Source organism: Protopterus annectens, chromosome 9.part0, assembly GCF_019279795.1.
Source record: "Protopterus annectens isolate FY-2018-M chromosome 9.part0, PAN1.0, whole genome shotgun sequence".
Lineage (NCBI taxonomy): Eukaryota > Metazoa > Chordata > Ceratodontiformes > Protopteridae > Protopterus > Protopterus annectens.
In genome coordinates, this window is record NC_056743.1 from 1,113,341,918 (window position 1) to 1,113,414,006 (window position 72,089).

A 72,089-nucleotide genomic window follows, 5' to 3' on the forward strand; every position below is an offset into this window, starting at 1 on the left:
TGCAAGAAAGAACATTTTTCCCCATTAATAGATCATTGTTGCTGTCCTCCTGTTGACCATCACCCCCTCCCATTAGCCCCTGCTTACCAGGGCTAAAGTCTGATGCCCTCATTATCTCAGGCACATATGTTATGTCTAATAGTAGTCCTAACATCACCTCCTGGTGACTGATAACAAGCTTCTGCATCACTGTGAGGTCCATCTAATATCATGTCAATGTATGTATGTTCAAGTAAAAAACTCGACCAAGAACGTTGAACCACAGTTTAATAAAATGACCAGCAAAGGTAAAATAGAACAGCAAAGCTTTTGGGCTTAGCTCTTCTTCAGTGCAACATTCTTGGTCGAGTTTTTTATTTGACTTGTTCATTTTGTACTTTTGACCAAGTTTACTACTGCTTTGCTTTTTCTTAGGAATGTATGTATGTTCCCACACATCCAGAGTGAACTACCATAACTGGATTGGCAGCACCAAGCCCACATTCTTGGTTCTTGTCAATCTTTGTCTCTTTAACGTAGATACCATGAAGCCAAGCATTGACAGAAGTGATTAATGAAAAGAACATTTCTCACATGCATGAGAATTGGTCCCTTATTTTTTACTAACATGTGGACAGCATTTTCAGGTTGACTGACATTTTTCCAGTTTTAATGAAATGTATAGATAATAACTTTTGTACAAGATGAACAATGCTTTAGGTAAGGACACCAGATGTATAGTACCCAGAAGAAAGAAATTTGCTTTCTGATTGGATAAGAGAACAATTGTTCAAAGTCTAGAGCCTATCATTCCACACTGCATCAGGTTCTTCACTGTTTGGAAATTTCTTGAACCTTAGCACTGATGACACTGTTTAAGCCTTCTTTCTTTTGTTGCAGGGTGTGGCTTGTCTCAGCAGGCCTTTCCCCTTATAATAGTGGGTTAAACAACAATCTGCATATATTTCTGCATGCATTACATTTATGTGCTTTCTCATAACTGTATTATTTGTTTATTTACTTAGTTGACTACTTTTAGCTGTCACCTGATATATTGTACTCAGGTGCTGAAGTATGGCACATCACTTTACCGGGCAAGATGCAGACATGACTGAAGAAAGAGTGAAGGAGACTGCTTCAGTGTGGAGGGAGCATATGCATAAGTTGTGAAATGTCTTGACAGGAAGAGGGGGAAATAAATCAACAAGCAGACTAGTGAAAAAACTTATCAGGTTACTGCATTTTCCTAATCGTACAGAGTGTCGATCCTACTAAGGAGAATGACTCTTAATCAAAGTCTATTTTGTGTTCATGTACATTCCAGGATATTTGATATAGCTGGGCTGGGCCAGTGTTACCATTTTGGTGGCCCCCAGCAACTGTCAAGTCGGGGTCCCCCGGAAATTTTCAGTCTAAGTATCACCCTGTTGCTGCCACCAGTCCAAACCACCTTTTAGTTTTAGGAGTAGTGTGCAAAGGCTGACCCCTAGCTGCAATGCTGTTACATTACAACAGGACCATGCACCTCAACATACTGGCCCATCTCACAGAGGGACATTTACAGTAACTGGCAGTTAGTTTCCTACAACAGGTAATTTCTTAGGCCTTATCACCAATCTGATACATGACAACAACTCTGTATACATGCCTGGACTACTGTTTCACCCCTACCCCCCATGCACACATCCTCCGGTGGTACCTCCACCTCCCCATCCAAGACTTCCCACACCATGCACATTATTTTTCTTCTTTTTTCTCACATTTTGCTTTCCTCTTCAGCATTTTCAAGAAGTCATGACTTCCTATATGCTCTGATATGCATTTTAAAGGTTTTTTTTCTTTTTACACAGCCTTTTCATCCAGTGATGGCTGACAAACAAATTATGATTAAGGAAAGAAATTCAGTGTTGCTGTTCAACTTTAGGCTAGGCCAAGACAGTACAGTAATAACCATGTAAGAAATAACTCAATTAAGCCAGAGGTCCCTGAAACCATAGGGATGTAGATGCTTTGTAGTGCATTTTAGAGTATTTTCCCAACATTTTAATCCAGTGGTGACCTGAACAAAAATCATGAGAAATAAAAGAATTTCAGTGTTATTTTTTTCTTTCAAGAAAGACATAAGTTGTGCCAGAGGCTTAATGTTCAAAGTTGATAAATAGCAGTCCACAATAAAGAAACAGGATAATTGTTTGTGAGAATACATAAATCCTATCTGGGAATACTGCTTGTCTGCCCCCCCCCCCAAAAAAAACCAAAAAAAAACCAGCCGCTGTCTCTGCATCCACTCTGTGTTAAATTGGGATGAAAGTAGAGGTACAAATGGCTACAGTCATGTGTTTTAACTGTAACACAAGCCATAATGACCTCCTATGCACACATTTAAGGTTTTATTGTGATAAAAATGAAAGTTATGACCACACCATCCCCAGCCCACCACACAACCTACAGCAACCTTCTGTACACATCTCTGAGCAAGGCTGGTTTTAGAATAGCTAGGGTTAAGAGCAGAGCCCACCACTAATTCCATTTCAGAATCCATTATATACTGTCTGGGGTGTGGGGACCACCAGATCCACAGAAGCCCTAAGTGTCTGAATGTTCTGTGATACATTTTATGCCCTACTTTTGAAATATAATTACTAGTTAACTGCATTGTTTCTTTAGTGCCACCTAGAAGAGTTATGTATACGCCTGGCATTATTGTGTATGCACAGATAAAAATCAGTGATATTTTTCAAATGCGTACACACACTCACAAAAACACACACCGCATCCTCACCATCAGGGAAACTGGTAGAGTTATATTTATTTATTTAGTTGTTCAATTAGTTGTTGTATGTAACAATTGCGTGTTTATATATTTTAGAATGCAGCAATTTTTATTGCTTGATTGATTGATTATTGTGGAAGAGTTATATTTCACCTACTGTATGTTTTAGAGTTGCTTGGGTTTTAATAGACCACATGGCTAGATGCACAGACAGTGAGGGCATGCATACTCATCATAACAAAAAAGCTATAGCCAAGAACTCAGCCAGAACAAAGCACTGTGAAATGACAATTGCTGTTCACTATGGCAAAAAGCAGTAGCTTTCACCTTCACACACGCCCTGTTCCTGTCAAATCAGCAAAGATAGTCACCTATCATGTGTAAGTTCTATGTTTGTGATGGTAATTGAAAGGAAATATGACCAACATGATAGTCTTAAATACACTGCAGCCAAGTCCCCCCAACACACAAGCATAATTGCAGTGATGATGATGTTTCTGCTAGAAAGCAAAATAAATTATTGCCAGATTGGTACTCTTAGACTGCAACACACACACGCACATGAACACACGCACATGAACACACACATACACACACACACACACACACACACACACACACACACACACACACACACACACACACACACACACACAAGCAAAAGCCACAGCAATACTAGATTTACACTGATTTCAGCAAATAGCAGTAGATTGTGTAACATTAGTACTGCCACACAGATCAGTGTGTGATTAGGGGTCCTAATGGAGAGATGGAAAGTCAGCAAGCAAAGGAGAGTTGTAGTGCTGAAATTGAATTCATCCTCAAGTCTTAGTGAGTACCTTTGTGAGGTGGACCCTGTTTTTCACAAAATCTGACCAAGGCAACACTGATATATAGACTGCATTTATATAGCATATATCATGGACAGAAGTAGGTCATAAACAAAAAAGATAGCTGGGTGCACAAGACCCAGGATAAAAAAGTGCCCAATCCTGGTAGGCACACTGGTGCCAGGACTGGAAAAAATGACAGTGTAGAATCCTCAAAATACAGAAACATTCCTACAATGGGGTCAGGCCAGGCCCAGGGGAAGGAGCCCCCCCCCCCAATTGTAGAAGGAAGTAACAGTCCACAAAAATCACAAAACTTGATTGGCCAAAGAAGAGCCGTAAAAACAATACAGTGGACTACTGAGGATAAGAAAGACATTGTGTATTGTTGCTATTATGTAAAAAGCCCAGAATTTCCAGACACAAGATATACAAAATGATTAAGAGAGAAATTAGAGGAAAGAAAAATACTTCCGCAGGAAAAACTGTCAGAAGCTTCAAATAAAAATTTGCGTTTATTAATACAACTGATTTTTGAAAAACAGTATATAGATCAAGAAACTTTGATCTGTTTGGAAAAAGAAGCATCTGAGGAAGTGTAAAAATATAACCAACAAAACCTAGAGATATTTGAAAAATATAAGAAAAAAATATGGACATGGGAAAGAAAGAGAGATTTGATATGGTGCAATATTTATGCAGAGGAGAAAGCCAAGTTATCTAATATAGAGAAGCCAGTCTCAAAGATATTCAAAGAGAAATACGGTAAAGGCATTCAGATATTGAAAATTTCACAATAAAAGCATTAATATCACAAAGATGTAATGTGGAAAAGAAGATTAGTAAAGCAGAAGTTAAAGAAATAGAAGTTGAAGTTATGGAGTGCCTGGGAAGTGAAGGATTTAATGTAGAAGGTCTAACACAGACTAAATCACAATATGATGGAGTGAGTCCCCAGAATAAGGAAAAGCAAGAAAACCAGGAGACATGTGAAGAAGAAATATGGACAGGGAAAGGAAAAGAGATTTAATATGGTGTAATATTTATATAAAGGAGAAAGCAAAACTAACCAATGCAAAAAGAGCAGCACCAAAGATATTTGAAGAGAAATACAGGCAAAGTAATCCGGATATGGAAAACTTTACAATACAAAAAAATAAGAAGACTAAGAGGAAAAGTAGAAAAAGAGATTAGTAATGGAGAAGCCAAAGCAATATAAATTCAGGTTATGGAACAGTTGCAAAGAGAAGGATTCAGTGTAGAAAATTGAATGCAGAAAGCACTACAACAGGATAGAGCAATGTATATCCAAATTAAAAGGAAACCAGTGGAACAGGAAGCAATTGGTCAGGTGCCATATCAAGATATTTTGGAGCATTCCACAGGAAACCAGTATAAACATTCACTTGAAGCTAGACAGCAAGGAAAGGAACAGGAAACTGTGGAAACTCTGATGCAGTCAATGTTGAGGAGTGTTAGGCCAGTGAGGTTCCCATATGACAGAGCAACAGATGGCGCAGGATGAAATTAAAAATGTGCCATAGGAAGATGCTATAGAACTTTCTATAGAATGCCCACAGGAAATGGAAAACAAGAGATGTGCCCTCAGTTTGGAAGAAAATGAGCTAAGAGAAGAGTTGCTTGATTTAATGGACATGGATAGATATATTAAGATCAATGAGAGAAATAGACTGCAGAAGGCCAATAAAACCCAAAAAGTAAGACGTCTGATAAAACAAATGAATGCAGTAATTAGGATTGTCCTTAGAGATCCATGTGATATAACAGAAGTAAACAGGATATATTACTGTGCTGCTAAATTAATAACTGATAAAGTTCTACCACAAGAACACAAGGTAGTGAGGGAAAGGAAGGGGAGAAATCGAATACCATCATGGAAGTATCGAATAGAGAAAACTATAAAGCAATTAAGAGAAGTGTCACTGTTAGAAGATTATAGAAGAGGGAATAGATCAACAAAAATACAAAGAAAGATAGATGTGATAAAAGCAATGTGCAGTATTAGAACAGACCAGGCTCTATCATGCACTACTGGAAATAAACTAAAATTTTCAGCACAGGCAGAAAAACTCAGAAGATACACAGATAAATATAAGGAAAAGTACAAAATAAACAATTTATTGATGACCCAAAAAGTTTTATAGAGAATTAGGAAACATGGTAAAAGGAATTGAAAGACTGACAAAAAAGAAGAAATAGATACATTTTGGAGAAGTATCTATGAAGATCCTGTGAAACATTACAAAGATGCTAAATGGATAGAAGTAAAAGAAGGAATAAGAAGTTTAAAGGTACAGGATATGAAATGAGATGAAGTAACAGCCAGAGAGATTGAAACAAAGTTAAGAAAAGCCTCTAATTGGAAAACACCTAGGCCCAGATGCAGTACCTAACTTTTGGTTAAAAGTATTAACATCTTTGCACGAAGATTTAGTCATGAGTAAGAACTATTTATAACTTACCTTCCAATGACGTATAAATTATACATGGGAATCGACGCTGACAGAGTTTATAGTCATTCAGAAGAAAACTCAATTATGACAGGAGAACAAAAGGGCAATAAAAGAAAGTCACATGGAACACAGGATCATTTGTTGTTAAATAAAGTTATAGTGGAGAACTGTAAAAAGGGGAAGAATGTAAGTATGGCATGGATTGACTGCAGAAATAATTTGATAGTATCCCACATTCATAGATAAGAGTGCTTAAAAATGTATAAGATACACCTTTGCTGATTGACTACATTACAGCAACCATGAAACAATGGCAGACTACTTTGCAATTAAGCCATGATAAAGTACATATTATTATTCCAGGGATAAAAATTCAAAGGGGGATATTCCAGGGTGACCCTCTGTCACCATTGCTATTCTGCCTTGCCATTAACCCATTAAGCTATTTACTTAACAGCTTAAGCCATAGCTATAATTTGGCTCCTAGAAAATAACAAAGTCTAATTACTTCTCATATTCTCTTTGTCGATGATTTAAAACTGTATAAGCTCATCAGATGAGGAACTTAAAGCACAGCTGCAGGTTGTCAAAACTTTTTCAGATGATATTAGAATGTCATTTGGTCTTGATAAATGTGCAAAAGCAACCTTTAAAGCAGGAAAACTGCAGCACCAGAAAAACATCAGTTTGGGACAAGAATGTGATATAAAAGAACTTGCGCAAGAGGGAGTGTATAAATACTTGGGAATTGATAAAGGATCAGCAATAAAACATGAACAAATGTGAATAAAACTCAGTAAGCAATACTTTAGAAGACTTGAATTAATCCTGAGAACAGCATTGACATCTAGGAACAAGACCCAAGCTATAAATCAATTTGCTCTTCCTGTCCTAACTTACAGTTTTGGAGTGACTGACTGGCCCAAAAAGTGTTGGATAGATTAGATATTAAAACAAGAAGGATGGTTCATGCTCACCAAATGATTTATAAAAATCGGTGTATATTCCCTGTTCCAAAAGAGGGATGGGCCTTCTTGAAATTGATTACATGTATAGATCTGCAATCGTGGGACTCCACACATATCTGCTGACCTCACAAGATCCAAATGTAGTGAAAGTTTTGAAACATGAGGAGAATAAATCTAAGATGACTTCTCTGCTTAATTTAGCAGAAGCATATCGACCTCAAGCAGGAAAAGAAATCAAACCAGAAGTAGATAAAATCCAAGCAGCAACTGAATGTGCCAAACAACAAAAGAAAGAATATAAGGTGAAGGACCAGATGAGAAGACAAGAAATGTGGAAAAAACATAAATATAGTTGTGAGTATAGAAAACTTCTGGAAGAACCTCATGTTGATCAGGAACGAACGCAGGAATGTTTAAGGAAAGACAAATTCAAACCAAGAAATGTAAGGTTAATACTGGCAGCCCAAAATATTGGGTACGTACACGCTGGTTTACAAAGTCCATTGAACATGTGGGAGAAGCAGACAAATGTAGGTTTTGTAAAACTGAACTGGAAACAGTCACTCACCGTGTTGCTGGTTGTGAAACACTAATGGCAGAAGGACTGTATACTGAAAGGCATAATAATGTGGCAAGACTGTTGCGCTGTGGATTGTGGAAACATTATGGTATCAAAGTGGCTGAAAAACACTGGAAACATGAGCCACAAAGCATCATAGAAAATGATGGTTTATATCAAGTGGAATCACCCATTACCAACAGTCCAAAAGATAGATGCTAGAAAAACAGATGTAGTGGTCCAAGAAAAGAAGACAAAACTAGCAATGATCATTGAAATCACCACACCCAGTGACTACAGTGTCTTGTGTACAGAGAGACATAAAGTTATAAAATATCAGGATCTGCAGGCAGAAACGAGAGCATTGTGGAAGAAAGATACCCAGACAGTTCCAATAGTAGTAGGAGCAACGGGTCTTATAAAAAAGAATTTACAATCATATTTGGATATGTCACTAATACATGTGACTCCATAAGAACTGCAGAAGGAGTCATTACTGGGCACATTGCAGGTGCTGCAAAGAGCACTACTGGCTAACATCAAAGATTGAAACAATACTAATTTCATGACTTAGGAATGGGGTCCATTCCTGTCATGGTATTAGAAACCCAAAAGACTTGGAGAAATTAAAAAATCAGTGACTGCTGTTTAGTATTCATCAAACAACAGCAGGGGTTAGTCACTTTTATTTAGCTCATTGAGGGATAATATGTACCTCTCATTGTCCCTAATTTCATCAAACATCCCTAATGTTGCTCTGCCCTTCATAAAAACGTTTGATTGGCTTCAGGATTACAGTTAATAAAAGTAAACGTCAGAATGTCATATTACTTACTCTCCAGAAAAGACATGTTCATGCAAAATGTGTTATTTTGTTAACTTTTTAAGTGAATTACAGTAATATCTAAACAGTTTTCATGATTTTTGAGCCTTATTCTGCTATTATTTCTGGCTTTGCTCAGAATTCTTGAACAAAGAAGTTGAAGATTGGGAAAATCAGCTCTTCTTAAAATCCATTGTAAGCACTGAGATTGGTCATTCTGGGCTGCTGATCTCTAACACTTACCTTGTTCATGTTCATTCTCTGATCATTGGTCTTTTCCTAACATGGTCATATCAAAACCTTGTTTCAGATAAAGGACATTACTGGACAATTAATGGTTCTTTTTTCCTCTTATTTTCCCCCCAACAAGCAGCAGCTTTTGTGGGGGGTACACACAGTCACGGATGACTGTGGGGCCCTCCGCAGCCAGGGGTACTGCATGTGCCTAGAGCATGCTATGATTTTAGTTTTAAAGGAGAGAATGTCCACTAGAACCATTTAACTAAATCAAGGACATTATGTCAGTGGTAAAATATTTAAGGAAATTGTGAAGCCTGTTACTTGACGTAAAACTGTTACTATAAACGACTTTCTTTAAATTTTAACAAAGATATAAATCAGAGTTATTGTTACCCACCTGGTTTATTAAGTACACAGTATTGCTGTAGTATCTTTTGTTGATTTGACAAACATGTAATAAAATATCAAAATAAGATAACTTGCTGTGGTTGGGCCTCACCCAGAACCAGGGGGCTTCCAGTGACTGCAGGGATCACTGGCGCCTAAAGCCAGCTATGCAGTTGGGATAAGTATGCAATGCATGTTTGTACTACGAAAAGCAGTCTTTGGGCAAAATTGTTGGAAGGTATTCAGAAAAAAAGAGTCTGTGTAATATAAAGCAGAAAGGAAACTGAGTGCCCAGGGTAACCATCAGACAGTTTGTTTTATCAGGAGTGATGCTACAAGATGACATTGTATTGCAGATGTGTATTATTCCAAAAATGAATTATACAAAGTTCTAGCTGGGGTGCTACTAATCTCCTGACAAGAATGATGTGAACATGCTTGGATGTGACCCAATTTTATCTGCCCCCATTTCACTCTATAGTTCAGACACACAGGTAATGAATGACCGGATAAGGGTCATGCAGTACACTTAATTCATTATAGAAATGCACTACATTAAATACACACACTGTTGACAATGACTTGTAAACTCTGAAGGCCATCATATACTTGTTTGTGTGTTGTGCTGTATTTGGCACAACAAAAATGAGGCATTTAAGAGGACAAAGAAATATAATTAAAACTCAAAGGTACCAGCCTCAGAAAGCATTAATTTAAGACTTGCTTTCTGCGACATGCTACAACTGTATAAATGGCAGCTCAAATCCATACATAATGTAGACTTCCTTAAAGTACACTGTCAATATTCTTTTAAATGAAATGGTCTCCTAAGGGTTGCCCTAGGGCAATCATCAGTGACCTCTGACCCCCTGGTGACAGCATAGCTTAAAATGTATGACTTTGTCCCTACTCTAAGCAAAGAGTTTCTGCCATTAAACTATGAAAGACACATGTCTCTTTGTCTTTGAAACATATAATCCTCATTAAAGTCTTCCTCAAAACATGTGCACAGCATGTGCATGGTTTTATGCCCTTCCAAAAGCATGTGTCTTCACCACCATCAATAGAAAAAAGAAATGGAATGCCGACTAGCACTCCCACTTAATCACTTTGAACTGGTCTAGGGAATAATTACAACCTTTTTCAATCTCCACTCCCACTTTGAAGGCTGTCCTGATCGTGGAAAACATAACAAATGAAGTCATGGGTTGTAACTTGAAAGAAACATGCTATGCAGCTGATGACAATTCTGTATTATTAATAACAGCACAGGTCCTGACAAAATGAATCACCAGCACTAGTGTTACAGTCCACTAGAAGGAAAAGGTGAGGAAAGTGTAATTATGGATCTGATTGCCAAACCTCTGTCTTCAAATTGCTTGACATATGGTACCCATGTGGCAATATACAAATCCTTGATTCTAGTATGGGCACTTAAAATTTGCTTATGTTTTTCTTTCCTAAAGTAAATTAATCTTTTCTTGTTTCTAACTGCACAGCATTCCTCAAAACTGTCCCTAATTTATCAGAATGTCCCTGATCTTGTCTCACATTTTTGCCCTTATTCTTCATAATTTTTTGACTTTCTGGTAATTACAGTCAGTAATGACGGACATAGTTTTATACTTCTTACAGTCCAGAAAAGGCATGTTGATGCAAATCCTCTTGTTCTAGTAACTATAAATGGATTTGAGTAATATCTACAAATTGTCCCTAATGTTGGGCCTCTGTCCACTTATATTTGGCTTTGTCCCTGATTCTTGAGTGATGAAATTGAGAGCTATGCTCCACAGGATTTCTGTTTTTCATGATTTGATAACCATACTGTTTTCTGATCTTTATCACAAAGGCAGAGATGAAACCCTGTGCATCTTCTCCATGTGTAACAAATTCACTTGGACATATAATTGGGTAGGTGATAAGTCATATGAACTGTTAATAGTCTGTGCTCTTAGTACTATCCTTCCACTGCTTTTTTCCTCCCTAAGCTAGTTACCTAGCAACTGCAATGACTGACAGCATTGCAATGTCAAATAACATGCTCTTCAGAGTAATCCACAACTGATGTTTACCAGGTCCTCTGCCTGTCTTATGCAGAGCTTTCTTCAAACAGCAATGTACTGCTGTGAGCATTTGACTCTGTCATTCTTGAATTAGTTTCTGTCTGATTCCAGGATATTAGTGACTCAAACAACCTTTCCAGTAAGTCACTGCAGCTCACATTTAATGGTTTAGTCTTGCCTATACTGCGGGTAATACAGACAAACACAGTTTCATGCATACTGCACAAATTTCTGACAGCTGCCCTTCATCATGCCGTGGATGAGACTACTTTAAAACAAACTCCATCTCTTTTAACTTTGTTGTTTCAAAGTATAAACAAGAGGCACAAATCTATGGCAAAGAAGGTTTTCTAAGTATTTCCACTAGATGTAACTACAACTACAGTATATTACTAGATAGATTAACCAATAGGCAAAACGCTTAGGGTGTGTGTGTGTCTGTGTGTGTGTGTGTGTGTGTGTGTGTGTGTGTGTGTGTGTGTATATATATATATATACGTGTGTAGGTTTTGGTTGACAAGCATCATACTTATAGTTTTCAAAGTATTGCAGTGTGTGTGTGTGCGTGTGTGTGGGTGTGTGTGTGTGTGTGTGTGTGTGTGTGCACACACACACACACACACACACACACACACACACACACACACACACACACTATATGTTCTTGACGTCTTGGCAAGAACAGTTCTTTATATAACAAACAGCAGTGTCTGGGCTGCCTGAGTAGTGCAGAGGATACAGACACTGGACCGACCACAATATACTAGTTTTTTCAAATCTAGTCCTCTCAAACTCCAGTGTGATATGGCTGCAATGAGAAGGACACAGGATCAAGAATAATTTGCAGAAAAATGTAGATTTGTCTGACTGTCCAGTTTGGAAGGGGTTACTCTGCTTGGAAAAACGTTTTCCCCCTAGTATGCAGTGACCACAGAACTGATTATGTTTAAATAATGGGGTACAGGAGGTAAAGATCCCTGGGGAGGAGGTGGGGAGGAAGTGGGAGACTGCTTGCTAAATTTGCCAAAATTATAGTCATGCTGTGTTTGCTTCTCATCCTTTTGTGATATCTTTCATGAACGATAAAACATCACATTCCTGTATGTTGCTAAGTAACTGCTGAATATAAATGTCAAATATGAAATTGGACCATCCCAGCATCTGTCTTACGCAACACTGTAGCATCACATATTAGAATATGTAACAGTAGCCATGCATATAATGGAGTTCATAGGTTCATAAGTTCATAGGTAGGTACTAGGCTATCAGCCCGAGGGCCTACGTAAGCCTAGCCAACAAGGTTCCCTGGCTTACGCCACCCAAGAAAGTTATTTTCCTGTGCCACTGTCGAGCAGAGACACAGAAGTGATCCCTGGGGTGTACTTACTATTTCCCATCCACTCATCAAGATTTTTCTTGAAGAGTGCTAATGAAGAACTTTGCTTGACATAGATGGGTAGCCTGTTCCAGAGTATGGGAAATCTCTGGGACAGGAAACTATCCCTCCAGCATGTCCTGTTTATTGTGGTGATAAGATTTATGTCCCTAGAGCGTGTAGCTCGGAGGGCTTAGGATTTCTTTAGGTGTAGCATGTCCAACAGCTCTGGGTTTGACATAGCTTTATATGTTAGGCAGAGATCACCTTGGAGTAGGTGATATGCTATGGAGTAAAGCTGGAGTTTTTTGAGACGGTCAGTGTAGGGCATGTTTGAGGCCAGAAATTCTCTTTGTGAGGTACTTCTGTGGCTTTTTCCAACTGCTGCAGATGTCTTGTGAGGTACATTCCAAAAAGGGCATTGTACTCTATAATGGGTCTAATGAATGTCGAGTAGAGGAACAATGACCTATTTTTTCCTGGATGAGAACCCTTTTATGATGAGGTGTGCCATGTAGAAGGACTTCCTGACTACTGTGGTGATGTGGCGGGTTAGGATGAACACTTCAGAATATTAGAAAAGGATGATAGCAAAAATACCAAAGAAAAGAAACTGTGTAAGAACACACTTAAGAATGGTTCAGTTCTAAAAGTACACTGACTCAATTAATATTTATGCCATTCTTTCACTTGCAGCAAATATGCCAATCAGTTCCTTCAATTCAGTCCAAACGTCTGACAAGCTAAATGAAAATTAATCCATACGCCTGGCCTCCTGAAGTCCATTAAATTGTCTGAATACCTTATCCCACCTTATTCCCACATACCTAGTGTACCACTAAAGGGGTTTCCTGCTTCTTTTCCCATTACTACCTCAGTACTACAGTGTCTCCTTGCACTCTTTCCAGGTGATTAAATGTCATCTTATCTGTAGATTGTGCCCTAGTTACAAACAACTGCCTACAACCTTATTCTAATCTCTCCTCTCACTGAGTACATGTTAGTCCTTCCTTCTTAATGCCTCTAAACTCTCTGATTCATATGAATTGTTGCTACATACTGTCTAACATCTAGCAGACCACAACCATCAGAACCTCATCAACTTTCATCCTGCTAAATCTACTTTTCCTGCTTTCCCAAGCAAAATGTTTCCAGATGCTTTGCATCTCTCCTCTATATTTATCCTACGGGCAAATCCTAAATGTCACAGAAGATACAAAGCTAGCAGCAGCGCCACCACCGTAGAAAACTGCCACCATGGCTCCCAGATAAATAATCCTCTGAGACCTCCAATTTAACATTTTCTTTAGTGTCTCTTCTAATTTATTCAACTTTTCCTTCCTCGTTTCCCATTTGTTAGGTATACTTTCATATACAATTATCAGACCCACTTGAAGGTTGGTACATTAACATCACTACCCTTCCCTCGTGTTTCACCTATTAAAATCACTGAAGGGTTTTTTTGGGTGGTAAAATAAATGAGTTCCTTACCAAACTGGTTAAACATATCCAGAATCCCTGGTATCAACATGTCCACATTTTCAAGTAGCAACATACAATTGCTAGGAGATTAATACTGCACCTTCTGCCCACCTTACCAGCCCTTCTGGATATCTCCTTATTCTTTGCAGCAGCTCTTCCATTGTTAGCAGAAACAAATCATGGGACAGTGGGCACCTTTGTAGTCTAAGCATGTCAGAAGAACCCTTAGTCAATGATATTGTATGGAGGGTTCATTATAAAGGGCCATAATGGCTCCTATGCCAAGACACCCTCCCAACTATGACAGTAATTACATCCAACCCACGCTGCAACCAAAGAAGCAAAGAAGCCAATCCACCAATGGTCCTTCGCTCATAGACTAAACTTCATTCCACAGTTTTTCTGTTCTTACCCTACACTGTGGCAATCCTTGCCACCTGAGTTTACTGAAATCACAGACTACAATCACTTCAGGCATCAGTTCAAACAATACCTAACTGAACAATAAAAGTGCACGTGTCAAAGCCCAGGCCTTGTCAGCTAACTCTCTTGACTGCATTACTACATTCATCCTTGAAAACCTTTGCTGCTCAATCTCCTAATCTCTCCAGCATATAAACTTATACTCACTGCTTCCCCATCTGCTGCATCCATTCCCTACTATATACATTTAATATCTACTTCTTCTTTTATTAGCTCCTCTATTGCAGCTTTTAGTATTCTACAATTCCTTCTCTCTTCACTGCTAAAATTTCCCTTATACTTGTATATACTATGTCTGTTCTTTTGGCTGGACCACATTTATCTCACCTGTAACACCTGTATTATGCACTGTGTACTCCTGATCCTACCTCTTGTTAAGCCTTCTTGTAAATACATGTATATACGTTTTACATATATGTTATGTTTTTTGTTGTTTTATGTCATGTTTTATTTTATGTCACTTTACTAAATAATTTAGTTACCTTTAATGTTAATTTACTGTTGTTACTATGTATGGAACCTAGGCTGAGCCTGAAAATGGTCAAATTTGATCAGTGCCCTACACTAATTAATTAATTAATTAATAAACCAAACTGCCCATAAAACATGCCCTCTTCCACTTATCTGCTTACTTATGAGTGGTAAGCTGACTGTGTCAAACAACTTCAGGATTTTCAGCAAGACCACTACTGCCTTCCTCCAGCCCACGTTCTCTGCTGATGCCGTGAAGCTGTGTGACAAACAATAAGGACCTGTAGATAACATGCCTTCAACAAAGGCTGTCTGATCCTGCTCTTCTGATCTAGATAATGGTCTTTATAACTGGTTGTAAAACTGCTGTGAAACAGTTTGGTAATTGTGTTGCAAAGGAAAATATGACAAAAGTATGTTTGGTCCTTGGGATCCGTCTTTCCCCAAAGAAGTACCAAATCTATAGCCTCAGCTATAGTATCATGTAGCAGCTCAGAATTTATTATTATGTTACACATCAACCATCTCTTTCTCTGCCTCTAACCATCCTACTTTATAAAAATACATAGGAAAATCTCCGCCCCATCTTCCCTTTCATCATAACCCCTCACCAGTACTAGCCCTCTTATATGCTGCATTTCAAGAATAACTACCTAAACACCATTTCTCCAAAATTCATAGGATCATAGGAAGTTACTAGGTTATTGGCCCTGAGGCCCTTATAAGCCTAGCCAAGAGTTTAGACCATGCATAGACAAATCAGCACCCGATGCCCCTGTCCAGCAGGGACACAGGTGGAATCCCAGGGATGTATTTTCTATTTCCCATACAGTTATCCAGATTCCGCTTAAAAAGGGGTAAAGAGGTACTCTGCTTGACGTGGAGAGAGAGTTTATTCTATAGATGGGGGAGTCTCTTGGACACAAATCTGTCCTGCCATTTATTAAACAAAAATCAAATATAAATCTCTTTATCCATACTACAACACTTTCACATCTTATAAAACTAATTAGAGACATCTACCTAAACCGCAGTCCTAATCTGCACTCTTCCAGTCCCTATACAACATTTGTACAAATTTTCCTCCCATTACCACTCTACTCACAGTCCCGTCCTGGACTTCCCAACTTCACATCAACCTATGAAATATCTATGATAAACTCCCACAAGTACATTCCTGGACAGCTTTATGCTCATCAGACCTTCTATATCCCACTGAAACTTGGCTTCAGCATGAACCAAAAGATGTGGAAATTGTACCACCAGGATGAAATATTATTAGACTTTATAGGACCAATAAAAAAGAGGCAGTCACCATTAATTATAGAGACAATCTTGAAATGTCTCTTTTCCCTCACATCATCCCAAAATTCAACAGTTCAAAAATTCTTATAACACTGCTCAAACACAATAGTCACAAAATCATTGCAGTAATAGGCATATACGTGCCTCTGGTAATAATACTATCACACTTGAAAATATCATCTCCTGGACCGCTACAAAAATCGCACATGAAACCAGAATATTAGATGATGTCAATATAGAGTGGCAAACCATTGATTCTGATAATCCATCTAATAATATTTACCTGTTTAAATTCACCCAACTTATTACCACATCAACTAGGTTCAATAAAGCTAGGACCTGACAATCTGCTTTTGACTGGATTCTAACTTCCCCTCCTAACAACATCATATCCCACGATACTCTGTCCAATAGCCTTAGAGACCATCTCCCTATCTATTCAGTCAGGTATCACAATAGCAGTCCTAAAATGCACTGCTATAATCTTGTAACAAAGCTCTCTACCTTTCACAATGGACTTTTCCCATCAAGGGATACTCTATAACTGTGAATCACTCAGGACTCTCTCTGTGGGTGGCACTGGATCTGAATTCAACAAAATCTTAAGTATCCTTGACTCACTAGTGTCTTTAGAACTAAAACAGGTAAAGCCAACCCAGCTCCATGGCTATCTATAGAAACAAAAGAACCTATGAAGCAGAGACAAAACTTGAATGGTCTGGGCCAAAAACAAGAGTTCCAAATTTACAGGTCTATTAAACAAATGCAACATCATTAAATATTAATATAATTATTACTCCACACTGCAAACTAAGCACAGCACCAATCCCACACTGCTAAATCCGGGCTACACTATTTATCCAATACTGTACACACAAAATCAAAACTATAGTATTGCTAACCAGTTTAACACTTTGCTCAAGCAATTCTATCCATACCTAGTGATGTACCTACTTCTATCCGTATAGTCTTACCTCAATCAAATAACCATTATAATGTTATCAACCAGTCAAAACTGCTGTTACAAAAAAACTCCAAAAACCTACAATAATAGCTCCGTATAATTTACCAAGTGACTACTTAAAAATTGAGCTGAAGCTATTGCATGCTCTTTGTCAATCCTGACCAGTTGCCCCTTAGCTGAAAACAAAGTCCCATTACTATGGGGAAAAAAATCATGTATTATACTCCTGCACAAAATAGCACCTCCAATGATCTCTCAGATTTCATGTCAATAGCCATCCTATTTCCATTATCCAAAGTATTACAGAAATAAATACATACCTACAACTTCTCAAGCACTTAATAGAAAACCATCTCCTCTCCCCCACCCAACACCGGTTCTAACTTCATCATAGTACAACCACCATTCTACTCAATTTTGTTAATACTGTCATGAAATGTCATAATGAAGGGAATTTGGTTTCTACCCTCTTTATAGACCTATCAAAAGCTTCTGACATTGTGTTCCATCAGAAATGCTTGTACCAACTCTGGTTTTATAGTTACCTCTCTAATAGGACTCAGGCAAGTGGTAAAATGACTTCTCCACTTTTCTACCAATTGCCATTGGAGTCCTTAAGGGATCCATATTAGGACCTTTACTATTTTGCCATTTCATCAATAACATTCATACTGCTGCTATCCATGCTACAATAGTTCAATATGTTGAGGATTCATCCCTGATCTTCTTTTGAGATTTTACTCAACAATCCTTTCCTCTGTTGAAGCATGGCTACATGATTCACAGCACTTCCTAACCCCCCCAAAACTAAATTAATACTCTTTTCCCCTAATCAACTCTCACCCCTAAAGACATCATTCAATACAACCTCAGCCAATGATATCATGACTGAACAGGTAAACCAAACACAATTACATGGTGTCATTATTGATGAGCAGTTGAAATTTGACCACCATGTATCACAATCAAAGGAAAAAAAAACTCACCAAAATCTAGGTTAACTATACAGTGCAAAAGCTTACCTCTCTGATACAGCTAAGACCAACAAGGACGGTGATTTTAAGATCTACAACTACACTGAGTGCCATATTGATAGAGGATTGGTCGAACTTTTTGCTAAAGGTCTCACTTTTGTGCCTTCACAGGCTTGTAATATTGTTGAACTTTTAATTGACCTTAAAATGTTCATTCGAAAGCTGAACCTCAATATAATGTTTGGTAACCCTAACTCTCATGTTGACCCACTGCGTGTCACCAGTAGTTTCAATCCACCCTTAAACACCTTACTGTATATGTTTGAACAACTTTGTGAACTAGAATTCAGAGAAATAGCCTCCAGAGCACACAGTAATTTTCAGTACAACATCTCTAGAGATGATAAGAACTTATTGACACTGTTTAGGAATCTGCCTGTGAGACTTATGAAACCGGACAAGGGAGGGGGGCTTGCAATTGTATATAAAAATCATGTTGACGTTGCTGGAAAAGGATACTTATGAATCTGTAAGTAAGAACCAGCTTAATCAAGCCTACCATCATATTAAGTCACATATTAACGATTTATTTATTGATGGATTAATTAATGGTGATCAAAACCATTATTTGATCCCAAAAATCTTTGGGATAAGTTAGGAAACCCCCCTTTCCGCACACTTGTTGATGCATGACAATCAATAACTTATCCTGCTGCCAAATTGGTTGATTCAATTCTTAAAAAATATGTGGAAAAAGAAGTCCAAATATTGAAGGACTCATGGTCCTTTTTGGAAAGTATGCAGAATATAGTTTTTGATTGTTCACTCAATTTTTTGACAATCGATGTGTGTGATCTCTATTCTAGTATTCCTCAGGACTTAGGTATCCAATGGGTGGTGGAATTTATAGGGTCAAAGGGAGCTACAAGTGATCAATGTAACTTAATTGAACAACTATTGGACATGATCTTAAAGAACAACTTTGTATCTTTTGAGGACAGGTTGTTCTTACAGAAAATAGGTGTGGTCCCCAGTGGGTGCAAGTTTTGCAAACTTGGTTATGGCCCACTGGGAGATGTCCTACGTACTGAGTAGTCCTTGGAAACCAAACATTTATATGTACAAAAGATACCTGGATGACATCTTCATTCTACTGAAAGGGGATGAGGCGGAAGCCCAGGAATTAGTTAAATTTCTCAACTCCTTAAGTTCACCATGGATTTCCAGAAAAACAACATCTGCTTTCTAGACATTGTCCTTAGTAAAAACCAAGGATACTTTACATCTAAAATTTACAGGAAAATTTCCAACACATATCTACACTTTTCCAGTTCCCACCCCCGGCGCCAAAAGAAATCAGTGGTGAAAGGCCAACTGGTAAGGGTGGTCAGGATGACTACAGTTGAGGAGGATTTTGTTAGTGAATGAATGTTTCAACACCGAGGGTACCCGTTTCATTTTTTAGAAGGAATGAAGTAGAAGTCATTTTAAAAAGGAAACATGGGGTATATAAGGCAATATTAGGGATACAGAATGCAGTTGCCCACTTTACTCAACTCAACGAGAGTGGGACTGACACCCAAAGCATTGGGAGTCATAATACACTACTGAAACTTTATGACTTCATTTACTTTTACCTATTGCCGGTGGTCAGGAAATACTGGTTTTGTTTATCTTTGGACAATGAACTAACACAAACCTTTATATATGGACCTACTATCACATTTAGGAAGGGTACCAACATGAAACAACTTCTTGAAAGGAAATCAGTGAGATCCAGGAACTAAAACATGCAGGGCATGTAGGCACTGTGCACATATAAATACTGCCGATTCATTCACGATAGGTAAAGAAACCTTTGTGATTTGGAAACATTTTAACTGTAATAGTTTACTTGGCACAGTGCAAACAATGCCCCACATTCTATGTTGGCAAAACGGACAGGCGCTTGAGGGATAGGGTGTATGAACATGTTTATGCAATTAGCAAAAACAAGGATGAAGACACTGTAAACAGAATGAAGGCCATTCATTTGACTTCATGGTCATCGACCAAGTATTGATTGACAATTCTAACCTTGTTAACGAAAATTTGCTGAGGCTCCAATTAGAAAAGAGGGAACTTGGTTGCGGCACACAAAGCCCCTAGCCTCAATGAGGCTTGCTCAATCATGTGTATACTTAAACTCAACAGTTTATTAAGATAAATTTATTATTCATGATACAAACCTTTTGACTGGGTCACCAAGATAATTGTATTCTGTATATACCTTTTACACATCTACTTTTTAATGTTTCCCAAGGAAATTTTAAAAGAGGAAACAAAATGTTCTTAGTTAAACATATTACAACATATTATAGTGTAGACATATATTTTTGTTTAAGGTGTTTCAACTCTTATTATACATATTTACCGTGCAGGTTTATTAATTTTATGAAACTGCATCAGTTGTTGACACCGTTGGTATGGATTTTTGAATGTTTATTAGTAATTCATTAGTAACTCATATTTACTTTGTGAGGTGAGTTTGTTTGTAATCTGATTGGGTTTAAGTGGTGAACTTTTAATAACTAAATGGGTTCTTTAAATCACCGCTTGCCTTTTATCATTGTTATCATTTAGTTTTATTATTTTATTTCTTTCCATTTTCATTCATATACCTTTGCCTTACAATATTTCATGTTTTATTTATATTCATATTCATGATTATGACATTTTTAACTTTTTAAACAAACATTCATTCAGTGTAAGATGTTTCCTGTTGTTTTGACTACTTGGGTTGGTTGATTAGTTGTTTACAGAATTTTGTAGTAATTAATGTACTATTTAAATCAAGCGTTTTTATGGCACTAACGTCTGTCTGAAGAAGTTTTTGTTTGTACCTTGCTCACAATAAACTGTTGAATTTGATTATTATACACGCGTTTGGTTTTATCAACGTACTTTTTGGACATTGCTGGCTTTATCTTAAAGTTTACCATCCCATATGCTTTTGTGTTGCCTACCCTCTTGCTTATTGTTGTCTTGTGTTGCGTGGTCTGTGACTTTGGTTCACAGCTAGGAAATGCCTAGCCACAGCTCTTCTACTGTTGCTAACCATCACTACAGAACAGTACTCATAGAACTAAACTCGTTGGAAGTGCCACACTTGCTATTACTATCCACTATCCCAAGTTACTATAGTGTGTGGGCTCATGTACAAGCCTGAGAAATCTTCTGCTCTTTTGAATCATCATACAACACTACTCCACTGGGGTGTAGCCAAAGAATTGCACTTTGTACTCACAAACTGTTTTTTGATACCCCCCCATCCCATGTGGCATTTAAAAAAATGGACACATATCTCAAAATTTTTCCCCCCACCCCCAAGTACTTAATCAATGCATGTATCATTTTCATCTGTTACCTCAAAAGCTATTAACAATATTGTCTTTAAATTAGCAATCTTGCCTGTATGCAAGCTATGTACCTGTTGCTGGAGGCATTAATTTAGACTTTTGCTGACATAATATGTTCTGAAAAAGCTACAATGTTTCTAAATGCTGGTCAGAAAAAAACATATTGCATAGAGCACAAAGAGTAAGCCTGCCCATTTCCCCCATAGATATTTATGGTTTCAAGACCATTCAGTACACAAAATACCTTAATCTTACAATACTCCAGGTGTTCCTACCCTGTACTCAAATATTATTGCTAAACTCTGCAATACCATCCCTTTTCCATTAAATCAGCTCTAAATGTCAGTATTTTTAAATCACAGCTTAAGCTCCTCTTAAAAAATGAGTGGCTTTGCTACTGTATAACAACAGGTAAACTTCATTCAAAACCTAGATCTCCTCACATGGTGTGCAATTTTTCACTAAGAATCTTCTGCTTGTGAACCAATATATATCCTATCTTGTATGCAATTTTTTTGTGCATGCACTTGACTGACTGTACTCTTTTATCCCCTCATCTCATACTGCTATACTCTTCTCAACCATCCTTTTACCCCATCATTACACTCTTATTGCCTCATTTTTTCTTTCAATATACCACTGTTAATCTTTTTCTACCACATAACACTGCCAGGATCTGGTTTCTTACCCAATCCCAACTCACTGTTTTAAAAATCTTTCCTGAATTAAATTCTCTGCTTTTTTTCAAATACTCCCCAATGGTATCATACCAAGGATAATGAAGTCTTACCACCTGGATATAACATTCCTGTAGGCTATACAGGACTCATAAAAAAGGAGATGGGATAGCTATTATCTGCAAAAATAATCTAAGTATCATCCTGCACTCATCAAACCCTCCCCTATGCCATAATTGCTGAAATACTTACATCTTCTCTCAAAGTCAACGTCCACAAAGACCTATGCATAATAGGTGTCTACATACCCCCTGACAATATCATAGACACTGCGGAATAATTTCTCTGCTGGACATCAGCCACTATCTTTCAAGAAACTATAATATTACGAAACATGAATATTGATTGGCAAACCATAGATAATAAAAACCCTACAAATGCAGTAAACGTATCTGGGTTTTCCCAATTCATCACTATTTCTTCTAGATTCAACAAATCCACTGATAGGAATTCCATCTTAGATTGGATCCTTGTAAATAAACCACATAAAATAAACTATGCCAGTAATATTCTTGATATCCTTAGTGACCATCTGCCTATTCTTGCAATAAAAGATTACATTCATAACCCAAAACAACATCAAAATATTGTTGCTAACAATCTCTCTACATTCAGCAAAAACACTTTCTTTACAACCTTAAAATCAATAAAATGGGGAGTGCTAAACACAGCGAACTTAGATGAAGCAGTAGCACGATTTAACACATTTCTAAAATTACTAAATGAAAACCCACCTCCATAGCTAACAAAGGAAAATAAACAACTCATGAAAAACAAGGGTAAAGCACGGAGAACCTAGAAAAGGCCAATATTGATGCCAACAAACCTAAATTCAGTCAACGAAGAGATACTACTGAAACCAAATACAGTCTAACAGAAAAAAAACTACTATATAAAATTACAAACAGCAAATCAAAACAATCTTAAGATATTCTGGTCCACCATCAACAAATTCCAACATCCGGTCAACATGACTCAACTTAATCCCAAAACAGATGTACCAAAAGACTCCACTGCTAACTAATTTAACTAGTGCTGTGTAAAGTCTGTTGCTTCTCTCTTAAACCCACAATCTTCTACAGCTAGTATAACATCTCCAGACCCCACACTTACTCCCAAGCTCTCAAACATCAACCCATCCTAGCCTCCACTATCAGAAAACTACTTAAAACCTTGAAGCCTACCACTCTTGCCCTAGGCAACTTACCAACTGAATATATCAAAATGGCTTCAGATGATCTGGTATACACTTTGTCCTTCTTAATAAACTGTTGTATCAAGGAAAGCCATGTTCCCACTCTGTGGGGAAAAAAAACTACATACTTTCTCTACCTAAGGGTAGAAACTCCACTGACATGTCCAGTTACAGACTCATAGCCATCCTAGCTCCTCCAACAAAAATATTTGGAACGTGTTTACTACCCCAAGTTCTTACCTGCATTACTGAAAGCTCAATACTTTCCCCCACACAGCATAGTTTTGGTTCACATCACAGCAGCACCATGGTGTTACTAAGCTCTGTTACAGTAGTAAATCTGAGCAGGAAGAATGCCCTTGTATCATCCACATTCCTGGATCTGTCCAAAGCCTTTGACATTGTGTCACATCAAAAATTACTATGCATAATGCCTTCTCTAGGCTTTGATAAACTCTCAGTATCCTTGTTTAACAGTTACCTCTCAGACAAACAAGCTGTAAAGTGGCAAAATATTTCCTTTTTCCCCAGTAACTGTGGGAGTCCCTCGAGAGTCTACATTGGGTCCACTACTATCTAATGTATTCATTAATGACCTGCATTTAGCAACAAAATAAGCAAACATCATCCAAACTGTAGATGATTCCATAATGATTTGCTCTTCCAAAAACATGGTTAAACTACAACAGCATAAGCAAGAAGCTTTGTCACATATTGAGACTTAATTAACTGACTCACAGCTCCTTTTAAAGCCCCAGAAATCCAGCTTATATTATTCATCCCTAAGCAACTATCAAACCAAAAAACAATCCTTTTCAGTTTTATCATCAAACAAGTGCCATGATAGAAATGGTAAACCTATGCTGAACTACTAAGGTTTACCATTTATGAAAACCTAAAATTAGACCTACACATAAAACAGGCTGTAAAGAGAACCCATCAAAAAGTAGGAGCCTTCTACAGAGCCAAACCCTACCTAACAGAGCAGACTGACTTCGATCACCATGTCTCCACAGTGGTAAGAAGGGCATTTTATATTGCTAATCTCATAGGTAATCCCTCATCAGGCGAATAATAGAGTACAACGCTCCCTTCAGTATTTTCCTTTCCAAACACCTGCAGCAATTGGAGAGACCACAAAGGTTCCTTACAAGGAAAATTCAGAGTCTTCAAGATGTGTCTTGTGCAGACAGACAGAAATCATTATCACTTTATTCTGTGTCATACAGACTGCTCAGAGGTGACCTGAGGCTTGCTTATAGAGCAATCTCTGGCCCAGCTTTGATGAAATGCTGCACATTCACAAGTCAAATGACACACGGAACACTTGCTCAAAGGACTTTAACCTGGTATGTGACATCAACAGAACTTGCTGGAGAGACATATTTGTCTCAAAGAGGTTGCCCCTCCTTTGGAACAAGCTTCCTATTCATGTTAAGCAAGGCCTCTCATTGGCTCTATTTAAGCACAGTTTGGACGACTGAATGGCAACCGTAAATTCACCCCTGTGGTTCCACCTGGGTCCTTCTTGGACAGGGGCAATAAGTGCTGATTTTAGTGTCTGCTTGAACCAAACACCCTTGGCAACACAGGTTGAACTTGGCTAGGCTTGTAAGGGCCCTGGGGCCATTAGCCTAAAAACGTCCTATGATCCTATGATAAACAGCAGGCAGCTCACAGCCATCACTGTGAGTACATTTCTGAATCCCAGGGTCAGACTTAGAATTGAAAATCTATACAATAAATGGGAGAAAAGGTAGATTTGATAGATCAGATGGTCCTTTTATGCTGCAGAATATTGTGGTAAAGCATCACTGTCACTACAACACAAGAGTTGTACAATGTACTGTGGCTTGCAATAGTCCAGTAGCTGTTTAAACTGTCACACCTTGACCTGCACAGCTACAGATCCAGCAGTGAGAAATCACATCAAATTCATTGTCTTAGTATCTGCAGGCACATAGTTCTCAAAAGACAGAGTGTATGCAAAGACAATCTAAGATTCTTGGGTACTGAGCCTTTCTATTTAGTACTCACCTACTTACCTCATTCTTATACATACCTGCAGTTCTGTAATGTTTTCATGCCCTCAGCTGCATTTTTCCTATTTTTCAGGCTGGAAGCATATTGTTTGCCTGTGAGATTACATCAATATGTGTAACACTGACAACTGTGCTGAACTATGTAATGCTATGTGATAAAATACAGCAGTGACCTCTGGAAAACCGTCATATGATACATAACTTCCCATGACAGTAGCATTACTTGGGTTTTCATGGCAAGAGAGATAACCTCTAGCAAAGCAGGATTTGTGCAAAAGTTTCTCTGTCACTCTGACAGTCTTTTTATGAATGCTTGAGCTACAGTTTTCATCAAAATATATGTCAGTGTTCTACACTACCTTTAGTTTTGTAAACACAGAAAATGGGTGCTATAAATAGGCCTTGCGGCAAAAATTGCTTCATTCTTTATTCCCATTAATCTTTAAGTGGAAAACCAAAAGTGAAATCTGAGCTCAAAGCAGTTAATGTTCTAACCTCTGACTGCCCAGAGAGCTGGGAGGGTTAAATAGGGACTATAATGAAGTCATCTGATTCTATGTGAAACGTTGTGGATGCCGCTTAGGGGAAACCCCTAGAGACTGATAATATTATCCTGCGCTGGGGGTGGAGGGGTTCCTTGCCTTGAGTGGGATGATATCACTTACAGTTTTTAGACATGAAATAGACAGAAGCAGGGGATGTAATGACTAAAAATGGAATGCATCTCAGAGATCTTTGACCTTCATTTGACATAAACTTTGCAGTTCTGGGCTTTTTTTTCTTTGTAATGGAAGTAAATATGCATCAGATACACTGGGTGGAGGTATTTTGGATACAATGTCTACAGTGCAGACACAAAAGACATGGAAATATAATTCAGGATACAAGATGGAAAGAAAATAAGGTACCAAGACATTTCTGCAACAGCTGCTATATCTAAGGGAATAAACTACATCCACCTTTACAAAAATGCTAAGCAGTGCAGGAACAAGGAGATTTTACCGAAAAATGTTCTGATATGCTGTCTTCATTGAGAAATCATATATGACTTTTCTTAGCTTATGAATAGATTAAACTTTATATTATGAAATATGTTTGGGTAAGAGTTGGGGTACAGTTTTAGAAGAGCTGAAAATCATTGGTATTTTTTCCTTCAGTTTTCTTATTAGTGACATCATGTTTGGTTATTACTACATTAGTTATTTTTTTACATTTGTTAACTAGAGGTAGGAGTTAAGCTGATCCACACCCTTTTCAACCACATGAGGTCATCCATAAGCATGATGCAGTATACAGGAGTGGTACACATTGTGGATGTGCAACACAGAAAATATTTTAATAGAAGAATAAATGCAAGGCAACATATATTTAAAGTGATAACATAGAATAAAGGGGAGCAGAACAGACTGAGATACGGACATGACATATGCTTTCTATAAGCATAATATAGCAAGCTTTTTAAGATATGCAAGGTGACAAGAAAGGTGCAAGATAGTATTATCTTTCAGACAACTTAGAATATAATGTAGTGATAAAAAAAATAGAGCAAGCAGATAGCAGGAAATTGACATCAGTAAATTCAGTTACACATTTCAAAAGACATGCAGTAGGTGGATTGGACACTCTAAATTGGATGTAGGTGTGTGTGTGTGTGTGTGTGTGTGTGTGTGTGTGTGTGTGTGAGTGAGTGAGTGGTACGGATGAACTACTGTGGCAGGGCTAGCCACCCGGCGGTGTAAACCTTGGCTTGATGATTGTCACTGCTGAAGTGACACCCTGACCCCATGTGCAAAATGGGAAAAAGGGGTTGAGGATGGATGGAAATTCAGTTACACATTACGGATGTCATAACAGTGCATAGGGTGACTACAGAAGCCCTAAAGCAAAAACAAGTTTTGTAATATCAGATATATATTTATGATTGATTTCTGTGTTGACTTTCAATATGACAAATATTAAAATGGTGACAAAGTTCATCATTCTATCATTGAATCATTCTGAATGTATCTTCTTCAAAGTTTATTATTTTGTAAGGTGCTGTACAGCTGCTGTACTGGAAGTTCAATCCTCCCTTTGGTATGTACCTTACCAGGCACCTGCAGCAACTTGAGAGACCTCAGAGATTTCTAACCAAGAAAATTCAGAGTCTCCAGCATATGTCATACATACATTGACAGACTGAAGTCACTGTCACTGTACTCAGTAGCATAGAGACTACCTAGAGGAGACTTTTCCTGGCTTACAGAGCAATCTCATATCCAAACCTAATGGAAATGCTGCACATCTGCCAGTCAAACAGGACAAGTTTCACCAGCTTCAGGGTCCTTAATCTGGCCTGCAACATAAATAGGACCTGCTGGAGAGTCAGATATGTCTCTCAGAGGTTGCCACTCCTCTGGAATAGGCTACCAGTTCACATCAAACAAAGTACCCCTATGACTCTCTAAGTCTAGCCTGGATAACTGGATGGGAAACCATGAATTCCTGCCAGGGATTTCACCTATGACCCTCCTAAATGTGGGCAGTCATTGTTAACTAAGATCTCAATTTTAGGAAAGGTCGTTTATAGTGGGTTTCTCTAGTATTATATTGGGTACAAATGACTAGGCTTATAAAGACCTTTTGGTCAACAGCCCTGTAACCACCAATGAACCTCAGTGTAGCTTTCATTTTCTTTGCTCAAGCTTCAGGGGCAAAACTAAAAAGTAACATGGACAAAGACCCAAAATCAGGGACAGTTTTTAAAATATTATTCTGATTCACTTAATAATTTAATAGAACAACAGGATTGCATCAACATGTGCTTTCTGAACAAGTCTATATCACGACATCAAAAGGACCGGAGATAGAACAGCATTTACATCAAAAATGGCGGTTATTGAAGTCGCCACCCCCTGCTAATTATATATACGAACTCCAAGATCACACTACAGTGAGGAAAGGGAATATTTTCCAATCTTCACTGTACCACAATCTCACAATAAACACCTTGATGAATGGCATTTCCAATGTAAATGCCATTTAATCACTGGTCTTTTCGATTTGGTGATATAGACCCCTTTCTGAACAATAAAAAATATGAAACTCTAATGGCTGACATTTCTGACTGTAATCTTTGGTGATAAATACAAAAAAAACATAACCATGTTGTTGTTGTTGTTGTTGGTCTTTCGGCTTTTCCCAGTTAGGGGTCACCACAGCGGAACTCCGGTCTGCTAATGATTGGCAGTAGATTTTCACGAACACCGAGGTGCCAGCTCAACGTCCTACCTTCAATGAAGGCACGCCCATTTAACGCATGTCTTTCGAACACCCATACAACCGCAGGGAGGACATGCAGACTCCACACAGAAGGCACTCCCCGCACTCCAGCCGAGAATCGAACGGGAGAAGCTCTTGCTGTGAGGCAACAATGCTACCGCTGCACCACCACGGATTACATACAGTGCAAAAATATGAGTCAAAATCAAGAATGTTCTGTAAAACTGCGGGCAGTTGAGAGATATGGCTAGAAGAGATGAAGCAGGGATTTCAATTAGATACTGAAAATATGCCTATGGTACCTTATACAAGAAAAACTAAGTTCATGTATTTTATCATGCCTGCATGTATATTGCTAACTGATATGGTAAATCTTGCAACTAGTAACAGAAGATACTGCAATTAGATAACTGCTGAGAAGGTGTTCTGGCAATCTGACTCAACTCTCAGGAGGGCATTTCATTTTCTTTTTATAAATATTTTGCACATACACAAATGGAGACAATTTTGTACTGCAGTAAAGAGACAAATCACATTATATTTCATCTCATCTGCAAACCATAATGTTTATGTAGCAGTGAAGTGCCTACATTGATGAAATGTGCTGCTTTTTCCAGCTTTTTATCTACTATATAGAGTCTATGCAGAAAAAACATCTGCCAATTCATTGCAAACTCACATCTCTGTGATCATCACTGTATAACCTTAGAAAAACCCAAATGGCTACCCTTAAAGCAAAGATCTAATCTACCTTTAGGATTCCAACTCTACAAACTACTCCAGCTCCACACATTTGCTCCCCTTGCAGCTAGACTTCATGAAAAAACCTCCTCCTACAACCTGAGACACAACTTACAAGCCACACCAACTCTCATTATACCTAGAACCAAACTCCACAGCACGGCGCATACTTTCTCCTCTCAGGCACTTACTCTTTGGCAAGCTCACCCCATCAATATTAAGGAAATCAACACTTATTCAAATTCAGAAAGCAAGTGAAAAATTATTTCTTACTCCAAGCCAAATGCTGCTGCTTCAACAGACATATCAGCTAACCTGGCTTCTTTCTGAGTGTCTTCTCCTCTTACAAGATTCACTGAAGATTGACTCACTTTAGAAACTAATCCACATATTCTGCATTGCACTGCTTGATTGTACATTGCGCTGTGTTTATTGATTAAAATGTATATGCATAGTTTTGTCTATTGTGATTAGTCTGAACTGCGCTGTTATTGCTTATAAGTCTGTATTTTTTGTATGTGAAATATTTTGCATTTCATCCAGGCTGAGCCTGAAATTGGTCAATATTGATCAGTGTGCTACCCTGGTAAACAAATATAAATAAAATAAAAAAATCAGTTTTAGAAATGTTTGTTTCTTCCTATTACTGGAACAGGCATGCTTTAGACTATTTAACCAGCGTCTGTCATTTTTTCCTGTTAAACAGAGGATTGCTTTACACTAGTGAAACAGCAGCTGCCAAGCTTATTTTTAATTATTTAAACATGAGGTACAAAAGCATAATTAAATATCAATATGAACTTTGACCATAGAGTACTGCAACGACAATCATATTTTTTTCTAGATTTTTGCCAATCTCCCTGCCAACCATCATTTCATCTTACAATTTTTTTTCTTTAAACCCCCTGGACCTACCTGCGGGCTTCAATGCCTTCACACAGTTGTCACATTTGCTCCGTGGAAATGGGAAGCAGACATTCCTGGGCTAGGCCAGAGCCATCTGGCCCATACATTCTTGCGTAGTAATCCCAATCAGCTTAACATTCTGTAACAAGAGTCAGGTGGTAGGGCGCAGGCCACCTTGCTGATCCTCAGGGAAGCCTACCCTGTCTCCAGCAAGCAATCCCTCCTGGTAGCTTTTTCCAGCTATGATCACTTGCGTGATGAATTTTCCTTGGTGTAAAAGTATAAATACACTTGGCAGGGCATGATTAACAGTGCTTTCACTAGATGTCACCCATGTAGTGATTCAGGGGCATCCACTTTGACTCAGCTTGGGCAAACTAAAAATGGCGACTGTCTCCCATCCTCCCTTGCCAGCTCCTATTGGCACTTGAACAGCTATTCAAACTTGGGTTGGCTTGACTGTATTTAGGGCTTCGACCCTTTGTGCCATGGATCTGGCTTCTTCTATGGAATTAGATTCCATTAATGTCTTCACTATTGGGGTGACCACCAGTGAGAAGGTGACAGCAAAACAGAGATTCTGTCATACAGGGAGACATGGAGGTGGTGTGTGTCATTTTAGGTGGCATGGCAATGTAGGAGTTTCCAGATTAGGCCTTGACCTTCTCCCTGGTGACTGACATGAGCACCTGTTTTGATGCAGGGACTTATATACTGTATGTGTGTGTGTGCGCGTGTGTGTGTGTGTGTGTGTGTGTGTGTGTGTGTGTGTGTGTGTCTGTGTGTGCACTACTACCCATGTGGCAAAGGGGTCTACTGTCACTGGTTTAAAAACTTCAAGTTTAAATCCCTGGTCTCAGACATTTGAGTACTTTCCAAGCCAGAAGGGCATTGACTGACCAGAACCACCATTTCCTTCCTCCAGGATGAGTAAATGGCACGAGGCACTGACTCCAGCCCTCCCCAGCCTAGCTCTACCAGTGCCTGCACTGTTAATTAAACTTATGTCACTTGGATTGTGGTCAGAGCTTTATCCCTCTACACCACAGAGCTGGGCAGCAATCACATAATTGGTTAAAGTTCAGATTTATTTTGTCATGTTATTAGGGGTTAATAACATTTGCTAAAAGATCTGTAGTTCTACAAAAACAGTAACAGTCAATGACAGTTTTTAGCAAAAGGATTATTCGGAAGAAGACTTATTTAGTTATACTATGGGGTCTGCAACAGCAAAATGATCATGCTTCCCTAAAACAAAGCAAGGCTATCACCATTGAGAAGACTGCTTATGAAAAGCCTCTCTTAAGTACATAGATGTCAGAAGACTACGAGGAAGGAATCTTGTCAGTTACTCCCATAAAGAAACGAGAAAGTAACTTTGTGATGAACATGTTACATCTATATAAAACAAAGCCTTGCTGGTAAGACAAAGAGATAAAGTCCTGACTACAGCCCAGGTGACAAGAGTTCAAGTAACATCTCGAGCAGTTGGTGGAGAGGCAGAGAGGATGGGTGGACATATCATAGGTGGATTGAAATGTGCCATGTGTCCCTCCAGTGAGTTCTGATGGAGCTCAGAGTTTGATTAAGGATGCCAGGGGGCAGAAGGTCACAAAAGCCTGACTGCTCTAGAGGCCAGAGGGTGTGGACATTCATTCATAGCCACTCCTCATTACACACCCACACTGACACTGCTGCTTTTAGTATGCTAGAGAAGGGAGTTAGCACTTGGAAAAAAAAGGCCAGACTGTAAGAAGGGTGGTGCCAATGGTGCTATTCACAGGACACTGCTCTCTCATTACCCTGGCCTTCCCACTCCACTGGCAGACCCAGACAGGGAATAGTACCAATTTATAACAGTGACCTCTGCTTCCTCTTCCTACTCAATCAGTGGCCAAAAACAGGAGGATAGTGCAGGGATTGGTAGTTGGAGAAGTGGGAGGGGGCACTGGGCAGCTGGTGATCAGCGCTGCAATGTGGATCCCCACCGAAAAGGACATCCATGCAAACCAAAATCTGTAAAGCCATGCAATTAAGGAAAGGCTTAGGTCTTCACTCTTTCTGTTGGCATGCATTATTTTAGCAGTAGGAAGGACCACTTAGCTCAGCTAGTCTGACTTTCAGTCATGAAGAAGTTACAGTTTCTTATTAGCAAATATCCTACATATTATTGCATTCCATTTTATATTGTATTGTATCTTTATTTTTATTAGTTTTACAAAGTATGACTAACAATAACTCATTTAATGAAGCCATAAAGCAGAAATAAATTTAAGCCCCAGCCTCAACCTCTTGGTAGTGTTGGAATTTATCACATACTGAAATTTAAGTTCTTCACTAAAGTTACACCACCAAAAATGAACAGGGAAAGAAACATATACAATAGGTTATTTCTTGTTACCTGATATTGATGGCTTACCAGCAGTAGATACCAAAAAAAAAAAAAAAAAAACTGTTTTGATAAGAGGTCATCCTATACCTGCAGCAGAGAATCCAAGTGGTATAATTAAATGTAATCACAAATTAGGAAGCTATTTGACATAAATCAGTGGTAACAACCTACTAATGATGTAGTCTTGGATATCCTCAACACAAATGGTGCCAAGTACCAACATTTTATTTATTTTTATATTTATTTATTTACATTTGTTAACCAGGTAGAGTCAGACTGGGCTGAAAAAAAAAGTTTTCAGCAGAGACCCGGGGAGAAAAGCTTCACAACCAAAAGAACATTAGTAAGGTACAAAGAGTAAACTTAGTTAAAGTAGTAAATTGCTAACAACATGTAAATGAGCTTAACAAAAATATTATAGCAAAATATAATAACAGAATACAATATAAACATGCATGCTTTGGCATACAGGAATACTATTTTTTTACAATATATATGAGGTACATAAGTTATGTAGCTTTACAAGGTGAGTCACTTCTGAAAGACTAAAATTGGTCATGTAGATCAAAATGGTGGCAACTGGGCCATTGTTCTTCACTAGTGGGGAGTAACTCATCCAATATGCCCTAATACATCTTCAGCTTAAGTATCCTGATGTGTGGAGACTTTGCAGGTCACTAGTGTAGATGTCTAATTGTCCTATTTATCCTTTAATTCAGCTATTCATTTGATTCTACAGTCTGCTTAAAGTGACATTTTTTAAGCATCTCCAGATATTCTTGTATAAAAGTTCCTTCTACATTTCGAGAAAGTCATCCTCCTGATTTTACTTGTGATGCTTTTTTTCTTTAAATCTCTAAATGATTCAAACCTCCTGTGCTTTAACTCTTCTGATGTAATTAGACATTGCAGTTAAATTTCCTGTCTCCATATTTCCTGACAGTGCCTCTATACATTTAGTTCCTTTAGCCTCTCTTTATATGACTTTTTGGTACAGATACATTTTCATACCAGATGCTCTGCTATGTCAGTGATATAAACAATGAAGAAGACTGCACTCTGAAGTGAACACTGTGACACTACATTAGAAAACACACTCACTAACAGTATTGATTCTGTATATTACCACCATTTGTGTCTTGTTGCCTTGACAATTTTAAAACCAAGATGCTACAGTGGGACTCACCAAAAGTTGAATAACCTGTATATTCATCATATGCATTACATTATGCCAAAATGTCTGCTAAAAGTTAAGTCATACTGCAAGCCCTATCAGTGTATATTAATCTGGTCACCTTGTTGAGATAATATCTAGAATGATCTTCCCACTAAGAATCCACTTTGCCTTGAATCCTGCGCTCCCACTAGTTATGGAAAATTAATTACTCTTTTATAAGAAATTCCACCCATTTCCCAACCATTGGAGCTAATTAGCTGGTATGATATTTACTTCCTCATATTTGTGCACATGAATAATATTTACTTTCTTCCTATTGTCTAGTACCACTTTGTTCTCCCATGATCTGTTAAAGAGACTCTTCAGAAATATAACTAACTTAGAATGTAATTATTTTATAAGCCTGATGACACTTGCCTAAATGGACCTCTATGATCATAAAATTAAAAAAGCACATGATTTATTATATATTGATGTTATATGCAGTACTAATTGTCTGCAGTGCTACAAGTAGCTATAACACTTTTTTTCATTTTCCTGTAATCCAAAATGACCCAGTGGAGTGGACATACTGGCATGATGGTTTTCTTTTTTGTCTAATACTTACATTTCCCACAATGCAGTCTAAATCTCCACAAGATGAATTCATGATGTCTTATCCTACCAGGCAGGATCTTCTTTCTATTTGATTAGAATAGCACAACATACCTCTCAAATACTTTGTTAAAACATTCCGGACAAAGCCAAAAATGGGAGGGGGGCAATGGCCCAAAAGCAGGGACAATTTTCAAATATTGCTAGAACAACAGGTTTTCCATCAACATGCATTTTCTGAACAATAAGATGTATGAAACTCTAATGTCTAGCATTACTACTATCTGCAATCCTCACTTATTTTCCAGAAAATAAAAAAAATTAGAAGGGACAGAGGAAGATTTTATGAAAAATCTGTGATATTCTGCCACACCAGGGACAGAATAAAAGTATGAATAGCCGGTACTCAGATTTATTTCTTGTGTCAGAATTTCTGAAAAGTATGCTTTGGTCAGTGCAGTGACACAATCAGGCAGACAAGGCAGTCTTCAAACCCTAGACCCAAACCAGTTTAGTTTTGTTAAAGTACTTTTGTAAAGGAAAGATATTTAAAACGTGATAGATATATGAAAATTGCAAAACAAACAAGGAGAGACATAGAGACAACAAAGGAAAAGTTATGTCTAAAGTTATTAACAATAAAGGTGGTACACTGTAGAATTAGTGGAAGGCAAGATAAGAAAGAACTGAGGATTAAGCAAAGAGTAGTGTAAAAATCCTGGACATAACAGCAAAGAAAGGATTAGCAAATATATGACAACATGAAAGAGCCTCAGCAGCACTATTTGTAAGGCAATGCAGCCATCATTATGGAACTAATTAACAAGGCATAGGCAGTCATCAAACCCTGGATCCACAATTTAGTTGTGTTAAAGGCAGATCCTGCCACGTACATATGGTGGACTTTTATGAACAAGTCATCAAGGCATCGGACTCAAGCAAAACAATTTCCACTGTGTAGCTGGACTTTGCCAAAGCCTTTGATACCATTCAACATTCTGGCATCACTGATAAGCTAATCAAACTAAATGTAACCCCCCATGGTAACCCCTGAATAGTAAACTGACTCACTGACAGAATCCAGTGTATTAGTGTTGGAGGCCTACTCTCAACCAAAACACTAGTTATCAGTGATGTACACCAGGGGATTTGTACCAGTACCACTAATCATTGGTATCTAATTCTCTGAGCTCAAGGCTAACACCAAGGGTCTGTGACTGACAATGTTTGTTGATGACTGCAAAATGGAAGCTAGCATAAACACACTAAATGACCACTGGATTCTGTAGGAGGTCTAAAGCATACTATATGTGGTGCTCAGACCATGGCCTCAAACTAAATTCCTAGAAATGCAACATTGTGTCCCTTGGCAAACCAGGGCACTCATGCCCCTATTATATAGACATAGGTAACACCAACCCCAAAAATTAACTCTTATCATTGGGACTTGGGCATTTTCTTTGATTTTGAACTATTATTTGTACACCACATTACCTCCATTGTTAGGAAATTATTTCATATAGCCAGACTAATCAGGAGTATATTTTCTAGATCCAAGGAAATCATCAGTCCCCCCCCCCCCCCATTCATCCATTATTAGGCCAATTATACAGTACAGTGCCTCCTTTGGTATGTACTTACATAAGCATATGACTCAGCTTAAGAGACCACAGCATTTCTTTACAACAACAACAATCAAGGGCATTTCTACCTTGAGCATCCCTAATGGCCATAATATCCTTTTGTTCTTTTCTGTGTACTATCAGATCTTCAGTGGGGACTTCTACATGGCCTATACAGCCTGAAAGGATCCAGACCTATGCAACCTCCTGCATGTCTGCAAAACTAATAACACTCTGTATACCTACTCAGAAATGTAAACTTCCACCAAAATATAAATAGAATCTGCTGGTTTGATTGATATCCATCACAGAGAATACCTCGTTTATGGAATAAAGTCCTACTGCATGTAAAGCATAACAGTTCCCTGATATATTTTATGTGCAACCTGGATGACTCAAATGGAAATTGTAAGTACACCCCCATTATGGCCCCCTCAATCCCTAATGAAAAATAGGTCCAAAGCAATTCATCCTGTTGGGGGTCTAGTATTACTTCATGTCTTGATAAATTCAATGTCGGATAATGTGGTTAGACTGCAAATAGTCAACTGGATCAGCAGCTTGGTTTTAACTTATGAACCTAAAAAAGGGATGAATCACAAAACCCCATTTAGAAGATCTCAGGAAAGAAATTAAACTCATAGGAGCAGATATCCAAACCTTAGTTATACATATGACAAAGCAAGCGCAGCAGCACAACATCTTACTTATAACTGAAAAAGGTCCACAAAGAAAATACAAATAAAGTATCTAATACAATAGCAAATGTATATACAAAGCAAAAGCAGAATCCAGCATAAGGCAAGAGGAGAAAAGCACCTCAGGAGTTACAAAGGATTATCGAGTACAATACAAGTCATACATTCAAAAAATTACAATCTAATAGCAGAAAACAACATAAAGCAGGAGAAAAATTCATAAGAAATATAAATGGAGTGCCTCATACAGCTGAATTCTCACATTTCAGAAGAGTTAAGTCAACACAATTAGAATTATGCAGCAAGTCTAATCCTTGATTTTGCTGGTCAGTGGTCAACTAGGCCTAGGTTGTGATAGGACTAGCCATAAAGCAGTTACAGATCCATTTAGAATGGAGATATGCCCGCAGAGCTGATTTGAATGAGGAAGTGCATTGAATTGTGCAAATGTTTATAGGAAGGGAATTCCATGTTTTAGCTATGATCCATGAGTAAAGATGCTGGCCAGCAGGTAGATTAGGTTTATGAATTTGGAGAAGAAGTTGATTTACTGATCTAGGGGGCCTATTAGGGTTACAATTGGAGAATAGTAACTGCAGAGCAGGACAATCCTGAGGTTTGGTGATGAGTTTGTATATGATAATAAGGTGAAGGAAGGTAAGATGATGAGGGAGCTTCAGACAATTTAGCATTTTTAGAGGAATACAGTGGTGGGTGGACTGGAGATTGGATAAATAATGTCAGACCTTCACAATGTCATAATTTCTATTGTTCAAAAAGCATTTTGATTTAAAACTTGTTTTTTCTATTCATGTTATAAGTGAAGATGAGTCATATTTCAACATTGTCCTTATTTAGGGTCTTTGTTTGAACTACTAGGCAAAGAAGTTGAGAAATATGGTAGTGTTTCTAAAACTGCTGAAATGCAAAGCTCTCAACTGTCCCTAATTTTGCAACAAGTCCCTGATTTTGCCTCTTATTTTTTCCTGTCCCTTGCATTACTGTTGTGTCTAGTAAATCACTGTGGAATACATCCGTATCTCTCATCTGTTGCTAACTTTGCAGAATATCCCTGACTTTGCCTCATATTTTTGCTCTCCCTTGTAAAATGTTTGATTTTCTGGTAAAATGTTGAGGATTATACTCAAAATAATCCCAATCATACTTCTCAGCTTGTACAGGATTTTGCAGAATGTTCAGATTTTTACCTCACATTTTTGGTATTTTTCTCATAAAATTTATGGTTTTCTTGCAAATAATTGAGAATTGAAGTTACTAAATAATGGCAGACATTTGAGTTTCAGACTTCATATCCTTCAGAAAATTCATGTTGTCCTGGTCCACTTCAATAAACACACAACACCGGATGACATTTGACGACCTTTATTAAACTTCCATAAACATGATTGTTAACCAATAATTATACATTTCAACCAAAACCATGGCAAAGGTGATAATAACATCCATGAAGGAAAAACATAAAATAACCATATGGGCAGCATATCCACTCACCCTTGATAAGCAGCGTCCCCCACTCGCTCACTTATCTTTGCACTAACAAGACAGTGTTATATCCTCCCCTTATTGTCCTAAATCCTGTTAATCTATGTATCTAACCCCACTTGAAGATGTCCCAGGACAAAATGGTCTGTTCCAAATCTTATTTGACCTGGCCCACTTCAATAAACACACAACACCGAATTACATTTGACGACCTTTATTAAACTTTTCTAAACATAATTGTTAACCAATAATTATAAATTTCAACCAAAACCACGACATAGGTGATAACATCCATGAAGAAAAAACATAAAATAGCCATATGGACAGCGTAACCACTCACTCTTGATAAGCAGCGTCCCCCACTCGCTCACTTATCTTTGCATTACCAAGGCAGCGTTACCCCACTCACCTTCAGTTTATTGAATTACACCACCATCCAAATAAGCAGCTCTACATCCTTATTAACTTATCCAACAGAGCAACCACTCACTTTCCTTCCCAACTTACTGAATTGCACATCCAACACTAGAGAGGAAACAGAAGAGGACAAGCCAGCCCATCTTCTCTGTCCACTAGCCTGACCAAGCTGTTCCTCCTCTCACTGCCCAAATTTCCCACACCCTAAACCCCATTAAAGGTATAAAGCCAAATATCATTCGGGGTATCTAATCTTGCCTAACCCGACTGTCTCCATGCTGTCAACCCCTCAATCACCATCACCAACAAAACTATTCAGTTACCTAAACAGCTAAACAAACCATCAAACCCTCTCAAATACTAAAATAATCACAAACTCCAAGTCTAAAAAACCCATACTCTTGTTACCCAATTACCATACCAATAAAAATAAAAAAATTTAATTACTCTCAGAATCCATACCTCAACTAAACAAGCAAATGCTAAGCCTATTGCCACTCGAAACCATACAAAGGTAATAGCATACCCTCATGCCATATTGCATCCCATTTACTACCCAATGAAATAACCACATAAAATCACATTCAAATCCCCTTTAATAGTAATCTTGCCAACACACCAATACCCGTGTAGACAAAAATGCTTACACCACCATACAAGACCTTTACCAGTATGACCCCAAATGCACCACAAACTGTAAAACAAGCCAACAAAACTAACCAAACACAATGTACACCGACTTGAAATGCCCACTGGCAACAGACACACCAGGTCAGTAACTAGCCCTCACCATCCAAAATGTGGTAAAATAATCCAACTCTACTACCCATAAAACTGCAGTAACTCAAAACTAAGTCCTCCTATACACAATGCACCACCTAGCTCACCATCCTGATCCAACTTATTCAATGAAACCCATTAATCCTGACCAAGATAGCACCCCCTTTACCAAATACTCTCCTATAACAATCCCCTTAATCCTGCTGCAATCATGTAATCCTAACCATCATCTGACATGCCTCAGCTCACCTAATATCTCATTCAACAGTAACTATAACTTGGTATGCTACCATGGTAATCTGCCCACCTAATCCATTCAAAGGAAAACCTCAACTATCAACACGACAGTGTGACATTTACCCTGATGCTTCCCGCACAAGATAATAAAACAAAACAATCCCCACAACAGACATTATCTTATGGCTGTGCGAAAGAAAAAAAACACAACAATGAACAAACCAAACACCATATACGGCTGCACTGCTGGAAATCCATAACCTCATTTCCTAATGCTCCATCAGTCGATATGTTCCTCGGTATCCTCCCTCACCTGTCGAGTCCACATTCCTTCAGACCACCAAAAAATGCCAGCTCAGTAAGTCCCCATCTGCGACCTCAGTATGATCTGTAAAAGAAAAACAGTAAATCCTCTATACCTGCAAAGTCCATTTCTTAATGACATTATGCACTACTACTACTACAGCTCTTTCATCAACTGTATGAAATGCATGCACTACTGAATGTGAAACCCCCATGACTTAAGATGTCTTAGCAAAATTCCCATAAAGTTTCTTCCTGCCACCCATATTCATGATACAACTGATACCCATGCGAAATGAAACAAGTTAATTGCATCAAAAGGCCTATTCTATAAATAAAATTATCCCTTTAATCATCTCATGAGGCTTCTCAAACAAAGCTGTTAATCAATAATTAGGGCAGGGAAAGTTAAGACCAACAAATGTGTCAACAAAATGCCAAATCCCATGACCACCACTATCCATCTACCTCAAAGGACATCCCAGTGAAATAACCCAAAGGTAACCCCATAGTGAAATACACCAACGTATTAACCCCTACCAAAGTAACCACCTTAAACTAGTTGACATGCAATTTCAGAAATGCCTAACTCACCAAAAATGCGTTTGAAACAAAACATTGTCTTGTATATACAATAATAGCAACAAAGACCGCCTTATCCCACTACCAAACAACTGGATGGGTGACTAAACTCACCCTAGGGTTCTACCACTGCCCCACGAAGGGCAATAGGAGCAGTATGTGGAAATAAGAATAGATCTTGATTACCTACAAGACCCTAAACCATTAACCTCATAGCTTCCTGGGCTCCTATGACTGTTGTGATTCTGCCTTGTCTGTAAACCCCAAACTCCCTATAAACAACCCCCCGCGTCACCTTGCCCCAAACATACTTCCCTCTACAACCCCATTGTGTACCACCTCCAACAGTCAAAATCCATGCAAGAAATCCATTACCTTTCAAAGCCATTTCATCAGGGCACTGTCCGCTGCTCACATATCTGTGACCTCCTTGTGCACCACCCAAGCGACCAGGACATCCATTGAAATAGGCTCCATCATTCCGAATCCTCTTCCTTCAGGTTGCTGACCTTAGCCCACTCAATTCCACACCTCTGCAATCTGCAAAAGAAAACAGATCACCTTGCCTTTACAAGAACAAAAACAATGATTAACCTCAAGCCCACCACTTGTGTTTAGGTAACAAACACCTTCTCACAATGACCCCCTTTTCACCAGCTACCCTATGTCCTCTCAGATATGAGAACCCCAGATGTAATCTCTGACATGTAAATATCAGCCATGATTTGCTAGGGTGCCACCTTTTATGAAAGATGGACCAAAACTGAGACACAAATCTGGGCATTCTGCAAAATCTGTGCAGGTGAAAAGGTATGACTCACCACCCGTGATCCCCTTCAAGAGGAAATCAACAGCTGAACTACATGCTGTGTACCCAACTCACCCCACTGCCAACCCAAACACCTGCTTCCACCAGCAAAGTCCACCCCTCCATGACCACAGAGCAAGGACCCAACCTACACTCTCCTTTTTCTTATCCTGCCAATACCTGGCTTAAAACCCACTTGTGTCCCACACACCATAAAAGTGCTTGCGAACACAACATGTTAGATCTCCCCCTCAATCTCAGCACAATAAATGTGGCCAAAAAACACCCACCAAGGGCAGCAACCTTCAACCACTGTGCCTACAGACCCAAACCTACTAGCATGGCAGATCACACAGCTTAGGATACACCACCATATCTCTCAAGTATACCTCATTATGAGGAATGTACCTCATTTGGGGTCTTAAAAGTTCATGTTCCTTGTGTTAGGAATTTTTAATTTAAATCCATGGTAAATAGACAGGAATCACATTAATTCATTAACAGATCTTTTTTTTTTTTAAATACTTAGAACCAGTATATTTAACCATCATATGACCTTCCTTCCTAGTTAAAGTTGTTAGTAAGCCATTAGTATGTGTCCCACATTTTGCCCATTTGTTCCACATTATGAGGCCTAGTGTTTTTCATTTTGAAGATGTAAGGTCGAGAGGTCTACACACCACAAGCCACAATAGTATAAAATGGACCAAAATACTACCTATGTATCCCACACTACGCAAATACTCAATCAACAAATGAGCTCGAAAGAACCATAGTCCACCCCTTCAGCTACAGACCCACCATCTCCTTAGAAACATAACAGGACCAACGCAAGGATGAAAGTGTGCCAACCCCCTGCCCCCCCATGACCACTAGTGCCACTGATGCAACAAACAATGGTACATCAAGTCCGCACCCTGTATTGGAAGGCAAGTATCCAGCCACCAAGTAAATCCACCTCCTGCACAGAAAAGCTGCCACTTTATTTTTTTATTTTTTAGTTATTTATTTTTTTTATTTTCCTTTTTTATTAAGCCTGCCTCCATCAAAACACTGATGCCACAACCTGCATGCACAGTAGGTAGCATCAACTAAAAGCCTGCAAAAACACTGGAAGTTGTTACCCGCGACTCTGGTTGGTGAGGTCCAGCCATAAGAGACCATGAGACACTACCTGATCGCAACCAACCTGGCAGGGAACAAAACAACATAACTCGTGACCAGAAGGAGCCGCCATCAATGACTACCATAACATCACTAAATGTATATTTCAACTACTTCAAAAGATTTACAGAAAAACTACAATCAGGTTTAATTAAGGGACATCCATAACCAAATAATCTTCAAATATATGCACGGAGGTAAGAAATAGAAAATGTTTAGGTAAAGTGCATTTTGATACCTTGTCTCCAAAATGTACTAGTTAAGCGTGACAGAACTATTTTTTTTTGTCCGATCAAAGCTGTCTCTTAGAAAGTTGTTAGAATGGGTTTCACCTTAGCATAACTTCCCACTGTGTCTGAAGTCTGAAACTCAAAAAATCTGTCGCTATGCCTCACTTCACTGTTTAATTATTTACCCTTACTTTCCAGAACCACAGTTGTATGAAAGTTGGGACTAAATGTATATAAAGCAAACTCCGTACCTTTATGAAATCTCAAAAAGTATGCTGTCTAAATTCCATGCTGCCCTTTGTCAACCCGTGCACACACACGTAAAAACTCTGAGTAAGCAGACATTTGCTCCATTCGCAATATCACCCACAGCAATCCAATAATTCCACCACATGTCATGCTCGATCCAGCATGGCAAAGGCCCCCAACCAAAACCCGCAAAATGCTGCAACACACAAAATTCCCACCAATGACTGCCAACAACCCCACTGACCAAGGTTTGGGGGGGACTCCGATAACCCGCAGCGTCCCTTAAGCGACTGTTAACGGTTGACCATTACAAAATAACAGTATTACCGACTGCATGCAAATCTAACTGTTACTGGACAAATGTAAATTTTACAACCCCACAGTCAAACACAGTCTTAAACTACCTGAAGACCTTAAGTACACAGTGTCAAAAAAAAAAAAATATTTTAGCAGTACCTTTTCCCACATATACTAGCATGCTAGCATTAAACAAAGCCTACCTGTCCACCACAAAATCTACAGGTTGTCAGGACGTAAACCTGCAGTAGCAAGTTCACACCAGAAATGTGAGTATTCCTGTTATGCAGGAATGTTTTGGGCTTTGTACCCTTTTATTTTGAGAAAATTAAGCATATATTTTAACTCATTCGAGGCAAGACCACATTTTCTGTATATTTCTAGTTCAACACGCATAGCTCTTTTTTGGGGTCTGGCTTCATTAACTAAGTGACTTAACAGCTAATAATAGGCAGTATTAGAAAGTACAAGGAGGTGCTAACAAAATTGCACTAAGATTGTTAATCTAAGATATCCTACAGTAGAGAAATCAATCACTATTTGTCACCTATTATTCATATTTTCATATTTATGTTCATATTTTTATAACTGAGAGCCATATGTCTTATTGAAGGATATGGTGTGATATGCCATGATGAGGGACAGGAAAATTAATTGCCAGTGTCTATTTGCATCACACTAAGTGAGATATTGCTAGTTGTTTGTTAGCAATTATGAAAATAAACAATATTTCCATATGTGCTTAATACTTAAAGAAAAACTGACTCACAAACTGTTGCATAAAATCAGGTAAAACCTTAGATGTTATTGAAGAAGAATGTGTTTTGACATTTGCACTAAAAGCTACATATCTTCAGAATATTTAGTGTTATTTATATTGCTAATTATACAACTAAGTGTATGTTTTCATATTTATGTAAATATCTCAATAAACATGCACTCATAGAGGAATTTGTTGTTTTGCGAAAGCTTATTTCAGGTTAACAAAATGTTCCTACAATATATGTATATTGCACAGTTTCAGAGATATAATAATTTGTTTGGGAAAGTTTAACAAAAAATATAATTTTGGGGTATGTGTACATTATAACATATTATAGTATTTACTGAAATACCATGAATGCACTGACTTTTTTTCACTGTAAAGAATATTTCCTATTGATAACGTTGTTTGTGCAGTTTTGATAGCTTTTGCTGTTCACAAAATATTTGCATTTATCTATCCCATGTTTTTTTAAGTTTATTTTGAAGAAAATGCTCTAGAATTTCACAAGATGTCTGTAAGATGCTGAAGGTGTAACATTCCACATTCCACACTGCATAGGTATTAATGTGAAAAGAAAAATTACATACCAGAGGCCCCTCATCACCATGTTCTTTTTAAACTCTGCAGGGTTCTCGGTACAGGGTCTTTTCAATTGTCTTGGTATCCTGAACAGATGAGCTTCTCATCTAATCATCAACAAGGAGAGATGGGTCCAATGCATGCAATTTTGTTTATTTTGGGTGCTACATTACAGCATAACAGATGCTCTCACATTACAGATGAACAGTTCCAAGGATGCACAAACATATAAGCACTAAAGTTGTGCTTTGGAAATTTCAAGAACCCAGATTCACTAAGAATGATGCCACAACATAAACAGAAGATGATTGGCTTTAATAACTGGCTTAGTTTTTGGTGTCATTCTAGGGTAATACAATATTTGCCAGCAAGGCAGGGCATGATTAACAAACTGTGTTGCTTTTCCAAGAATCCTCTGCATCCTATCCCATCTAGGCTTTTGAATGTTGGCTAAAACATTGTTCTCCCCACTAGAGCCTTTTTAGGCAATGTGAAATTTACAAACCTTCCAACATAGCAACATCTACCCAAACAAATCTAAAGGTGTTACTGCTCAATGACAGCAGTCTGAACAAGAAGCTCCACTCCCTCCATGTTATCCTCACCTTGGAGAATGTGGACAACTGAGCAGTTACTGAGACATGCTTTAAAGTTGCAGAGAGTACCGCAGCAGTGCAAGGCATCAGTGTCTTCCACACTTTTAGACCAGCAACTGCACAGACAGGGACTAAAGGGGGAGGTGTGCTGATCTACATCAGTAACAAGCATACCTCTAGGTTGTTTAAACAGGTTGATGCACTGGAGTTCCTTCACATCCAGATTACCATTGACAATGTCCCATACCATATTCTAGTAAGTGATAGTTTATCCTCTATGTCCCTTGAAACCCATAGCTCATACTTAGATGTATTGCAGGCACTCACCACTCTACCAAATGCCATACTCATGGGGGACTTTTCCTTATCCCTCTATAAACTGGGAATCCTACACAACCCTACATTTGCAGGCACAGAGATTCCTAGACTTTGTAAACACAGACACCCTAAACCAGTTAGTGCATATACTTAGTAGCAGTACAGACATATTGGATTTGGTGCTCCCATATGTCCTCTTTATTAAGGTTAGCCCACAAAGCAGTTTTCTTTGAAATAAGAATCAATTTTGTAACCCCAGCAAACTCTGTAACAGTTAAAAACTGCTCCAAGGCAAACTACATTTTATTAAGTAATAACCTGTCAAAATTTCAAGCACTCCAAACCCAGATAACAAATCAGCCTATGCAGAATTATTCTCAGGAGCTCTGTGTAACAATGCCATTGATTGCATAGATGCTGCTGTGTCTACCACAACGAAGTCCAAAACTAATACCACACACACACACACACACACACACACACACACACACACACACACACACACACACACACACACACACACACACACACACACACACACACACACACACACACACACGCACACACACGCACATGCACACACATGCACACACACACACACACACACACACACACACACACACACACACACACACACACACACACATACATGCACACACACAAAAAAGCATCCTGGTGGAGTCCGAAGTTAAGCAGGTTGTACAACAAAAGAAAAAAATCATAGCTAAAATTAGGAAGTGTAACACCAACAATGATAAAAACTCTCTGATCCAGCTGAATCGACAACTGACAGGACTAGTTAAGTCCAGTAAAGCAAATTTTAAGATAAAGATAGCATCCCAAGTCAAGGACAACCATAAGGCTTTCTTTAGTTATGTCCAAAACTTCAAAGGCAGCACACAACAGTGTGCTAAACTGTTGGTGAATGGAGCCACATTCACAGACCCAAGAGATGTAGCAATTCTTCTTGTGACAAATTCAGCTCCAATTTTACCAGTCTCTCACCTCCAGCTGCCCACAGAAAATCCCATCTAACATAATCCCTCCAACTATCAGTAGGAATCAGGTCTTATATGTGCCATCTAAGCCCGGGATTGCAGCTTCCACGGGCCCTGATAATAACCCAGGATGCCCAAAAAATAGCCTGAAATATGACCCAATATGTCTGCTAGTGCCATTATTTAATCATAGCCTGTGAACAAACTTCATGCTGTGTGAATGGGAAGACTACAATAGTCATCCCTCTGCACAAGAGTGGGCTATCAATGGATCCCAGGAACTACAGACCCATTAGTATGATTACTGTCATATGCAAAGCTTTGGAATGAATTGAATGATTAACAATGACATAAGAAACCTTCAGACAATAGACCTGACAAACTCATGGAATTAGACAAAACAACTGTTATGTAACATGCTGACTCTGCACCTCTGTGGCTTCTGTTTTGCAGTCAAGGCCAATATCATGGGCCTCTGGCTTACCAAGTTTGCAGATGATTGCAGATAACGCAAGCTGGGAATAATCATACAAATCACAAGATACCAGCAGCTTACAAGAAGGTCTAACACCGACAAATGACTGGTGTTAAATCCTAGGCTTAAAACTCAATAACAAGGAATGGATAATAGTGCCTTTTGGGAAGTCAACCACCTAGGGAAACTACTGCATTGATAAAACAACCCTAAAAGTAGATACAGAAGTACAGGATTTGGGGACTCATGTAGATAGTAACCTGGCTTTTGACCAACATGTGCCTAAGGTTTAGAAAATCATTCTGTGCTGTTCAACTTATAAGTAAGGACACGGCATCTAGGTCCAGGAAAGTCATCGTGGTACTGTACTTGGTCCTCATCAGACCCATCATCGAGTGTAAGGCCTCTTTCTGTATGTACCTGACCAGGCACATGCAACAACTGCAATGTCCACAGAGGTTCCTCACAAAAAGAATATAGGGCATAAACACAATATCCTATGCAGATTGCCTCAAAACCCCATCTTTAAACTCTGTTTCCTACAGACGGCTGAGAGATGATTTATTCCTGGCACATAGAGCATCCTTGGATCCTGCTCTGATGAACCTTTTGCATATCTGCAAAACTAACAGCACCAGAACCAGCACCAGAACTACTAGATCTAAGGATTTAAACTTTGCTTGTGATGTAAATACTGTAGGTCATGCTGGAGGCAAAGGTATGCATCTCAGAGAAGCCCCATTCTCTGGAAAAGGCTTCCCATCCATGTGGAACAGAGCCCTTCCCTAACCCTGTTCAAGTGTATCTTGGACCAATGGATGAGAAATTGGAAATTCACCCCTGGTCTGATTCTTGATTCTCTGATGTAACAAGGCAGCCATTAAATCATGCCTTAACTAACATAAACCCCCTTAAAATAACTTGTAAGGCACAATAACTTGTGAGATACATTTAGGTTGCATGGCTAGCCTTATGCCCAAGTGGTTATTAGCCTAGTACACACCTATTAACCTCTAAACATATGAAGAGTAGGCTTGAAAGAAAGAAAGTAGTGAAGTCATGGGCATACCTAGAGAGTTAAAAACTATGGTTTGATATTATAGGTTCATAGGTGTGTACTAGGCTAATGGCCCTGGAGCCTTTACAAGCCTAGCCCATAGGATTACCCTGGCAATAGTAGGCTCTGCTGTACAAAGAAATGCTTATTGTATTGATAGAGTAAACAGATTACTGAAACTGCATCCCACTACAGCTGACACGCCCAAAGCAGCAGTTGTAAGGTATTTGCGTTTTCAAGATGTGGCTAAAATCCTCATGGCAAATGCACTTACAAAAATTGTATATGGAAAGACCTAAGATTCACATTCTTTGGAGACGATACATAAAAAGGTCAGAGAACAGCAATATAAATTCATATGAATCAAGAAAGCTTTCCTCCAGGCAAGAATTACATTTCAGTTCTGATTCCCAGACTGACTAATTCTATACAGATTGTAAATGACTTCTGAATAACAGTTGAGCACTCTGTCAGACAAGTTTTCACAAGTTTAAAGTGCTCATACATGTACAAGGATAAGAATATGTGGAAGGAGACTGTATGGAGCACATCCGATAAAAAGAAAATGATGACAGAAGAGAAGAAATAAAAGGGAACACACAGACAGAGCATATATGGTAATGTAAGTTGAGAAACATCTGCTGTATCTGGCTCAGCTGAATGAGTGTTTATATGCTGAACCCTGTCAAGGTATCATTTCCCAAATGAATTTATTAAGAAGGTTTAGCTGCTTTATCATGCACCTATAGCCACAATTTGTACCAATGGGCTGTGTTTTGAAAAAGAATGTATCTATTGAGGTGCAAGACAAGACGTTACTGCAGTAGTAGCAAAGCTTTCTGCACAGTTAAGGATTTTGTCGTGATTCGGCTGGAGGAAACTAGATCAGAAAATGTTATTAATGTTCAGAAACCTTTTGAAAAATGTAAGTGGTTCAGAATTAGATAACAATACAGATATGGAACAGGAGAAAGCAGAAGGTGCAGTAATATCTCATATCAGCAAACATCTTGAGGTGAGTACTTCCAATAGTTGTGGAACATCTGTTGTTGATAGTATATCAATAGAAGATATATATGGGACTAAATCCATTACTAAAAAGAGAAAGAAAAAAGTTAAGAGCCCTATAAATGTATAAATTGTAGCCTTATTTTGGATTCCATTATGACAACAAATAAATTTAATAATTATTTTCATCTATTTGTTTGAACAAAGCAAGTTTAAATGAATCAATGGATTAGATATAAACTTTAGATATTTTATGGCCTGTTATTTCTTCCTTCCTTCCACATGCTTGAGGTGGAATTGCTCGAGCATCAGTGGCCACAGAAAAGAAGCATAATGCTGAATGCTTTTTCCCCAAAGGAAATCTTTGCTGGCATGATTTCTAATTTTGAGAGAGCAATGATTCTCTTTTTTAGGGAGATTTGTCCTTTATTCATGTTGGTGCAACCATGGAGTTCATATATATATGTTTGGGGGTGTGGGGTGTGCAGAGGTGCCTGCCCCCCTGCAAAAACAAAAACAAAGGAGTTTTTCATTCTTTTGGTTTTCAGGCATTCCTTTTTTTCTTTTGCAATGTCAACTTTCAGAACATCAGAGTTTCATTGTAGAACTGTTATTTCTACAGAAATGATAAATAAATCTCTCAAGAAGTTGACCAAGAACAATTCTATGAGCCTGAATAATACTCCATCAATGACTTTTTTTTAATTTAAAGGAGGATCTAAGTTCAGTGACTGGCATATTTAATTCCATCCCAAGAAAGTCTATAGTTCCCAGGTCTTGGAAAATGTTAAATATTACACCAATAAATAAAAAGGATAATTGTAAATAAATATGTAATTATAAACTTGTTAGCTCAATTTCTATTATTGGGAATTTTTTTTAAGGATGCCTTATAGAGCTTATATAAGATAGAAGTAATTGGCAACTATATGATGATATTAGCTAGAATAGATTACCAAAGATAAATTTACGCAAACAAATTTGTTTGAATTTAATGACCTAGTAACATCAGTGATTGGTTTGGGATTGGGAGCGTTGTAGCATATCTGGCTTTAAGTTAGGCATTTAATGTATTACCCTTTTCTAAGATTTATAGTACTTTAATTGAGAACAATTAAAATCCTTACTTGATAAATTGGATTGTAAAATGGATGATAGGAAGGAAATGGTAGTTATTCTCATGGTAGTTGTTATGACCCTCTTCCAGTAGTGAATGGCATTCCTCAGGGATCTGTATTGGGAGCACTTCTGTTTAATCTTGTTTTTTCTACTTTTCTAAAGAATTGATGGTATAAAATATGAAGACAATTGCAAATTAGGATTTGTAGTTACAGATGTAAATGGCTGCAGTAATATTAATAGCTTTTTGCAAGAAGTAACTAACTATGTAAGAGGTTGTGATATACAGTTTATCACAAATAAATGTAATGCAATGTTTTTTGGCAAACTTATTTTTCAATTGAATATTTATAATAATCTCAATATCTCAATTACATCATTTTTTTTCTTTTTCTAAATAGGCTGATTTGGTGGTTTCAAAAGCTATAAAGCAGCTTGGGATATCATTGAGAAATGTTACCTTGATGAATAACTTACATCTGGTCCATTTATACAAAATATTGGTTAGACCTATTTTGGAGTGTAATAATGTTATTATTATTTAAAATACTAATCAGTTACATAGGCTTAAATCAGTACAAAAAGGTTTGCTAAAAGAATAAATTTGGTTTTAAATGTATGTTAGGAAGATAGCTACAGAAAGGTAGGCTTATTTACTATTTGTTGTCGATATCTCAGCGATAAGCTGATTTTGAAATAGATGGCACTAAATTATAGCATTCTTCAGGCTATCATAAATTTAGATATTAATGACAACATACAAATGCATAAACATTTAAATTGTTTTTTTGTAAAATTAAATGTTATAGAATGGAATTAGGGGATCATATATTATACAAAGAATTCCAATATTATGGAATGAATTCCAATATTATGGAATATACTTCCACTGCTCATATGTCAGTGAACTTCTTTGAATGCCTTCAAACTAAACTTAGGTAAATAAATGGGTGATAGGGTATATGACTTATTTTTAGGTAAACTGTTTTCTTCAATGGCCTTAGAGCTTGCACACTGAATAGTGAACATACAAACATAACTCCAAAGGTGAAGAGAATGAAAATTGTATTACCTCAGGAAAACGACGATTGTGAATCCCTAATTTAAAAGCCTACACAAGTGTATCAATGGGTTGGAAGTCTTTAAGAACTAAAGTTAATCCAAGCCCTATTTGTTTCTGGGCTCAAATTGGCAGTTATTTACCTCCAGTTTGGTGATGCTGGTGGAAGTGAATGAACATAATTTTGGACAAGCTTAGAGATATGGTGTAGCCATGACTCTCAACCTTCAAACCCAAGATATCTAGACAAAGATAGAAATAATTGGGACAGAAAGCACAAAAATCATGGATATAGTTTAAATATTGTTTTTTGTGAACTTAGAAAGTTGCTAGAATAACAGGTTTTGCATCCGCATGCATTTACTGAAGGATATGAATTATGAAACTCAAATGTATGTAATAAGTGATTTTCCCTTAATTATTTGCCATAAACCACAAAACCAAAACCAATGGTCCAAACGTCTCTCAGTATGTAGATTTAATACATAACAAAAAAACAAAACTTTTCAGACTCATGGACTCTATCAATGCAAACAAGATATAGATAGTTATTCACTTCTTAAATAAAATAGCCAACCTATCAAAATTAAAAAAAAAAATCACATGACTAACAATTAAGACATATCTTATATAAAAATACATATAATTCAATCTACACAATAAATATACAATATAAAATAACCAAATAAAATTGTGAACACTGCCCGGATTAAGATTGCGTAAAAGAATGCCTCAATACTTCAATTTAAGTGCTGGTTTAATGCTATTTGTTGTATTGCGACCAGGTGGTATATCAGCCCTAAAATAGTTTATCCATCTATATTCAGTGAGTTCAGTTCAAGTAGTAAGATCACTACTTCTTCGCTCTACATATTTTTCTTGTAAAACCCTAAATTTAAATGAATGTTCGATCGATACGCTTACACTCAACACGGTGTAAACCAAGGTGACACATTGGACAGACTTAGGTTTGTCACAATTATTTGTTTAATCAGATAGTGACTCACAAACATCGAAGTAATGAGGTAATGCAGTATAGTGAGTCGCTAATACTATTTAGCAGATTTTGTAGCTAAACTAGGTCATCACTTATATATAATAAGTAACATTTTTGGAATTCTAAGTCACGTTTGAATGAGTTGGCATCACATGGCCAGCATCTCTAAATCCACGTTAATGTCTAATGGGATGGAATATGGTCAATCGAAAAAATAAAAGCATTTCGAAGTACCCTTTTTTTTAAGGAACTAATAATCATGTAGAACAACAAGTATGTGTTGTATAAAATATTGTATAAAATAATGTCATTTCAGTGTTTTATTGTTTTAAAATTGAAATATTTTTATATTGGAATGTAAAACATTATGTTTACGATTTTAACATCATTTCCTGTTTAATGGTAATAAAACCAGGACGTAGGGAGGCGTCCTGGTTTTTCTGAAGAAGTCCACGTGACATTAAAGTGGAAGAAAGCTAAAAATATCATCTGACTGTGTGGCCACTTCATTCTTTGCTTCGGTACTGGCTATAGTTTGTTATCAGTTTGTCATCAGTTCTGTTCGGGCTGCCGAAGTTTTCTTGTTTCGTGAATGTTCATCATTAGACAGAGAAATAAGTTTATACAAAGCGTTGGTATCAATGTTCCTATGAATTTCATTTAAATGTGATGCGATCCTATCTTTTAGCTTATTGAATTAAATTCTGTAATTTTGACAGAAATTTGGTTTTATAGGACTGAATAGCTTAACATTTATAAATTGTAACCATGTTATTAGGTAAAACTAGTTACTGTTTTTTTAGCACATTATTGAACATTTTCCAACTCACTGGCACAGTTTTCAGACTGGAACGCTATTTCCATGTGTATTTCTTGCAGAACAGATGCTATGTCATTAATGCATCCCTGGTTACCAACTCATATTGAATGGCAGTATCAGTGATGGCAGGATACACTTGTATTATAATAAAAAAATGGTAACATTTATTTGGTAGAAAATTGCAACACAGTAAGAACAATGTTAACAGCTCACGTATCACAAATGTAATGGCCACTGGCACTAGACTAAATGCATTATGGGATACATTACCTCTTAAAACAGCAATGCTATACATTTATCTTAAAGTAACAATGATATAATACATATTTGCAGTGCATGCACAGACTCTTAGCACTTCTACACACTTAGTATTACATGGCCTAAATGGAAGTAATATAGAATTTTACATAAAAATGGGCTGGTGACAATTCTCTTATAATACTAACCCTTGATAACAAATTTGAAGGACAATTTGCAGTGAAGATCAAACTCAAAAGTGGTGAAGGAGCACTGCAGCACATACTGCTGAGTACATACCTAGACATGAAAACATACTACAGAACATGGTATATTTTTACAAGGCATGTATGAATCCAAATTAAGATGATAATTAAAGTTTCAAGGGATATACTAGGTAAAGTGGTAGAATTACACATCCCATACAGACTAGCGCATCATAACCCACATCATAAACCAGTATTTGTGAACTTAAAAAGAAGGATGCAACCCAGGGAAAGACAGAAAATGGAAGTTAAATGGACCAATTACTTATCCCCCCCCCCCCCCGGGAGGCATGCCCTTCTGTGGCTCTTTTTAGCTTCACCACTGCTGTCACCTGAAGGAAACTTGCCTCTGCATACTGAGTTCCCTCAGCTGTCAGTTCAAAATGCACCGTAACTGTACAGGCTCTGCAGGCTTACAACCCTACTAGGTAACACCTAGTGCTTCCACTAGGCATCACCCTTTTGTGTGCCAAAGCTGCCTTCCTCCCAGTTTGGACAATTCATCAGCAGCTGCTCATTTAGACCTGCTATTCGAACTTGGGTTATTTGCAATGCAGTCAGCATTCTATTCATCTACACCATGGTGCTGACTACTAAACTAATTACTTTTGAAAAAAAAGATGCAAAGGAAGAGTAAAGGGAAGTGATATTGCATGATATGTAAAAAGATGATTGGCAGAACCTCTTAACTAAACTATATTGTTTAGGACTAAAATGAGATTAACGCTACAGCCAACGGGGAAAAAACAGAGAGAAAGAAAAGGCATACATTATAGAAATATGTTGAAGTGGGACCAAACACTGAAAGAAAACTTTAGAGTTAAATATTTAATAATAAAATAATTAGAACAAGATTTGAAAGAACATAGAGGGTTGATTAGAAAGATATATGTTTAATTCAAAAACAGAACTAGAAGAGGTAGAATAATCATCTTTCAGATTTTTTACAAAGAAGCTAAAGGGACACATGACTTGGACTTGTAAATGATATACAGAATGACAAAGGAGAGAACAAAATGTGTTTTAACAGTCTTTGAAGGGCTATAGAAATTAGTATGTACAAAAGACGGACCAGTAGCAGAAGGTATTCCAAACAGCCCCTTTTGAAAACAAGTTGAAACATGCAAAATAAGAGAAGGCAGAGTAAAATTAACCTCCCCAAAAACATTTTTAAAAGTCACAGAAATATAAAAATTTTTTTTAAAAAAACTTAAACAAAATAAAGCCAGAGGAACAGATGGGCTAAGCTCAGGTCTGTTTAACACCTTAATGCATAAAACTAGCCCCTTTACTGATTATTTTCAGCCAAAAAAAAAAAAACAGAAAAATGAATAACTGTCAACTAGACCCTAAATATTAGAGACTGATATCAACTTTAAATTTAGATATAAAAATATATGTGGAACTAAAGCCATAAAGATAAAAGTATGAGGGAGATATTGGTTCAGCTAACCAGTTATACCTCTTGAAAGGTGTGGGGTATCTTTCCACTTCAGAAACAGGTTTATAGACAGTTTACAACCCAGACACAGAAGAAGAGATACCCTGGCTTTCCTGGTTATCATTGGGCTCCTAGGAGTATCTGTTTTGTCTGTTACAGCAGTTAGGTTTCCCATGGCAGGTAACTGCCACTATGTAAAAAACATAAATCAAATCCCACAGCTATGATTCTCAGAAATGGTAGGGTGTCCAAACATGAAAACCTCATTAAGGCACCAGACAAAGATGATGCCTCTCTATATTTAATCATTACCTTGCACCATGGATAATATAATTTTAAAACAATCCTAATATCAATAGAATAAGAAAGGGTAATAAAGAAATTAGAGTCTCGGCATATGTAAATGACATGGTACTTATGTAACACAAAGTTAAAGGAAACCTTTGTACAGCTGGAGGAAGAAGCAAAACTTTTCTCAGAAATAAATTACAAATTAGCAACACTATTCATAACACATTGGAGACTGTCAAGTGGAACTGATGTATATCAATTTCTACCTCTCTATAGATTGGGAATCCTACACCTCTTCTAATGCAGAAGCCCAGCAATTCCTAAACTTTAATACCAATATCCTGGAACAGTTGGTCCATTCTCCAGCCATGGGTACAAACATCCTTGACCTTGTGCTCACAAACATGCCAGGCCAATGTTCCTCACCTAATGTAATATGTTTGCTTGTGAGATCACACTATACTGCAGTATTACTTGAAATAAACATGAAATTTGGGAATCCAGCAAAACCAAAAACCTTTAGGAGCTATTACAAGGCTGACCTATCTCTACTAAGCAATGCCTTTGCTAAATTCCAAGCAACCCAAAAACCCAGTAAACACCATAGAATATACTGAGCTATTCACAAAATCTTTGTACATCCATATTGATAATTGTATAGAGTGAGCTGTGCCAACTCGTATTAAGAATATGACAAACTCAAAAGACAAGCCACCCTCGTGGAATCACAGTATCAATCAGTTATATAACAAAAGAAAATAAATCTTGGCCAAGTGTAGGAGGAACAAAGCCATACATACTAAAAGCCCCCTAAGCAATCTAAACAGGCAGCTAAGAGGGTTAATTAATACTTCAAAGGCTAAATTTGAATTAAAAAATAGCTTCTCAGGCAAAGGACAATCACATACAGTTTTCTACAGCTATGTCCATAACCTCAGAATAAATACACAACAATGCACAGAATTTATGGTATATAGTATCACCCACACTGAACTTGAGGCCATTGCTAACCTTTTGGCTGACAGGTTCATCTCAAATTACCCCCCCCCCCCATAGTCCAAAGGAAATACCACACACCACAATCCCTCCAACCATTACTAGGGAACAGGTCATCAATGCACTTTCCAAGACCAAAAACACTGCATCAGTGGGCCCCGATAATATCTCGGGATGTTTAAAAATAGCACGAAACATGACTTCACTGGTTCACTTGAATCACGTTTCAACTGGAGCCTTCATTTGGGTTTTGTGCCCAAGGAATGGAAGATGGCTACAGTAATTTCCCAGCACAAAGGAGGTCCAACCACTGATCCATGTAACTTCAGTTCCATAAGTCTTACCAGCTTAATATGTAAAGCCACGGAAAGAATCATCATGAACCTGATAATGGAGGACATAGATAACCTACAAATGCTGGACCCATCACAGTTCAGCTTAGTTAAAGGAAACTCATACTTATTAAATCTGGTGGACTTTTTTGAGAGGGTCATCAAACATTGGATGAAGGTAAGACTGTGCACACAGCTTACCTCGACCTGGCATAAACCTTTCATACAATACCCTACTCAGACATCATAGACAAGCTCACTAATTTAGGTATAAACCCTTTTAAGACACATTAGATAGCCAACTGGATCAATGATCAGACCCAGAAGGTCAAAATAGGTGAGGCCACCTTCACCAAGAGGCCAGTCACTAGCAAAGGCCTCCAAAGCTCAAAACTGAGCCTGCTCCTTTTGGCATCTATTTCTCTGAAATGCTGAAGGTTTATGGCTGACCAAGTTTGGAGATGATTGCAATCAGGGGGTTATCATTGATTCCCCTGCAGAAATTAGCATTCTTCAAGAAGGTCTATCTTTGACTAGCAAATGGTGTCAAAGCTATGGTCTTAAACTCAGTGATAAGAAATGTATAATTGTAACCTTTGGAAGTCAACCATCCTGGCTAATTGCCATGCTGATAATACACCCCTAAGAGTTAACCCTCTGGCCAGGGGATATGGATACACACATAGACAGTAGCCTCACCTTCGACCATCTCATGGCCACAGTGTTGAGAAAATCCTTTTATTTTCCACAACTTATAACTTAGAGCATGACATCTAGGTTCAAAGAGGTCATTATCCCATTGTACTCCCCCTTATCAGACTAATCATAGAGTGTAATGCTGCCTTTGGTATGTACCTGACCAGGCATATGCAACGACTAGAGTGACTTCAAAGGTTCCTTACAAAAAGAATATAAGGCATAACAAACCTGCCTTATGCAGAGCACCTTAAAGCCCTGTCTCTCTACTCAGTCTCCTAGAGATTGCTGAGTGGTGATCTATGCATGGCTTATAAGGCATCTGTAAACCTCACACTTAGGAGTCTTGTACATATTGATAAGTCAAAGAGTACCAGAAATACAAGGTCTAGGGAGCCTGAATTTTGTCTGTGACTTAAACAGAACATGCTTGAGAGACGGATATGTGTCCCAGAGACAGCTCCTCTACTGGAACAGGCTTCCCATCCATGTGAAGCTGAGTTTGTCTATTACCCAGTTTAAGCACAACCTAGACAAGTTGATGGGGAATATGAAATTTGCGCCGGGCCTAGCACCCATGTCCCATATGGACAGAGGTAGCTTATAAATGCCTGGCCCTCAATGTCCTAGTTGGATACAGAACATTATTCTCTCAGGAAAACTTAGAAAGACCCCTGGGTCATTAGCCTAGTAATAGTATAAAAACTATGAAAATCTACATGACATAGCACTTTGCAATTCATAAAGTATTGTACATGATGGGGCAACACTTTGTACATTGTCTTGTCCCATTGTGTGCACGCAGTATGCCATTAACACACCACCAACAACAATTACTCCTCACTAGGAAGTTACATAATTCACAGGCAGTACATCACCTAAGGCTGGCACCAGCACTGCAGATTTTGGGAGCGTTGTTGCACACAACTGTGTACTGTTTGTGGCCACAATAACCCACCTTCCCTGCTAATATGTCACTTGTCACACAGAGCTGAGCAGTATATCAGCACTAAAGTTAAAAAAGAAGATTAACTGTCATCTCCATTGCATGATACAAAAACTCTACCAGCAACAGAGATCCCTACGGTGCAAGCAGACCTGCTACTATAACCATACTTGTCCAAACCCACACAATGATGTGGCCTATCTCCTGCCAATGGGAGCTTGCTTAGCGCCAGAGTCCCTTATTACCATATTATGATACTGATTCTGGCTCTGACATCATGCTGAGTTCCTGTCAAATCTTTATCAAGTCAGACATGATGGCAGAGAACAACAGAGCAGGAAAAACCTGCTTAGTAAGCTATACAAAGTATACCTTACTTACACAGCTTTTCTCTGCTGTATTTGTTATAAAATATTAACAGCTTGAATAATCAACATTGAAATAACAAAAAACAAAGTCACACAACACTAGTAACAGTGCATAAAGCTATCAATGTAAGAAAGAAGGCAAAATATAATACAGCTATATAAACTATTAACAATATAAGCTCAAGAGCTGATTGCAAGAAGGTGAAAAAAAAACAAAGAATTTTATGACCATTTTAAGTCTGTGATAGGAAAATAAATTATAATCTTAAATGTAAATCCCCTTAGAGTTACCAATCATAATTTCTTTTTGGCATCAGCTTTAGGCAAGAACCTGAAACCTTTAGTATAATCTAAAGCACAACTTTTAAAACTTGACCAATTTATAGCTTTAAGATCCAGACATTTTTTTGTACTGTATAATTTCAAAAGCATAAAGATAGACAGAAAACTGCTTAAACCAGTAGAATTTAGGAAGAATATACAACAATGCAAACTGCCAAGTAAATAACAGATCTGTATATCCAGCTTTATAAGCCTTACCCTGTAAAATGGACCACAATTGATTAAAAAAACTTACATTTCTAAAATATGTATAAGAGATCTGCTTTATTAGCCCTACATACAGAACAAGTAGAAGACTGCTCTGGGAAATATTTTGATTTCTTGTAAGGGGTTAAATCAGCATTATTAAGAATTATAAATTCAGTGAAGTATAACTTCTTAAGGGGGATGCACTTTAAATTCATCTGAAATAAGAAAGGTCTATAAAGTTGTTAGCCAACAGATAGTCCATAGGCCTATATGAACAGATCAAATAAGTTTATGAAATTTAAAGTTGATAATCAACCTGTATAAGTTGAATAGAGGTTTATAAGAGGTCAGGGAAATACATAGACAATTTGAGAAATTAATAGATTCTTTGATCTTTTCTCTTCTGTAGTGTACTATGATATTATGTAATGGTGCAGCAGCAGTTTGGCTGCACAGGGGATCGGAAGAGAATTAGGCAGAGGAACACTTAGCACCCCACTGTGTACTATGTACTCCTGTATACAGTACATAAAAAATAAGGATACTTTGTACACCACCAGTAAGGCCCAAAATCCATGGCTAGAAATTGTGGTCCTGAACAGTGGAATTTTAAACACAGTATGCAGAGTTCTTGTAAATTTTTGCACTATGTTTGTGAATATCAGGGTTGATGTTGACAGATCTCAAATTATTATCTCATTGGGAAAGAGCACACAATTGGCTGATAGGCCAAAGAAGAAACATAAAGATGATAAAGTGGACTATTGAGGATAAGAAAGAAATTATGACTCATGTATTATTACTCTTTTGCAAAAAGCCCAGAATTTCCAGACACAAGATATACAAAACAATTAACAGAGAAATTAGAGGAAAGAAAAATACTTCCACAAGATAAACTGTCAGAAGCTTCAAATAAAAATTTGTATTCATTAATACAACAGATATGTGAAAAATAGTATATAGATCAAGAAACTGTGAACTGTTTCAAAAAAGAAGTATCTAAGTGCAAAAATATAAACAACAAAACAGAAAGATTTTTGAAAAGTATAAAAAATATGGACATGGGAAAGAAAGAGAGATTTGATATGGTGCAATATTTATGCAAAGGAGAAATCCAAGCTAATAAATATAAAGAAGGCAGCCCTAAACATATTCAAAGAGAAATACAGGCAACAGCATCCAGATATAGAAAATTTCACAATAAAAGAAATAGTATCACAAAGAGAGAATGTAGAAAAGAAGATTAGTAAAGTAGAAGTTAAAAAAATAGAAGTTGAAGTTATGGAGTGCCTGCAAAGTGAAGGATTTAGTGTAGAAGATCTAACACAGGTTACATCACAGCATGATAGAATGAGTCCCCAAAGTAAGTATAAGCAGGAAGATCAGGAGACATATGAAGAGGAAATATGGACATGGGAAAGAAAAAAAAGATTTATATGGTGTAATATTTATGCAAAGGAGAATACAAAACTAACCAATACAAAAAGAGCAGCACCAAAGATATTTGAAGAGAAATAAAGGCAAAGGAATCAAAACATGGAAAACTTTACAATACAAAAAAATAAGAAGACAAAGAGGAAAAGTAGAAATGGACATTAGTAATGGAGAAGTTAAAGAAACAGAGACAAGGTTATGGAGTACCAGTGAAGTGAAGGATCCGGTATAGAAAACCTAAATCAGAAAGCACCACAACAGGATAGAGCAATGGATATCCAGATTAAGGACAACCAGTGGAATGGGAAGCAATTGGTCAGGTGCCATATGAACATATTTTGGAGCCTTCCACAGGAAACCAGTATAAATAGACTGCAGAAGGTCAATAAAACCCAAAAAGTCAGAAGTTTGATAAAACAAATGAAAATAGTAATTAGGACTGTCCATAGAGATCCATGCAATATAACTGAAGTAAACAGGATTTATTACTGTGCAGCTAAATTAATAACTGATAAAATTTTACAACAAGAACACAGGGTAGTGAGGGAAAGGAAGGGGAGAAATCGAATACCATCAAAGAAGTATCAAACAGAGAAAACTTTAAAGCAATTGAGATGAGAAGTGTCACTGTTAGAAGAATATAGAAGAGGGAACAGATCAACAAAAATACTAAGAAAGATAGACGTGATAAAAGCAATGCGCAGTATTAGAACAGACCAGGATCTATCATGCACTATCACAAATAATAAACTAAAAATCTCAGCTCAGGCAGAAAAAACTTAGAATATACTCAGATAAATATAAAGGAAAAGTACAAAATAAGCAATTTATTGATGACCCAAAAAAGTTTTATAGAGAATTGGGAAACAAAGTAAAAGGAATTGAAAGACTGCCAAAAAAGAAGAAATAGATACATTTTAAAGAAGTATCTATGAAGATCCTGTGGAACATTACAAAGATGCTAAATTAAGAGAAGTAAAAGAAAGAATAAAAAGTTTAAAGGTACAGGATATGAAATGGGATGAAGTAACAGCCAGAGAGATTGAAACAAACTTTTCAAAAAAAGCCTCTAATTGGAAAACACCTAGGCCCAGATACAGTACCTAACTTTTGGTTAAAAGTATTAACATCTTTGCATGAAGACTTAGTCGTGAGTAAGAACTATTTATATGCACACACCGAACAGACACCGACCTGGCTAACAACAGGAAAAACCACGCTCCTACTTAAGAGTGAACCTGCAAGCTAATCTAAAAATTAAAGACCAATAACTTGCCTTCCGACGACATATATACTATACACGGTAACTGATGCTGACAGAGTTTATAGTCATTTAGAAGAAAAATCAATTATGACAGTAAAGCAAAAGGACAATAAAAGAAAATCATATGGAGCAAAGGATCATTTGTTGTTAAATAAAGTCAGAGTGGAGAAGTATAAAAGGGGAAGAATCTAAGTATGGCATGGATTGACTACAAAAAAGCATTTGATAGTATCCCACATTCATGGCTAAAAGAGTGCTTAAAAATGTATAAGATACACCCTACACTGATCGACTACATGACAGTGACCATGAAACAGTGGCAGACCACTTTACAATTAAGCCATGATAAAGTTCAGATTATTATCCCAGGGATAAAAATACAAAGGGGATATTCCAGGGTGACTCACTGTCACCGCTGCTATTCTGTCTTGCCCTTAATCTATTAAGCTGTCTACTTAACAGCTTAGGCCAAGCATTGTCACCTCACAGTAAGACGCTGTCTGGTTTGACTCTCAGAGCGTCTCCTGCATGGAGACATGCGTGAATGGGCGTACCTTTGTTGAAGGTTGTGCATCAGGGCTGGCAACTCCGTACGTAAAAATCAACTGCCAATTATTAGCGGATCGGAGTTCCGCTGTGGCGACCCCTAACCGGGAAAAGCCGAAAGTCACAACAACAACTTAACAGCTTAGGCCATGGCTATAATTTGGCTCCTAGAAAATAAAGTGTAAAGACTTCTCATCTTCTCTTTGTTGATGATTTAAAACTGTATAGCTCATCAGATGAGGAACTGAAAGTAAAACTGCAAGTTGCCAGGACTTTTTCAGATGGTATAAGAATGTCATTTGGTTTTGATAAATGTGCAAAAGCAACCTTTAAAGCAGGAAAACTGCAGCACCAAGAAAATATCAGTTTGGGACAAGAAGGTGATATAAAAGAACTTGAGCAAGAGGGAGTTTATAAATATTTGGGGAGTTATGAAGGATCAACAATAAAACATTCACAAATGTGAATAAAAATTAATAAGGAATCCTTTAGAAGATTTAGATTAATCCTGGAAATAGCATTCACAGCTAGGAACAAAATCCAAGCTATAAACAAATTTGCTCTTCCTGTGCTTACAGTTTTGGAGTGATTGATTGGCCCCAAAATGTGTTGGACAGATTAGACAGGAAAACAAGAAGGAGGCTTCATGCTCACCAAATGATTTATAAAAATCAGTGCATACCAAGATTGGAATGGGCCTCCTTGAAATTGATTACATCTATAGATCTGCAATCATGGGACTCAACACATATCTGCTGACCTCACAAGATCCAAACATAGTGAAAGTTTTGAAACACGAGGAGAATAAATCTTAATGCTTAATCTAGCAGAAGCATATCGGCATCAAGCAGGAATGGAAATCAAACCAGAGGTAGATAAAAATCAGGCAGCAAATGAATGTGCCAAAAAACAAACAAATATAAGGTGAAGGACCAGATGAGAAGACAAGAAATTTGGAAAAAGCATAAATATATTTGCAAGTAAAGAAAACTTCTGGAAGAACCTCATGTTGATCAAGAACGAATGCAGGAATGGTTAAGGAGAGGCAAAATCAAACCAAGAGATGAAAGGTTAATATTGGTGGCCCAAGACAGTGGGTTATGTATACACTGGTTTACAAAGTGGCTTGAACATGTGGGAGAAACAAACAAATGTAGGTTTTGTAAAACCAAATTGGAAACAGCTGCACACCCTGTTGCTGGTTGTGACATACTAATGGCAGAAGGACTGTATACTTAATGGCATAATAATGTGGCAAGACTGTCGCACTGGGGATTGTGCAAACATTATGATATTAAAGTGGCTGAAAAACAATGGAAATATGAGCCCCAATGCATCACAGAAAATGATGAAGTTTATATCACATGGGATCATCCATTACCAAAAGTTCAAAATATAGAAGCTAGAAAACCAGATATAGTGGTCCATAAAAAGAAGACAAAATTAGCATTGATCACTGAAATTACCACACCCAGTGACTATAGTGTCTTGTGCACAGAGACATAAAGTCATAAAATATCAGGATCTACAGGCAGAAATGAAAGCAATGTGGAAGAAAGATACCCAGAGAGTTCCAATAGTAGTAGGAGCAACGGGTCTTATAAAAAATAATCTACAGTGATATTTAGATATGTTACCAGTACATGTAACCCCATACAAATTGCAGAAAGTCATTACTGGGCACATTGCAGGTACTGCAAAACAGACTTTTGGCTGATATCAAAGACTGAAACAATACTAATTTCATGAACTTTAATTGTACTTTAACTTGGGAATGGGGTCTAGTTCCCTCATGGTATTAGAAACACAAAAGACTTGGAAAATTTGAAAAAAACGACTGTCACCAGGTTAATGTAGAGAGTTTTGGTGCAAAGTGGGTATGACATATCTAAGGATTAAATTGTGTCAAACATATCTGGAGATTAAATTGTCCCAAACATATCTAGGGATTAAATTGTGTCAAACATGTCTGGAGATTAAATTGTCCCAAACATATCTAGGGATTAAATTGTCTCAAACATAGCTGGAGATTAAATTGTCCCAAACGTATCTAGGAATTAAATTGTGTCAAACATATCTGGAGATTAAATTGTCCCAAACATATCTAGGGATTAAATTGTCCCAAACTTTTAATGGGCTTAAATACTATAACATAAGAGAAAAAAAGATGGAAGAAATTAGCCATTTCAACTTTTAACCCTTTTTCAATGCTTACCCTATGGTTACTTGCAACCTGATTTGGCAAAATGCAAAGAAGCCAAAAACAAGAATTGAAAATATGCTGAATGACAAGTAACAGGACAGAATGCAAGTTCCTAATTAACAAATAAAAAATGTTAGTTTTTATCTTACCAAATGAGAAGAGGAACAAGCTGAAGAGGAATAAAAAATATTAGATAATTTTGAGAAAGCATGAACACCTTCAGATGGGTCAATATAAGATAAGAGAGATGAAAATTTTAAAATAATTTAGAAGTAGCGACCTGGGAGAAACAGAATAAAATTAACCAAATCCATTAGAAGAGAAAATAGTAAGCATTTAAAACAGGATGTGAAATTATTCCTCTGAATTCACTTTCATGAATTGAAAAATTAACAGGAGATCTATTGACATAGAACAAATTATTAGAATGGGATGATCCCAAAATGGAATTTCCATACAGTAACATTACAGCCAGGGACTATTGTCAAATAACCAGATTACTGAAACTATGGAAGTTAGGCAGAAAAAAAGCAAAACAGGTATTAAGAAATAATCGATCCTGCTAAGTAGAAGCCTTGAACATCTGCATGGATTATCTGGTTGTTATAAAGACCGAAATGAATTAATTTGGTTTTGGAAGCTATGTAGAAATAACACAACGCAATTTTACCATTTCATAATGCTAGGAAAGACCAAGGAGGAATTTTTTTTCCCAAAGCAAAACAATGTTTTTTTTTATCTACCAAAGTAAGGCATTACAATAGTTATACTACACAGAGAAAGCTAAATAGTGTTTTCATTTCTTGATCATATTTTAACTTCATTTTAACAGTCTGTATCTGCTTTAGATAAGGCCGGTGATGCTGCATTATTGATTCCAGTACATAGCTGGTCTGTATTTTTGCTGTTTTTAAATGGTCTAACTGTTGTTATTAAGCCATGATTTCATTCTTATGTACTGAGTGTATATCACGCTAGTTTAAGACTTGTCTTTGCATCAGGGCAGTTCCAAGCCATTCAGCTCAGAGCTAAGGGTTTAATTGTTTTTCTCTCTCACCCAACCTGTTGTAATTCTGTTCGTAAAACTAGTGTAGCTCTTGTTGCCTAAACCGACTCCCCATTTATTTTCTGTTGACACTAAGCACATAAGTATTATTTTGCAAAGTTTATTCCCTTAAACTATTCACCATGCTAAAAGGCCATTGATAAAAGTGCTTAATATTGAGTGTACTGATGCTACTTGCACTGATTTTAGTATCAAACTGGAGATTTTTTTTATTATTATTAGTTTACTGGTTCTTCCTGGTGGCTGAAGGTTTCCAGGCTAGTTAATTTGAGTTGAAAGTTAATTCCTCAGTAGTAAGTCCATTCTAACATCATTTTAAAACCAAACTCCAAACAGTTATAGTTACCCTTGCCCCTAGAGTATTTCCTGTCAGTGCCATGGACCAGCACTTCTCTAGCAATCCTGAGATGAATTGCCTCATGCTGTATGATGATTATGTATTACTCAAACAGCATAACAAAGTGTGCGAGAGATATGTAATATCCTTGGATGCACATAGTAAACTCAGATACCAAAATTGTCAGCAGTACATTCCACATCACACCTCTACATGACTATCACAGTACACATAATCCTTCATTTGTTGAAGTTAGAAAGATTAACTTGCCTAAATCTCAAACACCTCAAAAACCCAACACAGGCATGAAGTACACTCAGCATTTTAAGCCTACTTCTTCACATAGAACAAGGAATCCCAAAGTCACAGCTATTGAGCCTGTAAGTCAGGAATTGACCCAACCAAACCTTCTTGTTATAGGTGACTCCATTGTAAGACATAAGACATGGGCAAGGTCAATCTATAAACAAATGGGCTAGGTTATTTTGAGCACAAAAATGAAAACTGGCTAGGATTAAAATGGCCCATAAGGACAGCTTGCCTAGAATTTACTGATGAACCTATCAACATACATATGTGCCTGTTACCAGGCTGAGCAAGGAAATAGTGATGGTTAGTTGCTTGTTTGGTGCCAGGATCCATCAGATCACACATGCACTCAAGTCCTTGAACAAGTACCAGCATGTCTCTGTCATAGTTCATACCGGTGCCAATAACTTGAGTGAACTCCACTGGATCATGTGAAGGGAGACATGATGGAGCTCTCAGACTGTGTCCAAGACAGGTATTAGCATAACACTGAGCAGCATTCTACCTTCTCTAGGATGATGTCACTATATGAACAAAAAATAATTACCTTCAATAATTGGCTTAGTTTTTGGCATCATTTAAAGGGGGTCCAATATTTGTTAGTCTCAGAGGATATGATCGACAGACCATGCTGCTTTGCAAGGGATGGCCTGCATCTGTTTTCGATTATTGGTAAAGACATTGTCTAACCCCATAGTGCCTTTTTTAGTCAATGCCAACCTGATAAACCTACCAATATAACAAAATAAGCAAAGGAAAATATGAAGGTACTGCTGATCAGTACTAGGGGAGTGAACAATTAACTTTGCACCTTACAAGTCCTTCTCACCCTGGAAGACATTGACATCTGTATAATGACTGATACATTGTTTAAAAAATGCAAGAGCACTCCAGCTGTGTAAGGATGTAATGCCGTCCACATATCCGGACCAGCTATTGTGCAGGAGGGGGAAAAAGGAGAAGGTATGTCAATCTACATCCAGAAGAAACTCACATCAAGTCTGGTAAAGCAGCAAGATGCATTAGAGCTATTTCATGCCAAATAATCATCAGAAAGGTCCAACACCATATATTAATAAGCTATAAGAACTCCCTCTATGACAAAAAAAGGAAAGCCATAACACCTGTCTACAAGAACTAGAATCACTCAGTATTAAACCCAATACCTTTTTCCTAGGTGATCGAAACTATTCATCTGTAGCTTGGGAAACCTACGCTACCACTAGTGCACAACCACAGAAATTCCTGGACTTTGTCAATACAAATGTCTGGAACAATTAGTCAGAGTACCCATTGAGGGAATAACATCTTGGATCTTGTCCTTACTAATATAGGTGCATAACTGTAAGCTAGGAGCAGTCACTGAATCTCCAAATGACTTGGCCATTTTGTAGGAAGGTTTGTTTCAAATAAATAACTGGTTTCAAAACCCTGGTCTGAAACTAAATGCCCCCAAAAATGCATTATTGTATGGTTTGGGAAGTTATCTACCCCAGGGAACTACCACATTGACAATGCTCACCTAACAGCTGACCCAGTTGTTCAGGATTTGGGAACTTATGTGGACAGTGACCTACATTTTGACCAATGTGTATCTATTGTTGAAAGTCCTTCTATATTGCACAGCTTATACACAAAAGATTTGTGTCTAGATCTGGGGATGTCATTGTCTCCCTTTATTCAGTTCTCATAAGCCCAGTCCTTGAATATAATGCCCCCTTTGGCATATATCTGTCCATACACATGCAACAACTGGAATGCCCACAGAGATACCTTACAAAAAGGATCCAAGGCCTAAATAACATGTCCTACATGGACTGAATGAAATCCCTGTTACTATACTCAGTATCCTACAGACTGCTACACATACAAGTCATTTTCTGAACCATTACTGATAGATTTACAACACATCAGCAAGTCAAATGCCATCAGAAATACTCAGTCTAGGTCTCTAAATCTCTTCTGCAACATCAACAGAATATTTTGGAGGGACAGGTATATCTCGTAGAGGATACTGCTGCTATGGAACTGACTCCACATCCATATAAAACAAAATTCATTTTTGTCCATTTTCAAGCGCAACTTAGATCTATGGATGGGAAACTGAAAGTTTACACCAGGACTGCCTTCTCTGCTACTAAGGGACAGATGTGCCTTCCAAATGCTTTATTCCATAAATGGTCCTCTCAAGTCATCTATGGTACGATCCCAGTTATTCTCATTAGAGGTAATTTATAATTTTCGGCCATGGAATGAGTAAGGCCAATCTATAACCAAATGGGTAGGTTATTTCAAGCATAAAAAGGGAAACTGGCTAGGCTTAAAATGGCCCACAAGGGCAGCTAACCTAGTACTTATCTAAGAACTTATCTAAGGACCTATAAGAAAATATATGGTGGATCTTGTGGGTTAGAAATTTGATGGAATAACTAAAATGATCCAAATTAAAATGATTACATAGATCATAACATACTCCTGCAGATCATTTGATTTAAGACTGAGGACAAATAGTAACTATCCCAAATCTGAGGGCAAACCTCAGCTTTTAGGATACATAGTCTGGATGTATTATATTGTTAAATGTTTGGAAGGGATTATGGACCAAGATGTTTAAGATGTCACTGTAATTGGACAATTTAGAACAGAAACATTTTTATTTCTTCTGTATTTTGAGTCTGTTTGTTTGAAACTAATGGGCACTAGTCTCAGCTAAGCAGTTTGTACAGAACGGTATATTCAGAGAACTGTGCCTGAAACTGTATTGGGACAGTGATGGAGATTTGCAGAGTTAGGCTGCAGTGCTTATGTGTAAAGGTGGATGACATGACTCAACATACTTTGTTTAGACAGGTAGTTTAGTAGATTTTAGACAAAGACTGTTATGTAGGACAGTCCAGCTAGTAAGGTTATTATCAGAAAAAAATTAATCCTTTATGAGTGGATGCAGTGAATAACAGCAGGTTTTAATAAGTCATTAGAATTTACAGATGCATCCTTTGTATGCTACAAATGTTTTCATATGCTATAAATGCTCACCTCTTAGTATTGCTGGCAATAAAAATATTTTGCTTAATATTACTGCTGTGATTAATTTTTTCAGCTTTATCTTTCAATGATCTGAAAAAGGTAACTTGCATTTTATACTTTATTCAAATTGTAGTGCTACAACCACAAAGCAAAAACAATCCCATGCCTCATGAAGTAAGACCTATTATAAGGCATGATTAAAATCTTGGCATAAAATAAAAACAAATGTCCAAGTTAAAAAAATTTGAAAATTTGAATAATTCAGCAAAAACAAACAAAATCCCTGACATCAAATAAGAGTTTTGCTTGCATAGCCACGGTTCATAAATATAGCAGCAAAAATAATCATTATTTAGTAACCACATGAAAACATTTTTATCCCTAGAGATGTGTTCAGTGGTAGGTAAGTTATATCAGCTAAAGCTAAGTATATATATATATATATATATATATATATATATATATATATAGAGAGAGAGAGAGAGAGAGAGAGAAAGCTCATAGTCATGCATACTCTCACCCCAGGGTCATCAACTGGCTGCTTAGTCATGTCCAGCCATGTCATTCCAGATAAGCAGAGTCTCATGCCAGTGCATCGTACAAATGGGAGACTTGGATGTGTCCCCCTGCAGGAACCAAATTAAAGTCTATTTCAGAAAATCGATGAGAAATTGATGAGAAAGAATTTTACAAGGCTTACATTGATAGTGTGTGTATGTTGTGTATTTGTGTGTTCATGCATACACACACATACACACACATATTTAAAATGTTGGTTAACTATCAAAATGTTGTTCAGCAGTTACATGAAACTTGGAAGGTTTCATAGCAGAAATCATGGTTCCAAGTTTTGGTAATGTCGATTCGCACATGTTCAAATCCACAACAGCGAATGCTAGTGTGCATTCGCTCATATGAGGTCAACGTTGTGACTGGAGATCTCACTACAGTGGTACTGGGAAATTTTCCCTTTTCCTCACTGTAGTGTGATCTCAGAGTTTGTATATATAATAAGCAGGGGCTGTGGGGGGTGCAGGGGGGCTTGCTCCCCTGTAAAACATTGGTAGGAAATCAGCAGAAGTCAAGGTACATTGGGTAATGTCGATAATGTTGAATTATCCACATTAGCATTTTTGTTGTTTTAATTAAATAATGCTTTTATTTTAGACTTTTTTTCAAGTAAGTCATTACTCGAACAAATGGTGTCTACATTTTGTTAATAAACCTAAAATGCTATATATTACAACCTCCAACTGCATAACTGTAAATATACAAGCACTACTTAAATATTGCTTTAAACATTATTGCAGAAATCTGTATGATGGTTTATATTTTGATTAATATAATTTAAATGAAAGCCTCTGCATCAAACAATACAAAGCAGAATAAAACTAACAGCAGGTGAAAAGCATACAGGGCAAAATGTTGCAACACATAACATTACAAATAAACCTGCATTATAGCTTGTTGTAATTATCATACAAAATGAACCTCTGTTATCATCAAACAACAGGGCAGATGATTTTTGCATATCCACCACCCTGCATTCTTGCGGGAAATGACCTGCCCCCCCACCTCCGTACTTAAAGGATCATCAGGAATTACTAGGCTATTGACCCTAGCAGGCATTTTTAAAACTAGCCACGCCTCCTAAAAGTTTCATCCAGATTTTGATCCCATTGTTTTTTTCTGGAGATATGTAGAACTCAAGCATGAGTGGGTTAAGCATTTACAAGGTACCTTTAGGTAACAGAGACCAAAGGTAAATTTATAACTTCCCATCCACTGATCCAAGTTGTGTATGAATAGGTGCCAGAACAAACTCTACTTTACGTGGATGGGAAGCTTGTTCCACAGAAGGGGCAGTCTCTGAGACACATACATCTCTCTCCAGCACGTCTTATTTATGTTACAGATGAGGTGTAGGTCCCTGGATCAGATATTTATGATGCCTTTTGGTTTGCAGATGAGCAAAATGTCCATTAAGGTTGGATCAGAGGATGCTTTGTAGGTCAAACATATCACCTGTCAACCAGTAGGAGACCCAGTTTAAGAATAATGCATTGTGGCAGCCATCTTTGGACATATTGCCTCCACCAAGTATTCCTCTTTTGAGGAACTTTTGCATGTTCTTTTTTCGGGGAATCTCACTTAAATGTACTAACTGCATTGTCACACAACTGCCAAGCAGTCAGTATTACCAGGAAAAATGTGCTTTCACACATTCATAGTTAATATTCCTTGTATGCTTCATTATCCACCTTCATTTAAATTGCTTCAACACAAAGTTTATTCAGCCATTCAAACATTACTATGCAGCTTACAGTTACATACCCATCATGCTAGCTACATGATCTCTCTCTCTCTCTCCCTAATATATATATATATATATATATATATATATATATATATATATATATATATATATATATATATTTAGATATAAATATATATAGAGAGAGAGAGATCTCTATCATATGATAGAAACTCACTTGACTGAGACCATATGACTGAAAATTCAAA